The 71,696-nt window shown below is 45.4% G+C and overlaps 3 protein-coding genes across 7 annotated transcripts in view; 1 reads left to right on the plus strand and 2 right to left on the minus strand.

The window, feature by feature from the left end:
• The first annotated feature begins 9,650 nt into the window (after window positions 1-9,650).
• LOC115161420 (indian hedgehog B protein-like) lies at window positions 9,651-29,405 on the plus strand. Its single transcript, XM_029712393.1, has 3 exons — window positions 9,651-10,712; window positions 16,027-16,288; window positions 28,645-29,405. The coding sequence occupies exons 1-3, from the start codon at window positions 10,413-10,415 to the stop codon at window positions 29,340-29,342; spliced, it is 1,260 nt and encodes a 419-aa protein (XP_029568253.1). The 5' UTR covers window positions 9,651-10,412; the 3' UTR covers window positions 29,343-29,405.
• A 6,249-nt stretch (window positions 29,406-35,654) lies between these two features.
• slc23a3 (solute carrier family 23 member 3) lies at window positions 35,655-55,516 on the minus strand. 2 transcript variants are annotated; one of them, XM_029712381.1, is made up of 13 exons: window positions 55,282-55,516; window positions 52,732-52,883; window positions 52,285-52,352; window positions 51,951-52,027; window positions 42,712-42,893; window positions 42,285-42,384; window positions 41,932-42,115; window positions 41,454-41,707; window positions 40,450-40,555; window positions 40,118-40,285; window positions 39,317-39,412; window positions 38,219-38,438; window positions 35,655-35,802 (listed from the first exon to the last, which is right to left on the minus strand). In XM_029712381.1, exons 1-12 carry the CDS (start codon window positions 55,408-55,410, stop codon window positions 38,236-38,238), a joined length of 1,719 nt encoding a protein of 572 aa, XP_029568241.1. In that variant the 5' UTR covers window positions 55,411-55,516; the 3' UTR covers window positions 35,655-35,802; window positions 38,219-38,235. The 2 variants fall into 2 exon arrangements, with proteins under 2 accessions (XP_029568241.1, XP_029568242.1); XM_029712382.1 differs by having other exon boundaries at window positions 35,667-35,714.
• A 6,912-nt stretch (window positions 55,517-62,428) lies between these two features.
• Window positions 62,429-71,696, minus strand: part of LOC115161410 (myc box-dependent-interacting protein 1-like) — a 40,555-nt gene continuing 31,287 nt past the window's right edge. For all 4 annotated transcript variants that reach the window (XM_029712376.1, XM_029712377.1, XM_029712375.1 and 1 more), the window contains 3 exons: window positions 67,363-67,437; window positions 67,143-67,244; window positions 62,429-62,607 (listed from right to left, as the gene is read on the minus strand). In XM_029712376.1, the coding sequence (XP_029568236.1) occupies window positions 62,506-62,607; window positions 67,143-67,244; window positions 67,363-67,437 (279 nt within the window). In that variant the 3' untranslated portion in view covers window positions 62,429-62,505. The remainder of the gene's footprint in view (window positions 62,608-67,142; window positions 67,245-67,362; window positions 67,438-71,696) is intronic.

Below are 71,696 nucleotides of genomic sequence, written 5' to 3' on the forward strand. Positions count from 1 at the left end.
AAGACCCACCCTTACCTGGTTCTATACCGTCACTGCACGTCCTGGGCTAAGACCCACCCTTACCTGGTTCTATACCGTCACTCGCACGTCCTGGGCTAAGACCCACCCTTACCTGGTTCTATACCGTCACTGCACGTCCTGGGCTAAGACCCACCCTTACCTGGTTCTATACCGTCACTGCACGTCCTGGGCTAAGACCCACCCTTACCTGGTTCTATACCGTCACTCTGCACGTCCTGGGCTAAGACCCACCCTTACCTGGTTCTATACCGTCACTGCACGTCCTGGGCTAAGACCCACCCTTACCTGGTTCTATACCGTCACTGCACGTCCTGGGCTAAGACCCACCCTTACCTGGTTCTATACCGTCACTGCACGTCCTGGGCTAAGACCCACCCTTACCTGGTTCTATACTGTCACTGCACGTCCTGGGCTAAGACCCACCCTTACCTGGTTCTATACCGTCACTGCACGTCCTGGGCTAAGACCCACCCTTACCTGGTTCTATACTGTCACTGCACGTCCTGGGCTAAGACCCACCCTTACCTGGTTCTATACCGTCACTGCACGTCCTGGGCTAAGACCCACCCTTACCTGGTTCTATACCGTCACTGCACGTCCTGGGCTAAGACCCACCCTTACCTGGTTCTATACCGTCACTGCACGTCCTGGGCTAAGACCCACCCTTACCTGGTTCTATACCGTCACTGCACGTCCTGGGCTAAGACCCACCCTTACCTGGTTCTATACCGTCACTGCACGTCCTGGGCTAAGACCCACCCTTACCTGGTTCTATACCGTCACTGCACGGTCCTGGGCTAAGACCCACCCTTACCTGGTTCTATACCGTCACTTGCACGTCCTGGGCTAAGACCCACCCTTACCTGGTTCTATACCGTCACTGCACGTCCTGGGCTAAGACCCACCCTTACCTGGTTCTATACCGTCACTGCACATCCTGGCTAAGACCCACCCTTACCTGGTTCTATACCGTCACCTGCACATCCTGGTCTAAGACCCACCCTTACCTGGTTCTATACTGTCACTGCACATCCTGGCTAAGACCCACCCTTACCTGGTTCTATACCGTCACTGCACGTCCTGGGCTAAGACCCACCCTTACCTGTTTCTATACCGTCACTGCACGTCCTGGGCTAAATACCCACCCTTACCTGGTTCTTATACCGTCACTGCACATCCTGGGCTAAGACCCACCCTTACCTGGTTCTATACCGTCACTGCACGTCCTGGGCTAAGACCCACCCTTACCTGGTTCTATACCGTCACTGCACGTCCTGGGCTAAGACCCACCCTTACCTGGTTCTATACCGTCACTGCACGTCCTGGGCTAAGACCCACCCTTACCTGGTTCTATACCGTCACTGCACGTCCTGGGCTAAGACCTAAGACCCACCCTTACCTGGTTCTATACCGTCACTGCACGTCCTGGGCTAAGACCCACCCTTACCTGGTTCTATACCGTCACTGCACGTCCTGGGCTAAGACCCACCCTTACCTGGTTCTATACCGTCACTGCACGTCCTGGGCTAAGACCCACCCTTACCTGGTTCTATACTGTCACTGCACGTCCTGGGCTAAGACCCACCCTTACCTGGTTCTATACTGTCACTGTACATCCTGGGCTAAGACCCACCCTTACCTGGTTCTATACTGTCACTGCACGTCCTGGGCTAAGACCCACCCTTACCTGGTTCTATACTGTCACTGCACATCCTGGGCTAAGACCCACCCTTACCTGGTTCTATACTGTCACTGCACGTCCTGGGCTAAGACCCACCCTTACCTGGTTCTATACTGTCACTGCACATCCTGGGCTAAGACCCACCCTTACCTGGTTCTATACTGTCACTGCACGTCCTGGGCTAAGACCCACCCTTACCTGGTTCTATACTGTCACTGCACGTCCTGGGCTAAGACCTAAGACCCACCCTTACCTGGTTCCAAACCTTGGGTACTATTACTATTACCCCCTGCTATTACCTGCCAAGCCAGAGGGGGCAGTCTACTTGGGAAGACTATAAGATAATAGGCCGAACGATCAGTTGAACACGAGGAGGTACTTTGGTCAGAGCAAAATGTGAGATTAGAGTATAGACTTCTATAATAGAGTATAGACTTCTATAATAGAGAATAGACTTCTATAATAGAGTATAGACTTCTACGGCATTAGACAGGATAATAGAGTATAGACTATAGCATTAGTCAGGAGATTAGAGTATAGACTATGGCATTAGTCAGGAGATTAGAGTATAGACTATAGCATTAGACAGGATAATAGAGTATAGACTATAGCATTAGACAGGATAATAGAGTATAGACTATAGCATTAGTCAGGAGATTAGAATTTACATTCTAATGCCTGGGACCCCTAGTCTGGTAATCGCTGGGTTAGAGTATATCTATACATTCTAAGGCCTGGGACCCCTATATAGTATATATATATATATACATTCTAAGGCCTGGGACCCCTAGTCTGGTAATCGCTGGGTTAGAGTATATCTATACATTCTAAGGCCTGGGACCCCTATATAGTATATATTTATATATACATTCTAAGGCCTGGGACCCCTAGTCTGGTAATCGCTGGGTTAGAGTATATCTATACATTCTAAGGCCTGGGACCCCTATATAGTATATATTTATATATACATTCTAAGGTCTGGGACCCCTATATAGTATATATTTATATATACATTCTAAGGCCTGGGACCCCTAGTCTGGGAACCTCTGGGTTAGAGTATATCTATACATTCTAAGGCCTGGGACCCCTATATAGTATATATTTATATATACATTCTAAGGTCTGGGAGTCTGGACCTAGAGCTCTGTGTCATCAGTCAGGAAGATATCACGTGTTGAATGTTGAAGTGCTCCTACAGCGTTAGAGTCTAGTAAACTAGGATCAACAGTCCTCATTTACTGCGTGTACTGTGCTATTTCAACCATCTGTTATAAGGAAAATGTACAGTATATTGTATATTTGTTATTGTATAGTATACACTTATTAGGTACACCCCCGTTCACGGAAAATGGTTTGCTCCTACTGACAGTAAGTTACATAGCTGTGGTTTACTATATAAAGCAGGCAGGCATCGAGGCATTCAGTTACTGTTTGATTGAACATTAGAATGGGCAGAATGAGTGACCTAAGCATACCGCTCCAGTTCCGGTATCTCAGAAACGTCCGGCCTCCTGGGCTTTTCACACACGACAGTGTCTAGGGTTTACAGAGAACGGTGTGACAAACATCCAGTCAATGGCAGTCTTGTGGGTGAAATCAGCTCGTTGATGAGAGGTCGAAGGAGAACGGCAAAAATAGATTGAACCTTAGAATGGGCGAAAACAAGTGACCTAAGCAACTTTGAGGTCGTAAGAATCGTGCAAGCTAACAGGCGGGCCACAAACAGTCCAATAACGGAGCAGTACCAGCAGCGACAACTCCTCGGTCCTCGTCACGGATTGGCTATTGCAGCAGACGACCACACTGGGTTCCACTCCTATCAGATAAAAACTGGAAGAAGCAAGCAGCTCCAGTGGCCACGCCATCACCAACACTGGACAACTGACGAGTGGAAAAACATTCCCTGGTCCGACGGGTCACGCTTCCTGTTGCGTCACGCTGACGGCAGAGTCGGGATTTGGCGTAAGCAGCATGAGTCCACGGACCCATCCTGCCTGGTCTCAACGGTGGAATGGTGTTGGGAATGTTTTCCTGGCACACGTTGGGTCTCTTGAATCCAATTGAGCAACGTTTCCATGTCCCGAAGAATTTGGGTTCTACAGGAGGCAAAGGGGGGGTCGGTACTAGATGGGTGTACCTAATAAACTGGCCACTGACTGTGTATAGGGATCATATTTGGTTGAGCGTTAAATTTACTTGGTGAAAAGACATACAGCTGTTTTCTCTGTGAATCTCTCTCTCTTCACCTCTCTCTCTCTATCCAACCCCCCACTCTCTCTCCTGTCTTTAACTTCTCTGTTCCAAAAGGGGGACATGAAAAACTGGACTGAGGTTAAAATATTTCCTGGTATTTGCATTCACGAATAATAATAATAAATCAAACTAAAACACCAAACGTGTAAAGGTTCAGTGCAGGTAAAAGTCCCTCCTTTCAAAACCACAGATTTTTTTTGCAGGCAAATATTTGAACAGCTAATTCTGAGGAGTTATTCTCCACGTGTTATAAAAAAGATAGACATTTACGTGAGTGTTACAGATGAATCTTTTCTACAGGCTGTCTCTCCAGTCTCTACAGGCCGTCTCTCCAGTCTCTACAGGCTGTCTGTCCAGTCTCTACAGGCTGTCTGCCCAGTCTCTACAGGACGTCTCTCCAGTCTCTACAGGCTGTCTCTCCAGTCTCTACAGGCCGTCTCTCCAGTCTCTACAGGCCGTCTCTCCAGTCTCTACAGGCCGTCTCTCCCTCTCTCTGTCTGTCTCTCTCTCTCTCTGTCTCTCAGTCTCTCTCTCTGTCTCTCTCTGTCTCTCTCTCTCTCTCTCTGTCTCTCTCTGTCTCTCTGTCTCTCTGTCTCTCTCTCTCTCTCTCTCTCTCTCTCTCTCTCTCTCTCCTCTCTCTCTGTCTCTCTGTCTCTCTCTCTCTGTCTCTCTGTCTGCAGGCAGAGTACAGTCACTCCTCTGTCTCCTTATGTGTATGACTATATTTCACATTCAGACAGGATCTTTCCTATGGAATATCTTCCTAATAATAGGCAGCAGTCCACACTCCTATCTACTCTCACTCTCATTCATTAGAGTGCTGTGTGTGTGTGTGCCTGTGTGTGTATGTGTTTGTGTGTGTGTGCTTGTGTGTGCCCGAGCGTGTGTGTGTGTGTGTGCCCGAGCGCGTGTGTGTGTGTTCGCCTGTGTGTGTGTGTGTTCGCCTGTGTGTGTGTGTTCGCCTGTGTGTGTGTGTGTGTGTGTGTGTGTGTGTGTGTGTGTGTGTGTGTGTGTGTGTGTGTGTGTGTGTGTGTGTGTGTGTGTGTGTGTGTGTGTGTGTGTGCACTAGTTTAACATCACCACTACTGATTCCTTTACTCAGAGACGTCCTACAGAAACCAGAGGATGTACTGATCAAGCCTCTCACAGTAGTGCTGATCTAGAATCAGGTCTCTCTCTCTCTCTCTCTCTCTCTCTCTCTCTCCCTGTCAATGAAATGAATCATTATGATCTAAAAGACACATTAAAATCATTCTGAGACACTTTTATGAATAGGACCCTTGGTTTCTGGTTGGTTGTTCTTTGCTTGCCCCTAATGAAGGACCAAGATTTGTGTGTGTTGGTAGACAGCTCAGTGGTCAGAGAGTTGGACCAGTAACATGCAGGTAGTCTAGTGGTTAGAGTCTAGTGGTCAGAGCGCTGGGCCAGTAACATGCAGGTAGACTAGTGGTTAGAGTCTAGTGGTCAGAGCGCTGGGCAAGTAACATGCAGGTAGTCTAGTGGTTAGAGTCTAGTGGTTAGAGTCTAGTGGTTAGAGTCTAGTGGTTAGAGTCTAGTGGTTAGAGTCTAGTGGTCAGAGCGCTGGGCCAGTAACATGCAGGTAGTCTAGTGGTTAGAGTCTAGTGGTTAGAGTCTAGTGGTTAGAGTCTAGTGGTCAGAGCGCTGGGCAAGTAACATGCAGGTAGTCTAGTGGTTAGAGTCTAGTGGTTAGAGTCTAGTGGTTAGAGTCTAGTGGTTAGAGTCTAGTGGTTAGAGTCTAGTGGTCAGAGCGCTGGGCCAGTAACATGCAGGTAGTCTAGTGGTTAGAGTCTAGTGGTTAGAGTCTAGTGGTTACAGTCTAGTGGTTACAGTCTAGTGGTTACAGTCTAGTGGTTAGAGCGCTGAGCCAGTAACATGCAGGTAGTCTAGTGGTTAGAGTCTAGTGGTCAGAGCGCTGGGCCAGTAACATGCAGGTAGTCTAGTGGTTAGAGTCTAGTGGTCAGAGCGCTGGGCCAGTAACATGCAGGTAGCCTAGTGGTTAGAGAATAGTGGTTAGAGTCTAGTGGTTAGAGTCTAGTGGTTAGAGTCTAGTGGTCAGAGCGCTGGGCCAGTAACATACAGGTAGTCTAGTGGTTAGAGTCTAGTGGTCAGAGCGTTGGGCCAGTAACATGCAGGTAGTCTAGTGGTTAGAGTCTAGTGGTCAGAGCGCTGGGCCAGTAACATGCAGGTAGTCTAGTGGTTAGAGTCTAGTGGTTAGAGTCTAGTGGTCAGAGCGCTGGGCCAGTAACCGAAAGGTCACTGGTTTTGAATCCCCCTGAGCTGACAAGCTGAAACATCTGTTGATGTTGCCCATAAGCACTTTAACCTTAATGGATCCAGACTTTAACAGTTGATAACGAGGCAAGTTGGGATATACACAACAACAACAACAAAATGATCCAATTCACACTCCCGTGTAGAACACACACTTCTACATGTGTGATATTGGACAAATATCTCCCGTGTAGAACACACACTTCTACATGTGTGATATTGGACAAATATCTCCCGTGTAGAACACACACTTCTACATGTGTGATATTGGACAAATATAAACACCTTTGCTATTATTATTCGTGCCGCTGGTTTCATGTTCTGTTTCTCAGCAGCTGTAGAGAGTTCAGCAGAGGGCTCCCGAGGGGTGCAGTGGTCTAAGGCAAGGGGCTCCCGAGGGGTGCAGTGGTCTAAGGCAAGGGGCTCCCGAGGGGTGCTGTGGTCTAAGGCAAGGGGCTCCTGAGGGGTGCAGTGGTCTAAGGCAAGGGGCTCCCGAGGGGTACAGTGGTCTAAGGCAAGGGGCTCCCGACTGGTGCAGTGGTCTAAGGCAAGGGGCTCCCGACTGGTGCATTGGTCTAAGGCAAGGGGCTCCCGACTGGTGCAGTGGTCTAAGGCAAGGGGCTGCCGACTGGTGCATTGGTCTAAGGCAAGGGGCTCCCGAGGGGTGCAGTGGTCTAAGGCAAGGGGCTCCCGACTGGTGCAGTGGTCTAAGGCAAGGGGCTCCCGACTGGTGCATTGGTCTAAGGCAAGGGGCTCCCGAGGGGTGCAGCGGTCTAAGGCAAGGGGCTCCCGAGTGGTGCAGTGGTCTAAGGCAAGGGGCTCCCGACTGGTGCAGTGGTCTAAGGCAAGGGGCTCCCGACTGGTGCAGTGGTCTAAGGCAAGGGGCTCCCGAGTGGTGCAGTGGTCTAAGGCAAGGGGCTCCCGACTGGTGCATTGGTCTAAGGCAAGGAGCTCCCGACTGGTGCAGTGGTCTAAGGCAAGGGGCTCCCGACTGGTGCAGTGGTCTAAGGCAAGGAGCTCCCGACTGGTGCAGTGGTCTAAGGCAAGAGGCTCCCGAGTGGTGCAGTGGTCTAAGGCAAGGGGCTCCCGACTGGTGCAGTGGTCTAAGGCAAGGGGCCCCCGAGTGGTGCAGTGGTCTAAGGCAAGGGGCTCCCGACTGGTGCATTGGTCTAAGGCAAGGGGCTCCCGACTGGTGCATTGGTCTAAGGCAAGGGGCTCCCGAGTGGTGCATTGGTCTAAGGCAAGGGGCTCCCGAGTGGTGCAGTGGTCTAAGGCAAGGAGCTCCCGACTGGTGCAGTGGTCTAAGGCAAGGGGCTCCCGAGTGGTGCATTGGTCTAAGGCAAGGGGCTCCCGACTGGTGCAGTGGTCTAAGGCAAGGGGCTCCCGAGTGGTGTACTGCTAACAGAGTTCTATCCAGTGTTGAAATACACTGAGTGTACAAAACATTAAGAACACCTTCCTGATATTGAGTTGAGTCCCCCCCACACACTTTTGCCCTCAGAACAGCCTCAATTCGTCGGGGCATGTACTCTACAAGGTGATAAAGCATTCCACAGGGATGCTGGCCCATGTTGACTCTAATGCTTCCCACAGTTGTGTCCAGTTGGCTGGATGTCCTTTGGGTGGTGGACCATTCTGGATACACACAGGAAACTGTTGAGTGTGAAAAACCCAGCAGCGTTGCAGTTCTTGACACAAACCGGTGCACCTGGCACCTACTACCATACCCCGTTCAAAGGCACTTAAATCTTTAGTCTTGGCCATTCACCCTCTGAATGGCACATATACACAATCCATGTCCCTATCCCTAAGTCTTAAAAATCCTTCTTTAACCTGTCTCCTTCCCTTCATCTACATCTGATTGAAGGGGATTGAACAAGTAACATCAACAAGGAATCATATCTTTCACCTGGATTCACCTGGTCAGTCTGTCATGGAAAGAACAGGTGTTCTTAATGTTTTGTCCACTCATGTATGTTAACCCAAGTCATGTCAATATATGTTAACCCAAGTCATGTCAATATATGTTAACTCAAGTCATGTCAATGTCTGTTAAGTCATGTCAGTGTCTGTTAACCCAAGTCATGTCAATGTCTGTTAAGTCAAGTCATGTCAACATCTGTTAAGTCATGTCAATGTATGTTAACCCAAGTCATGTCAATGTATGTTAACCCAAGTCATGTGAATGTCTGTTAAGTCATGTCATGTCAATGTCTGTTAACCCAAGTCATGTCAATGTCTATTAACCCAAGTCATGTCAACGTCTGTTAAGTCATGTCAACGTCTGTTAACCCAAGTCATGTCAACGTCTGTTAACCCAAGTCATGTCAACGTCTGTTAAGTCATGTCAATGTATGTTAACCCAAGTCATGTCAACGTCTGTTAAGTCATGTCAATGTATGTTAACCCAAGTCATGTCAATGTCTGTTAACCCAAGTCATGTCAATGTCTGTTAACCCAAGTCATGTCAATGTATGTTAACCCAAGTCATGTCAATGTCTGTTAAGTCATGTCAGTGTCTGTTAACCCAAGTCATGTCAATGTATGTTAACCCAAGTCATGTCAATGTCTGTTAACCCAAGTCATGTCAATGTCTGTTAACCCAAGTCATGTCAATGTATGTTAACCCAAGTCATGTCAACGTCTGTTAAGTCATGTCAATGTATGTTAACCCAAGTCATATCTAGGCTACGTTATAACTAGTATTTTCTGAATTATAACAAATTACTAGGTTACTAGACTACCATGACTAGTTTAATAATCACCCTGGCCATCATTGTCATGTTTACAGTGTAACACCGTATAGCCCAAGGCTGTATGTATTGTAATGCAGTGTCCAATTTGTAAGTCGCTCTGGATAAGAGTGTCTGCTAAAAGACTTAAATGTAAATGTAAATGTCAACATAGACAGGAGCTGATAAAGAGATGTTAGGATACATTCCAGGCTAGAGGCTCTGTCTATCTCTTGCAGGGTGCACTAAATATGACCGGAGCACTTTTGTCAAAAGTAGTGCACTATATAGGTAATAGGGTGCCATAGGGACCCGGTCTAAAGTAGTGCACTATATAGGTAATAGGGTGCCATAGGGCCCCGGTCTAAAGTAGTGCACTATATAGGTAATAGGGTGCCATAGGGCCCCGGTCTAAAGTAGTGCACTATATAGGTAATAGGGTGCCATAGGGCCCCGGTCTAAAGTAGTGCACTATATATAGGTAATAGGGTGCCATAGGGACCTGGTCTAAAGTAGTGCACTATATAGGTAATAGGGTGCTATTTGGAGAGACTGTAAGTATGCACACACTGAAACGGCTAACTCCTCCACATTATGAAATGTCCTCTTTCCACTGCAGCAGAGCAGTCTCAGAGTGATCCGTGTTCGCGCCTAACGGGCTTTCTGAGGTGGCAGGCTAAGGAGGCAGAACCTGTGGTGGTGCCGCGGGTGTAGGGGCAGTGGGGCAGTGGCACTGGCAACCACACTACTAAAGTGACCCGATGGGCGGAGTGACAGCGCAGGATAGAAGGGCAGGACTGGCAGGGTGCGGTCTCAAGTGGCAACTTGGATCGCTTGGATCGCACAAATTCCCAATTTCAAATTGGAAAAGCAAAGCGGAAACATGCGCCACTGAAAAGAAACCTTTTTGGAGTCCGGGACAAACGGACAAGAAGGTGAAATGCCAGAACCAGCAGTGTTCCTCCTCGTTAGACATTGACAGCTCCTCAGTGGCAAACCACAGCACCGAGAAGACAATCTGCGACCACTGTTCACTACAGAAGATCGACTTTGAACCTGTTTGTTTAAATCAACATAGTTTACAACTCCATGCCCATATCTATTGGGTCCCGACTAGAAGAAAGACGTTACAGTTACAGACAGAGACATTGAACTTTTACCCCGCTGCTGGTATCATAAAACGCATTCGGCTAAAACGGCTGTATTTTTTGGGGGGGGCTTTTATGGACAGTTGCTGTGCGCAAGTATGATGTGGATTAGACCGATACAATATTAAAGATTCTGTCCTCTACCCCCCCCCCCTCCCCCCCATCCCTTACCCCGTGGGGGGAACAAGAAGTTTCCAGGGGGAGAGGGTAGTTTGAGACACCACGGCGACCTGTGCCACCTTACCACTCCGCGTCGGAGTGCCCGGTCCGGCCGGTCTGGGTGGGATGCGTCGCTCCGTGCTTGTGGGCCTCTTCATGGGGTGCACCCTGCTGCTCGCACCTGTAACGGAGGGCTGTGGGCCGGGGAGGGGATATGGCAAGAGACGTCCGCCGAAGAAGCTCACACCCCTCTCTTATAAGCAGTTCAGCCCAAACGTTGCGGAGAAAACACTGGGCGCCAGTGGCAGACACGAAGGGAAAATAACGAGAAGTTCAGAACGGTTCAAAGAGCTCACTCCCAACTATAACCCTGATATCATATTTAAAGATGAGGAGAATACGGCTGCCGATCGACTTATGACCCAGGTGAGAAGCAGGAATGAGGGTTTTAAAACTTCATCTGATGTTGTTTTTTATCCCCACATTGACAGTTGTCGCAAGGTGACCTGATAGTCGCATTAAGACACGCTGTTTATCGTTCGTTTTTACATCTGGTTTGCACTTTTGTTAAATGTTTAAAAAAAACATTACTTCAAACTTTATTTTTTTAATTTTTTTTTCTTCAGCGCTTTTATCGATGTTTTGGTTCAATTGATTTCTGTTGACGGTTCAAAATTAGACTAGCCTACACGTCAATTATGCAATAATAGGCTAGGCTATAACTAGTCTACCTCCTCTAAATGTAGGTTATATTGCAACACTGTAACTAACCTTATTTTAGACTTTTAGGCGCGCTAACTTGTCTCCTGTTTGAGAGCTAAATTAGACTACACATGTACGTGGACATCAGCAAAATAAAAAAAAGACGCGAATTGATATGTATTGATAACCGGTTGAATTTTATTGATCATAATATATTCACATCTATTTCAAAAACGTTTTGCGAAATAACCTTTCAAATGCTCTTGTTCTACATTTTGAACGGAGAGTGAAATTACGCACCTGCCATTACGCATGGTTTATGTTTGAATAGCTTGCGGGTTTATTTGCAGACTTGTTCAGCGAAACCTCTGATCTCTTCTAAAAACAAGACCATAAAGTAACACAAGACATATCATGGCAACAGTTATCGCTATTTTATTGGGAGGCAAACATACAGTAGCATAGCACATCATGTGCAAAGCGAAAACATGTTTATAGCCTACATGTCTACGGCTCTTTGACCAACAGCTCCAATCAAATCACATTGTATTGGTCACGTACACATATTTAGCAGATGTTATTGCGGGTGTAGCGAAAAACTCAACAGCCTTTATGTGTTTAGGATATATAGTCCTTGTATTTAGTTGTTTCCCTGAGAGATTTTCATTCATCGTTGTATTACATTTAATGTATATATTTCATTATATATAATTATGTTTTATTTATATAATTTAATTTGTTCTTCCTCTACTATGTAGTGTGTCCTCAAGTCTTTTATATCGTAATTAGTTCATATTTATGCCTACAGGCTTAGTCCTACCAATGCTTACATGTTTTTGTTCTACATGTTTTTGTTCTGTGTAAATGTTCATTTCTATGCTATCATTTTGTATCTGTGTTTCTCTCTGTCATAACCATCGTGTCTGTTTGTTATCATCTTGTTCTTCTGTTGTTCCATGACAAGCATTGTCTCTTACTCTAATATCCTATTATGTTAGTCATCCCTCTCTCTCCTCTCTCTTCTCTCTCTCCTCTCTCTCCCCCAGCGTTGTTAGTCATCCCTCTCTCTCCTCTCTCTCCTCTCTCTCCCCCAGCGTTGTTAGTCATCCCTCTCTCTCCTCTCTCTTCTCTCTCTCCCCAGCGTTTATTAGTCATCCCTCTCTCTCCTCTCTCTCCTCTCTCTTCCCCAGCGTTGTTAGTCATCCCTCTCTCTCCTCTCTCTCCTCTCTCTCCCCCAGCGTTGTTAGTCATCCCTCTCTCTCCTCTCTCTTCTCTCTCTCCCCAGCGTTTATTAGTCATCCCTCTCTCTCCTCTCTCTCCTCTCTCTTCCCCAGCGTTGTTAGTCATACCTCTCTCTCCTCTCTCTTCTCTCTCTCCCCCAGCGTTGTTAGTCATCCCTCTCTCTCCTCTCTCTTCTCTCTCTCCTCCAGCGTTGTTAGTCATCCCTCTCTCTCCTCTCTCTCCTCTCTCTCCCCCAGCGTTGTTAGTCATACCTCTCTCTCCTCTCTCTCCTCTCTCTCCTCCAGCGTTGTTAGTCATCCCTCTCTCTCCTCTCTCTCCTCCAGCGTTGTTAGTCATCCCTCTCTCTCCTCTCTCTCCTCTCTCTTCCCCAGCGTTGTTAGTCATACCTCTCTCTCCTCTCTCTCCTCTCTCTTCCCCAGCGTTGTTAGTCATCCCTCTCTCTCCTCTCTCTCCTCTCTCTCCTCTCTCTTCTCTCTCTCCCCCAGCGTTGTTAGTCATCCCTCTCTCTCCTCTCTCTCCTCTCTCTCCCCCAGCGTTGTTAGTCATACCTCTCTCTCCTCTCTCTCCTCTCTCTCCTCCAGCGTTGTTAGTCATCCCTCTCTCTCCTCTCTCTCCTCCAGCGTTGTTAGTCATCCCTCTCTCCTCTCTCTCCTCTCTCTTCCCCAGCGTTGTTAGTCATACCTCTCTCTCCTCTCTCTCCTCTCTCTTCCCCAGCGTTGTTAGTCATCCCTCTCTCTCCTCTCTCTCTCTCTCTCTCCCCAGCGTTTATTAGTCATCCCTCTCTCTCCTCTCTCTCCTCTCTCTTCCCCAGCGTTGTTAGTCATACCTCTCTCTCCTCTCTCTTCTCTCTCTCCCCCAGCGTTGTTAGTCATCCCTCTCTCTCCTCTCTCTTCTCTCTCTCCTCCAGCGTTGTTAGTCATCCCTCTCTCTCCTCTCTCTCCTCTCTCTCCCCCCAGCGTTGTTAGTCATCCCTCTCTCTCCTCTCTCTCCTCCAGCGTTGTTAGTCATCCCTCTCTCCTCTCTCTCTCTCTCTCCAACGTTGTTAGTCATCCTCTCTCTCCTCTCTCTCCTCTCTCTTCCCCAGCGTTGTTAGTCTATACTCCTCGCCTCTCCTCTCTCCTCCTCTCCTCTTCTTCTCCCCAGCGTTGTTAGTCATTCCCTCTCTCCTCCTCTCTTCTCCTTCTCTCTACTCGTCTCTTCTCTCTCTCCCCCAGCGTTGTTAGTCCATCCCTCTCTTCTCCTCTCCTCCGCTCTCTCCCCCAGCGTTGTTAGTCATACCTCTCTCGTCCTCTCTCTCCTCTCTCTCCTCCAGCGTTGTTAGTCAGCCCTCTCTCAATCCTCTCCTCTCTCTCCTCCACGTTGTTAGTCATCGCCTCTCCTCCTCCCTCCTTCCCTCCTCTCTCTTCCCCAGCGTTGTTAGTCATAACCTCTCGCTCCTCTCCTCTCTCTCCTCTCTCTTCCCCAGCGTTGTAGTCAATCCCGCTCTCTCTCCTCTCATCGCCCCCAGCGTTGTTAGTAATCCGCTCGTCTCTCCTCTCTCTTCTCTCTCTCTCTCTCCCTCTCTTCCCCAGCGTTGTTAGTCATCCCTCTCTCTCCTCTCTCTCCTCTCTCTTCCCCAGCGTTGTTAGTCATCCCTCTCTCTCTCCTCTCTCTCCTCTCTCTCCTCTCTCTCCCCCAGCGTTGTTAGTCATCCCTCTCTCTCTTCTCTCTCCTCTCTCTCCCCCAGCGTTGTTAGTCATCCCTCTCTCTCCTCTCTCTCCTCTCTCTTCCCCAGCGTTGTTAGTCATCCCTCTCTCTCCTCTCTCTCCTCTCTCTTCCCCAGCATTGTTAGTCCTCCTCTCTCTCCTCTCTCTTCCCAAGCGTTGTTAGTCATCCCTCTCTCTCCTCTCTCTTCCCCAGCGTTGTTAGTCATCCCTCTCTCTCCTCTCTCTTCCCCAGCGTTTAGTCATCCCTCTCTCTCCTCTCTCTTCCCCAGCGTTGTTAGTCATCCCTCTCTCTCCTCTCTCTCCTCTCTCTCCCCAGCGTTGTTAGTCATCCCTCTCTCTCCTCTCTCTCCTCTCTCTCCCCCAGCGTTGTTAGTCATCCCTCTCTCTCCTCTCTCTTCCCCAGCGTTGTTAGTCATCCCTCTCTCTCCTCTCTCTTCTCTCTCTCCCCCAGCGTTGTTAGTCATCCCCCTCTCTCCTCTCTCCCTCCCTCTCTCTCTCCTCTCTCCTCCCCCAGCGTTGTTAGTCATCCCTCTCTCTCCTCCTCCTCTCCTCTCTCTCTCCCCCCCCAGCGTTGTTAGTCATCCCTCTCTCTCCTCTCTCTCCTCTCTCTCCCCACGTTGTTAGTTCCCCCTCTCTCCTCTCTCTCCTCTCTCTTCCCCAGCGGTTTAGTCATCCCTCTCTCTCCTCTCCTCTCTCTCTCTCTCCTCCCACCGGGGTTGTTAGTCATCATCTTCTCTCCTCTCTCCACCTCCTTCCCCAGCGTTGTTAGTCCATCCTCTCTCGCTCTCCTCCTCTCTCTCCTCTCTCTCCTCTCTCTCCCTCTCTCCCCCCCAGCTTGTTCATCCCTCATCATCTCGCTCCCTCTCTCTCTCCTCTCTCTTCTCCCATCGTTTGTTAGTCATCCCTCCCCCCTCTCTCCCGCCTCTCCCTCTCTCTCCCCCACGTTGTTAGTCATCCCTCTCTCTCTCCTCTCTCCTCTCTCTCCTCTCTCCTCCCCCCGCGTTGTTAGTCATCCCTCTCTCTCTCCTCTCTCCCTCCTCTCTCCCTCTCTCTTCCCAAGCGTTGTTAGTCATCCTCTCTCTCTCCTCTCCTCTCTCTCCTCCCCCAGCGTTGTAGTCATCCCTCTCTCCCTCCTCCTCTCTCCTCCTCTCTCTTCCCCAGCGTTGTTAGTCTCCCTCTCTCTCTCCTCTCTCTCTCCTCTCCTCTCCTCTCCCCCACGTTGTTTATTCATGCCCTCGCTCTCTCTCTCTCTCTCCTCTCTCTTCCCTCTCTCCCCAGCGTTGTTAGTCATCCTCCTCTCTCTCTCCTCTCTCTCCTCTCTCTTCCCCAGCGTTGTTAGTCCCCTCTCCTCTCTCTCTCCTCTCTCTCCCCCGCGTTGTTAGTCATCCCTCTCTCCTCTCTCTCCTCCCTCTCTCCCCAGCGTTGTTAGTCATCCCTCTCTCCTCCTCTCTCTCTCTTCCCCCAGCGTTGTAGTCATCCCTCTCTCTCCTCTCTCTCCTCTCTCTCCTCTCTCTCCCCAGCGTTGTTAGTCATCCCTCTCTCTCTCCTCCTCTCCCCAGCGTTGTTAGTCATCCCTCTCTCTCCTCTCTCTCCTCTCTCTTCCCCAGCGTTGTTAGTCATCCCTCTCTCTCCTCTCTCTCCTCTCTCTTCCCCAGCGTTGTTAGTCATCCCTCTCTCTCCTCTCTCTCCTCTCTCTCCCCCAGCGTTGTTAGTCATCCCTCTCTCTCCTCTCTCTCCTCTCTCTCCCCCAGCGTTGTTAGTCATCCCTCTCTCTCCTCTCTCCCTCCTCTCTTCCCCCAGCGTTGTTAGTCATCCTTCTCTCTCCTCTCTCTCCTCTCTCTCCCCCCCAGCGTTGTTAGTCATCCCTCTCTCTCCTCTCTCTCCTCTCTCTCCCCCAGCGTTGTTAGTCATCCCTCTCTCTCCTCTCTCTCCTCTCTCTCCTCTCTCTCCCCCAGCGTTGTTAGTCATCCCTCTCTCTCCTCTCTCTCCTCCAGCGTTGTTAGTCATCCCTCTCTCTCCTCTCTCTCCTCTCTCTCCCCCAGCGTTGTTAGTCATCCTTTTCTCTCCTCTCTCTCCTCTCTCTCCCCCAGCGTTGTAAAGACAAGCTGAACTCCTTGGCTATCTCTGTGATGAACATGTGGCCTGGGGTGACACTGAGGGTGACAGAGGGCTGGGACGAGGACGGGCACCACTCAGAGGACTCCCTACATTATGAGGGAAGAGCGGTGGACATCACCACGTCTGACCGGGACAGGAACAAATACGCCATGCTGGCTCGCCTGGCCGTGGAGGCCGGCTTTGACTGGGTCTATTACGAGTCCAAGGCCCACGTGCACTGCAGTGTCAAATCAGGTAGGGTGATGTGATGACACACACACAGAACGCAGCCCTGTATCATATAAGTGAGCCACATGCAGTACATGTGATTGAAGTCTCAGACCGCGCTGGCTCGTTCAGAGATGGTTTCTGTCTGTTGGTGAGAGACTAGAATTCTGCAGGTTAAATGTAGCGGTGATGTTATAACCTTTTTGTTGATTGGGTGACAGTGGTTGAGAGGTTGTAGAGCCCACCACCACCATTATAGCCCATCAGTGTCAGGGGAGGACAGGAGTCTGCAGGGGCAGGGTTAGGGGTTAGGTAGAATCTGGACCTGGGCTTTCGGAGTTAGTAGTCTTTCACAGAACCCTCTTTGAAAAAAGGGTTCCAAAAGAGTTCTTCTGCTGCCTTTTTGGTTCCAGGTAGAAGCCTTTTTGGTTCCAGGTAGAAGCCTTTTTGGTTCCAGGTTGAACCCTTTTGAGTTCAATGTAGAACCCTCTTTAGAAAGCAAGGGCTGGAACTGAAATAATTTCCCAATCGTTTCGTTCTGAACAGAACTATTATTTGTTTCATTCCAACCATCAAAATAAAGTTCTAAACCGGTTTGAACCCCCCCCCCCAAAAAAAAGTAACGGTTTATACTGCTCCTTTCTGTTCCTTTTTAAATCTCTGACCTTTTTTACATTTGTGACCCGTTTCAGGAAACTAGGCGTATGTTGCGGGTCACTACTTCACAGGAGAGCCGTTTGAAAGTAAACTTTTATTTATTTATCAAAATGCCTTTTTTTGTTGTTGGCAGAAATGCCTTCTCGAACATGTAAACTTTCATGTGCCTGAATATCAAACTTGTATGCCATCTGTAAATACAAATACAATTCTTAAATTACGAGCCTAGTTGGTTTAGCTACAGAAAAAGTTAACAACTTTCCCGCTAGCCATGATTGGCTGAGATAATGAGTGGGCTGGACATGCAGAGAGATGAGTTTGGATTGGTCTGCCATATAGCACGCGTCTGTCTATTTGAGCTGGTCAGTATGTCGGGTAATCCTGTCTAACGTGGCATTTACAAAAAAGTATCACATAGTAAAACTGCATAAGTGTTGCTCTCCACTTTCTGGAGGACCGAGTTTTGAAATCAGTGGAATTCGAGTATGATTGCTAAGGAGATGGAGAAAACACCTGTCTCTGGATTACATCTTCAAACTAAGGGAAACGGTGGCATACGGGTAAGATAGTCTAGCTAGTAACATTTTCTGATGTTGGTTAGCTACAGTACTTGCAGATTCATGCAGGGTAGTAACGTCATGAGTTGGGATTATGGTTCATTGTTTAGCTAGGTAGCTAGCTAGCTGCATGTCTAAACAAAAAGACTCCACTATGCAAGTATCCATTTCAACAGAACGTCACTGCGACAACTGTTGATAGACGTTTGTTTGCTACTTGCAGATTAAATGTAGATGTTTTTGTCACTGGCCTTTACACAATACCCCATAATGTCGAATTAAGTTCATTAAAAATGAAAAGCTGAAATGTCTTGAGTCAATAAGTATTCAAGCCCTTTGTTATGGTAAGCCTCAATACGTTCAGGAGTAAAAATGTGCTTATCAAGTCACATAATAAGTTGCATGGACTCACAATGTGCACAATAATAGTGTTTAACATCTCTGAACCCCACACCTACAATTATCTGTAAAGTCCCTCAGTCGAGCACTGAATATCAAACACAGATTCAACCATAAAGACCAGGGAGGTTTTCAAATGCCTCACAAAGAAGGGATCCTATTGCTAGATGGGTAAAAATAAAAAAAAGCAGACAATCAATATCCCTTTGACCATGGTGAAGTTATTAATTACACTTTGGATGGTGTATCAATACGCCCAGTCACTATAAATATACAGACATCCTTCCTAACTCAGTTGCCAGAGAGGAAGGAAACCAGTCAGGGATTTCACCATGAGGCCAATGGTGACTTTAAAACAGTTACGGAGTTTAATGGCTGTTGTAGGAGAAAACTGAGGATGGATCAACAACATTGTAGTTACTCCACAATACGGACCTAATTAACAGAGTGAAAAGAAGGAAGTACAGAATAAATAATATTATAAAACATTCATCCTGTTTGCAACAAGGCACTAAAGTAATATTATCTAAAATTTGGCAAAGCAATTTACTTTTTGTCCTGAATACAAAGCCTTATGTGTGGGGCAAATCCAATACAACACATTACTGAGTACCACTCTTCATATTTTCAAGCATAGTGGTGGCTGCATCATGTTATGGGTATGCTTGTAATCGTTAAGGACTGGGGAGTTTTTCAGGATAAAAAATAAACCTAAAGGAGATAAGCACAGGCTAAATCCTAGATGAAAACCTGGTTCAGTCTGCTTTCCACCAGACACTGGGAGATGAATTCATCTTTCAGCAGGACAATAACCTAAAACACAAGGCCAAATCTATACTGGCGTGGCCGAGTTATAGTTTTGACTTAAATCTACTTTAATATCTATGGCAAGACCTGAAAATGATTGACTAGCAATGATCAATGACCAATTTGACAGAACTTGAAGAATTTCTAAGAAAAATGGGCAAATGTTGCACAATTCAGATGTGGAAAGATCCTAGAGACTTACCCAGGAAGCCTCACAGCTGTAATCACTCTTAGAGACTTACCCAGAAAGCCTCACAGCTGTAATCACTCTTAGAGACTTACCCAGAAAGCCGCAACAACTGTAATCACTCTTAGAGACTTACCCAGAAAAACTCAACAACTGTAATCACTGCCAAAGGGGATTCTAACATGTATTGACTGAAGGGATTGAATACTTATCTAATCAAGATAAATCTACAAAGTATTGACTCAGTGGTGTAAATACTTATGGAAATTAGACTTGTTTTAAATTTCATTTTCAATACATTTTCTAAAATTAATAAACGTGTTTTCTTTCACTTTGTCATTATGGGATATTGTGTGTAGATAGGTGAGAGAAAAAAACTACTATTTAAGCCATGATGAATTCAGACTGTGACACAACAAAATGGGGAATAAGTCAAGGGGTATGAATACTTTCTGAAAGCACTGTATGCCGACAGAGGAGCACCTTCTGTGAAGGAACTTTGAATATCTTTGAACTTCTGTGACCAGAGATAACAACTTCTTAACTGTAGGACCAGAGATAATAACTTCTTAACATTGGACCAGAGATAACAACTTCTTAACTGTAGGACCAGAGATAATAACTTCTTAACATTGGACCAGAGATAACAACTTCTTAACTGTAGGACCAGAGATAGCAACTTCTTAACTGTAGGACCAGAGATAACAACTTCTTAACTGTAGGACCAGAGATAACAACTTCTTAACATTGGACCAGAGATAACAACTTCTTAACTGTAGGACCAGAGATAACAACTTCTTAACATTGGACCAGAGATAACAACTTCTTAACATTGGACCAGAGATAACAACTTCTTAACATTGGACCAGAGATAACAACTTCTTAACTGTAGGACCAGAGAGGCTATATACAGGGGGGTACTGGTACAGAGTCAATGTGCAGGGGGCACCGGTTAGTCGAGGTAATTGAGGTAATATGTGCATGTAGGTAGAGTTATTAAAGTGGCTATGCATAGATAATAACAGAGAAGTAGCAGCAGTGGGGGGGGGGGGGGGGGCAATGCAAATAGTCTGGGTAGCCATTGATTAGATGTTCAGGAGTCTTATGGTTTGGGGGTAGAAGCTGTTTAGGAGCCTCTTGGACCTAGACTTGGCGCTCCGGTACGGCTTGCCATGCAGTAACAGAGAGAACAGTCTATGACTAGGGTGGCTGGAGTCTTTGACAATTTTTAGGGCCTTCCTCTGACACCGCCTGGTATAGAGGTCCTGGATGGCAGGAAGCTTGGCCCCGGTGATGTACTGGGCCGTACGCACTACCCTCTGTAGTGCCTTGCGGTCGGAGGCTGAGCAGTTTCCATACCAGGCAGTGATGCAACCCGTCCGGATGCTCTCGATGGTGCAGCTGTAAAACCTTTTTTGAGGATCTGAGGACCCCCATGCCAAATCTTTTCAGTCTCCTGAGGGGAAATAGGTTTTGTCGTGCCCTCTTCACTGAGAAAGAAGGCGGTGATTAAGGTGTGTAGAAACCCCGGGTATAACAGCTTGTGGATCTAACATATTGATCATAACTGTTGATATTGTAAATGAGATGAGTTTTCAGATATGGAAATGTGAAGAGCACATTTGGACTCACTGTTTTGTGGTTTGCTTGTATGAACATAAAAGCAGTATTTATTATAATCCTCAATGTATTATCTTTCAGAACAAAGTCTCATCTTTAAACACCTTTCAAGATATTTACATTTTTAGTCATTTAGCAGACGCTCTTATCCAGAGCAACTTACAGTAGTGAATGCCTACATTTCATTATAGATTTTTTTTGTACTGGCCCCCCGCGGGAATCAAACCCACAACCCTGACGTTGCACACACCATGCTGGCGTTGCAAACAACGTGCTCGACCAACTGAGCCACAGGGAACCAGGCAAAATATTAAAGCATTCGCCTCACTCAGATAACAACAAATGCTCAAAAGTTGCCCAAATTGGAGGGAGGGATGGGGTTATCTTGTCGCGCACAACGCTCTGTAGAGGATCTGTGATCTGTAGAGGAGATACACGCAAATCAGGATTTTCTCTGAGATGATAATTGTGGTGATAGAGATGTGTACTCTCTAAAAAATGTTTTTGTTTGTCTGTGTGGATTGTCTTGTTTTCACAATGCTCTTAAGATGGAACCGGAGATGTTGTCTGAAGCAGTTTACAGTAGGTCGTAGTTTACAGTAGGTCGTAGTTTACAGTAGGTCGTAGTATGTAGTAGGTAGCATGTAGTAGGTAGTATGTAGTAGGTAGCATGTAGTAGGTAGCATGTAGTAGGTAGCATGTAGTAGGTAGCATGTAGTAGGTAGCATGTAGTAGGTAGTATGTAGTAGGTAGGATGTAGTAGGTAGTATGTAGTAGGTAGCATGTAGTAGGTAGCATGTAGTAGGTAGCATGTAGTAGGTAGCATGTAGTAGGTAGTATGTAGTAGGTAGCATGTAGTAGGTAGCATATAGTAGGTAGCATGTAGTAGGTAGCATGTAGTAGGTAGTATGTAGTAGGTAGTATGTAGTAGGTAGTATGTAGTAGGTAGCATGCAGTAGGTAGTATGTAGTAGGTGGTATGTAGTAGGTAGTATGTAGTAGGTAGCATGTAGTAGGTAGTATGTAGTAGGTAGTAGTAGGTAGCATGTAGTAGGTAGTATGTAGTAGGTAGTAGTAGGTAGTATGTAGTAGGTAGCATGTAGTAGGTAGTATGTAGTAGGTAGCATGTAGTAGGTAGCATGTAGTAGGTAGTATGTAGTAGGTAGTATGTAGTAGATAGGATGTAGTAGGTAGCATGTAGTAGGTAGTAGTAGTAGGTAGCATGTAGTAGGTAGTATGTAGTAGGTAGTATGTAGTAGGTAGTATGTAGTAGGTAGTATGTAGTATGTAGTAGGTAGCATGTAGTAGGTAGCAATGTAGTAGGTAGTATGTAGTATGTAGTAGGTAGTATGTAGTAGGTAGTATGTAGTAGGTAGCATGCAGTAGGTAGTATGTAGTAGGTAGTATGTAGTAGGTAGCATGTAGTAGGTAGCATGTAGTAGGTAGTATGTAGTAGGTAGTAGTAGGTAGCATGTAGTAGGTAGTATGTAGTAGGTAGTAGTAGGTAGTATGTAGTAGGTAGCATGTAGTAGGTAGTATGTAGTAGGTAGCATGTAGTAGGTAGCATGTAGTAGGTAGTATATAGTAGGTAGCATGTAGTAGGTAGCATGTACTAGGTAGTATGTAGTAGGTAGCATGTAGTAGGTAGCATGTAGTAGGTAGTATGTAGTAGGTAGTATGTAGTAGGTAGTATGTAGTATGTAGTAGGTAGCATGTAGTAGGTAGCAATGTAGTAGGTAGTATGTAGTAGGTAGTATGTAGTAGGTAGTATGTAGTAGGTAGTAGTAGGTAGCATGTAGTAGATAGTATGTAGTAGGTAGTAGTAGGTAGTATGTAGTAGGTAGCATGTAGTAGGTAGCATGTAGTAGGTAGCATGTAGTAGGTAGTATGTAATAGGTAGCATGTAGTAGGTAGCATGTAGTAGGTAGTATGTAGTAGGTAGTATGTAGTAGGTAGCATGCAGTAGGTAGTATGTAGTAGGTAGTATGTAGTAGGTAGCATGTAGTAGATAGCATGTAGTAGGTAGTATGTAGTAGGTAGTAGTAGGTAGCATGTAGTAGGTAGTATGTAGTAGGTAGTAGTAGGTAGTATGTAGTAGGTAGCATGTAGTAGGTAGTATGTAGTAGGTAGCATGTAGTAGGTAGCATGTAGTAGGTAGTATGTAGTAGGTAGTATGTAGTAGGTAGCATGTAGTAGGTAGCATTTAGTAGGTAGTATGTAGTAGGTAGTAGGTAGTAGTAGGTAGCATGTAGTAGGTAGCATGTAGTAGGTAGTATGTAGTAGGTAACATGTAGTAGGTAGTATGTAGTAGGTAGTATGTAGTAGGTAGCATGTAGTAGGTCGCATGTAGTAGGTAGTATGTAGGAGGTAGCATGTAGTAGATAGCATGTAGTAGGTAGTATGTAGTAGGTAGTAGTAGGTAGCATGTAGTAGGTAGTATGTAGTAGGTAGTAGTAGGTAGTATGTAGTAGGTAGCATGTAGTAGGTAGTATGTAGTAGGTAGCATGTAGTAGGTAGCATGTAGTAGGTAGTATGTAGTAGGTAGTATGTAGTAGGTAGCATGTAGTAGGTAGCATGTACTAGGTAGTATGTTGTAGGTAGCATGTAGTAGGTAGTATGTAGTAGGTAGTATGTAGTAGGTAGTATGTAGTATGTAGTAGGTAGCATGTAGTAGGTAGCAATGTAGTAGGTAGTATGTAGTAGGTAGTATGTAGTAGGTAGTATGTAGTAGGTAGTAGTAGGTAGCATGTAGTAGGTAGTATGTAGTAGGTAGCATGTAGTAGGTAGCATGTAGTAGGTAGCATGTAGTAGGTAGTATGTAGTAGGTAGCATGTAGTAGGTAGCATGTAGTAGGTAGTATGTAGTAGGTAGCATGTAGTAGGTAGCATGTAGTAGGTAGTATGTAGTAGGTAGTAGTAGGTAGTATGTAGTAGGTAGCATGTAGTAGGTAGTATGTAGTAGGTAGCATGTAGTAGGTAGCATGTAGTAGGTAGTATGTAGTAGGTAGCATGTAGTAGGTAGCATGTACTAGGTAGTATGTAGTAGGTAGTATGTAGTAGGTAGTATGTAGTAGGTAGTATGTAGTATGTAGTAGGTAGCATGTAGTAGGTAGCAATGTAGTAGGTAGTATGTAGTAGGTAGTATGTAGTAGGTAGTATGTAGTAGGTAGTAGTAGGTAGCATGTAGTAGATAGTATGTAGTAGGTAGTAATAGGTAGTATGTAGTAGGTAGCATGTAGTAGGTAGCATGTAGTAGGTAGCATGTAGTAGGTAGTATGTATTAGGTAGCATGTAGTAGGTAGCATGTAGTAGGTAGTATGTAGTAGGTAGTATGTAGTATGTAGTAGGTAGCATGTAGTAGGTAGCATGTAGTAGGTAGTATGTAGTAGGTAGTATGTAGTAGGTAGCATGTAGTAGGTAGCATGTAGTAGGTAGCATGTAGTAGGTAGCATGTAGTAGGTAGTATGTAGTAGGTACTATGTAGTAGGTAGTATGTAGTAGGTAGTAGGTAGCATGTAGTAGGTAGCAATGTAGTAGGTAGTATGTAGTAGGTAGCATGTAGTAGGTAGTATGTAGTAGGTAGTATGTAGTAGGTAGTATGTAGTAGGTAGTATGTAGTAGGTAGTATGTAGTATGTAGTAGGTAGCATGTAGTAGGTAGTATGTAGTAGGTAGTATGTAGTAGGTAGTATGTAGTAGGTAGTATGTAGTATGTGGTAGGTAGTATGTAGTATGTAGTAGGTAGTATGTAGTAGGTAGCATGCAGTAGGTAGTATGTAGTAGGTAGTATGTAGTAGGTAGCATGTAGTAGATAGCATGTAGTAGGTAGTATGTAGTAGGTAGTAGTAGGTAGCATGTAGTAGGTAGTATGTAGTAGGTAGTAGTAGGTAGTATGTAGTAGGTAGCATGTAGTAGGTAGTATGTAGTAGGCAGCATGTAGTAGGTAGCATGTAGTAGGTAGTATGTAGTAGGTAGTATGTAGTAGGTAGCATGTAGTAGGTAGCATGTACTAGGTAGTATGTAGTAGGTAGCATGTAGTAGGTAGTATGTAGTAGGTAGTATGTAGTAGGTAGTATGTAGTATGTAGTAGGTAGCATGTAGTAGGTAGCAATGTAGTAGGTAGTATGTAGTAGGTAGTATGTAGTAGGTAGTATGTAGTAGGTAGTAGTAGGTAGCATGTAGTAGGTAGTATGTAGTAGGTAGCATGTAGTAGGTAGCATGTAGTAGGTAGGTAGTAGGTAGTATGTAGTAGGTAGTATGTAGTAGGTAGCATGTAGTAGGTAGTATGTAGTAGCTAGCATGTAGTAGGTAGCATGTAGTAGGTAGTATGTAGTAGGTAGTATGTAGTAGGTAGCATGTAGTAGGTAGCATGTAGTATGTAGTATGTAGTAGGTAGTATGTAGTAGGTAGTAGGTAGCATGTAGTAGGTAGCAATGAAGTAGGTTGTATGTAGTAGGTAGTATGTAGTAGGTAGTATGTAGTAGGTAGTATGTAGTATGTAGTAGGTAGTATGTAGTAGGTAGCATGTAGTAGGTAGCATGCAGTAGGTGGTATGTAGTAGGTAGTATGTAGTAGGTAGCATGTAGTAGGTAGTATGTAGTAGGTAGCATGTAGTAGGTAGTATGTAGTAGGTAGTAGTAGGTGGTATGTAGTAGGTAGCATGTAGTAGGTAATATATAGTAGGTAGCATGTAGTAGGTAGCATGTAGTAGGTAGTATGTAGTAGGTAGTATGTAGTAGGTAGTATGTAGTAGGTAGTAGTATGTAGTATGTAGTAGGTAGCATGTAGTAGGTAGCAATGTAGTAGGTAGTATGTAGTAGGTAGTATGTAGTAGGTAGTATGTAGTAGGTAGTAGTAGGTAGCATGTAGTAGGTAGTATGTAGTAGGTAGTAGTAGGTAGTATGTAGTAGGTAGCATGTTGTAGGTAGCATGTAGTAGGTAGCATGTAGTAGGTAGTATGTAGTAGGTAGCATGTAGTAGGTAGCATGTAGTAGGTAGTATGTAGTAGGTAGTATGTAGTAGGTAGCATGTAGTAGGTAGTGTGTAGTAGGTAGCATGTAGTAGGTAGCATGTAGTAGGTAGTATGTAGTAGGTAGTATGTAGTAGGTAGTAGTAGGTACCATGTAGTAGGTAGCATGTAGTAGGTAGCATGTAGTAGGTAGTATGTAGTAGGTAGTATGTAGTAGGTAGTAGTAGTAGTAGGTAGTAGTAGGTAGCATGTAGTAGGTAGTATGTAGTAGGTAGCATGTAGTAGGTAGCATGTAGTAGGTAGTATGTAGTAGGTAGTAGGTAGTAGTAGGTAGCATGTAGTAGGTAGTATGTAGTAGGTAGAATGTAGTAGGTAGCATGTAGTAGGTAGTATGTAGTAGGTAGTATGTAGTAGGTAGTAGTAGGTAGTATGTAGTAGGTAGCATGTAGTAGGTAGCATGTAGTAGGTAGTATGTAGTAGGTAGTATGTAGTAGTTAGTAGTAGGTAGTATGTAGTAGGTAGTATGTAGTAGGTAGCATGTAGTAGGTAGCATGTAGTAGGTAGTATGTAGTAGGTAGTATGTAGTACGTAGCATGTAGTAGGTAGCATGTAGTAGGTAGTATGTAGTAGGTAGTATGTAGCAGGTAGCATGTAGTAGGTAGCATGTAGTAGGTAGTATGTAGTAGGTAGTATGTAGTAGGTAGTAGTAGGTAGCATGTAGTAGGTAGTATGTAGTAGGTAGCATGTAGTAGGTAGCATGTAGTAGGTAGTATGTAGTAGGTAGTAGTAGGTACCATGTAGTAGGTAGCATGTAGTAGGTAGCATGTAGTAGGTAGTATGTAGTAGGTAGTATGTAGTAGGTAGTATGTAGTAGGTAGTAGTAGGTAGCATGTAGTAGGTAGTATGTAGTAGGTAGCATGTAGTAGGTAGCATGTAGTAGGTAGTATGTAGTAGGTAGTAGGTAGTAGTAGGTAGCATGTAGTAGGTAGTATGTAGTAGGTAGAATGTAGTAGGTAGCATGTAGTAGGTAGTATGTAGTAGGTAGTATGTAGTAGGTAGTATGTAGTAGGTAGTAGTAGGTAGCATGTAGTAGGTAGCATGTAGTAGGTAGCATGTAGTAGGTAGTATGTAGTAGGTAGTATGTAGTAGTTAGTAGTAGGTAGTATGTAGTAGGTAGCATGTAGTAGGTAGCATGTAGTAGGTAGCATGTAGTAGGTAGCATGTAGTAGGTAGCATGTAGTAGGTAGTATGTAGTAGGTAGCATGTAGTAGGTAGTATGTAGTAGGTAGTATGTAGTAGGTAGCATGTAGTAGGTAGCATGTAGTAGGTAGTATGTAGTAGGTAGTATGTAGCGGGTAGCATGTAGTAGGTAGCATGTAGTAGGTAGTATGTAGTAGGTGGTATGTAGTAGGTAGTAGTAGGTAGCATGTAGTAGGTAGTATGTAGTAGGTTGCATGTAGTAGGTAACATGTAGTAGGTAGCATGTAGTAGGTAGTATGTAGTAGGTAGTAGTAGGTAGCATGTAGTAGGTAGTATGTAGTAGGTAGCATGTAGTAGGTAGCATGTAGTAGGTAGCATGTAGTAGGTAACATGTAGTAGGTAGCATGTAGTAGGTAGTATGTAGTAGGTAGTAGTAGGTAGCATGTAGTAGGTAGTATGTAGTAGGTAGCATGTAGTAGGTAGTATGTAGTAGGTAGTATGTAGTAGGTAGTAGTAGGTAGCATGTAGTAGGTAGTAATTAGCATGCAGTAGGTAGTATGTAGTAGGTAGTATGTAGTAGGTAGCATGAAGTAGGTAGCATGTAGTAGGTAGCATGTAGTAGGTAGTATGTAGTAGGTAGTATGTAGTAGGTAGTATGTAGTAGGTAGCATGTAGTAGGTAGCATGTAGTAGGTAGCATTTAGTAGGTAGTATGTAGTAGGTAGTAGGTAGTAGTAGGTAGCATGTAGTAGGTAGCATGTAGTAGGTAGTATGTAGTAGGTAACATGTAGTAGGTAGTATGTAGTAGGTAGTATGTAGTAGGTAGCATGTAGTAGGTCGCATGTAGTAGGTAGTATGTAGTAGGTAGCATGTAGTAGGTAGCATGTAGTAGGTAGCATGTAGTAGGTAGTATGTAGTAGGTAGTATGTTAGTGGAGGGAGAGGCCCCACTCTAAGAGCCAGTCACAGTTAATAACTTTCTCCGTTTGTTTTTCCCCCCTTGTCGTGTTTTCTCTCAGTTCCCCGTGATCTCTCTGGTCTCCCTGCTCACCTTTCTTACATATCTAATCTAATCAAGTCTTATCACTTGGCCTTGGTACTTAACCATTCCCAAATATTTGTGTTTGGACCCAGTGGAGACTTGAGACTGCCATTCCAGTGTCTTAGGTTGCATGCCAAATTGGTATTCCCTACATAGTGCACTACTTTTGTCCCTGATCTGTGTAGGGAATAGGGTGCCACTTGGAATGCCGCCTTTACCTGTTCTCAGACTGTGCTTTCTGACCCATTTCAGGGCAAGTTGGGATTTAATCATTGGGTTACTCATTAGCTGGTAATGCATTTGCCTTGAATGTTGAGCAAAGTTAAAGTTGAAAAGGAGAGATAGGTTGTCAATGTTTCAGTGGAAGGTTGTTTTTTTCAAGGAGTATGTGATTAAATGAAGTGTGTGTGTGTGTGTGTGTGTGTGTGTGAGTACACATGCATGTGTTCTTGCTTGTGTGCAACTGTGTATGCCTGCCTGCGTGGGTGTGTATTGACAGAGACCCTTAAAGTCTTCAAAAGCTATAATGTTGACCTCAATCGAAAGGTCTTGGCGTTTCCTTAAATGTTAAACACGAAACTATCATGGAATGTACGTGTTGGGCCTTTCAAATGTGGGATTTGAACTAAGGTCTCGTAGACCAGACCACTGATAGACCCTCTTTAGGTCAGTTTACCTTCTGTTCTTGTGTCAAAGTTTACAGTTCTTAACAGAGTCCTCAATACGTCTGTCTGTCTGTCTGTCTGTCTGTCTGTCTGTCTGTCTGTCTGTCTGTCTGTCTGTCTGTCTCTCTCTCTCTCTCTCTCTCTCTCTCTGTCTCTCTCTCTCTCTGTCTCTCTCTCTCTCTGTCTCTGTCTCTCTCTGTCTTTCTCTCTCTCTGTCTCTCTCTGTCTCTGTCTCTCTCTCTCTCTCTGTCTCTCTCTCTCTGTCTCTCTCTCTCTCTCTCTCAGAGCACTCAGTAGCAGCTAAGACCGGGGGTTGTTTCCCGGGTCGTTCTCTGGTGACGCTAGAAGACGGGAGCAGCAGGGCGGTTCAGGACCTCCAGCCAGGTGACCGTGTCCTGGCCTCCTCAGGGGCTGGTGGGAGTGGAGGAGAGCTTGTCTACAGTGAGTTCCTCACCTTCCTGGACCACGAGCCTGCAGCAAGGAAACAGTTCTACGTGTTGGGAACAGAGACGGGAGCAAACCTGACCCTCACAGCGGCTCATCTTGTGTTCGTGACCGAGAGGAACTGTTCAGTGGGGGAACCGTCCAAAGGGGCTGTCATGCGGACTATGTACGCCAGCGACGTACGGCCAGGACAGTGTGTGCTGACTGCAGGGGGAGACAAGGGACCACAAGCCCACCTCTCCCCAGTCACCTGGATCCACATCCAGATGGACACTGGGGCCTTCGCCCCTCTGACACGCCACGGGTCACTGGTGGTGGACGGCGTTTTAGCCTCGTGCTACGCTGCTATGGACCAGCACCACCTAGCTCACTGGACCTTTGGTCCCCTCCGCCTGCTGTACAGCTGGACTGGGCTGGGGACAATGCAAGGAGAAGGACTACACTGGTACTCACGGGTCCTGCATTGGATAGGAAAGTTCCTACTGGATCCTGGACACTTCCACCCCTGGGGGGTGGTCACGCATGATGTAGAGAGATAGAGAGTGAGAACACAGAGACAGGGCAGAGAACAGAGAGACGATAGAGAACAGAGAGACAGGGTAGAGAACAGAGAGAACAGAGAGACAGGGTAGAGAACAGAGAGATCAGAGAGACAGGGCAGAGAACAGAGAGATCAGAGAGACAGGGTAGAGAACAGAGAGACGGTAGAGAACAGAGAGACGGTAGAGAACAGAGAGAACAGAGAGACAGTAGAGAACAGGGAGAACAGAGAGACGGTAGAGAACAGAGAGAACAGAGAGACGGTAGAGAACAGAGAGACAGGGTAGAGAACAGGGAGAACAGAGAGACAGGGTAGAGAGCAGAGAGACAGGGTAGAGAACAAAGAGACAAGGGAGAGAACAGAGAGACAGGGTAGAGAACAGAGAGAACAGAGAGACAGGGTAGAGAGCAGAGAGACAGGGTAGAGAACAGAGAGACAGGGTAGAGAACAAAGAGACAAGGGAGAGAACAGAGAGACAGGGTAGAGAACAGAGAGAACAGAGAGACAGGGTAGAGAGCAGAGAGACAGGGTAGAGAACAGAGAGACGGTAGAGAACAGAGAGAACAGAGAGACAGGGTAGAGAACAGAGAGAACAGAGAGACAGGGTAGAGAACAGGGAGAACAGAGAGACAGGGTAGAGAACAGAGAGACAGGGTAGAGAACAGAGAGACGGTAGAGAACAGAGAGAACAGAGAGACAGGGTAGAGAACAGAGAGACGGTAGAGAACAGAGAGAACAGAGAGACAGGGTAGAGAACAGGGAGAACAGAGAGACAGGGTAGAGAACAGAGAGACGGGGTAGAGAACAGAGAGACAGGGTAGAGAACAGAGAGACAGGGTAGAGAACAGAGATGGTAGAGAACAGAGAGAACAGGGAGAACGGAGAGACGGTAGAGAACAGAGAGACAGGGTAGGGAACAGAGAGACAGGGTAGGGAACAGAGAGACAGGGTAGGGAACAGAGAGACAGGGTAGAGAACAGAGAGAACAGAGAGACGGTAGAGAACAGAGAGACAGGGTAGAGAACAGAGAGACGGCAGAGAACAGAGAGACAGGGTAGGGAACAGAGAGACAGGGTAGGGAACAGAGAGACAGGGTAGAGAACAGAGAGACAGGGTAGGGAACAGAGAGAACAGAGAGACAGGGTAGAGAACAGAGAGACAGGGTAGAGAACAGAGAGAACAGGGTAGGGACCAGAGAGACGGGGTAGGGAACAGAGAGACAGGGTAGGGAACAGAGAGAAAGGGTAGAGAACAGAGAGAACAGGGTAGAGAACAGAGAGAACAGGGTAGGGAACAGAGAGACGGGGTAGGGAACAGAGAGACAGGGTAGGGAACAGAGAGACAGGGTAGAGAACAGAGAGACGGTAGGGAACAGAGAGACAGGGTAGAGAACAGAGAGACAGGGTAGGGAACAGAGAGAACAGAGAGACAGGGTAGAGAACAGAGAGACAGGGTAGAGAACAGAGAGAACAGGGTAGGGAACAGAGAGACGGGGTAGGGAACAGAGAGACAGGGTAGGGAACAGAGAGACAGGGTAGAGAACAGAGAGAACAGGGTAGAGAACAGAGAGAACAGGGTAGGGAACAGAGAGACGGGGTAGGGAACAGAGAGACAGGGTAGGGAACAGAGAGACAGGGTAGAGAACAGAGAGAACAGGGTAGAGAACAGAGAGACGGGGTAGGGAACAGAGAGACAGGGTAGAGAACAGAGAGACGGTAGTGAACAGAGAGACGGTAGGGAACAGAGAGACGGTAGGGAACAGAGAGAACAGAGAGACAGGGTAGAGAACAGAGAGATCAGAGAGACAGGGTAGAGAACAGGGAGACGGGGTAGAGAACAGAGAGATGGTAGAGAACAGAGAGACGGGGTAGGGAACAGAGAGACAGGGTAGAGAACAGAGAGACTGGGTAGAGAACAGAGAGAACAGAGAGACGATAAAGAACAGAGATGGTAGGGAACAGAGAGAACAGAGAGACAGGGTAGAGAACAGAGAGACAGGGTAGAGAACAGAGAGACAGGGTAGAGAACAGAGAGAACAGAGAGACAGGGTAGAGAACAGAGAGAACAGGGTAGGGAACAGAGATGGTAGGGAACAGAGATGGTAGAGAACAGAGAGACGGTAGGGAACAGAGAGAACAGGGTAGGGAACAGAGAGAACAGGGTAGGGAACAGAGAGAACAGGGTAGGGAACAGAGAGAACAGGGTAGAGAACAGAGAGACAGGGTAGGGAACAGAGAGAACAGGGTAGAGAACAGAGATGGTAGAGAACAGAGAGAACAGAGAGACAGGGTAGAGAACAGAGAGACGGTAGAGAACAGAGATGGTAGAGAACAGGGTAGGGAACAGAGAGACAGGGTAGGGAACAGAGAGACAGGGTAGGGAACAGAGAGACAGGGTAGGGAACAGAGAGACAGGGTAGAGAACAGAGAGAACAGAGAGACAGGGTAGAGAACAGAGAGAACAGGGTAGAGAACAGAGAGAACAGAGAGAACAGGGTAGGGAACAGAGAGAGTGAATACAAGTCTGTGTATAAAACGGTGTAATAACAAGTTGTGGAAGCCCATAACAGATTACTGTAGCAGCTTCCTGACAGATTAATGCATTACAGTCCAGGGAGAAACATTACACTCAATAATCCTTATTGAATTGAAGCCTTTCCGACCATATGCCTTCCTTTTCTCAGGACCACACTAGTCCTAGACACACAACACTGAAATATGAACACATACACACACTGCATACACACACTGCATACACACAATACATACAGACACTGCATGCACACACTGCGTACAGACACAATTAAACATACATGCACACACTGCATACACACACTACATACACACACTGCATACACACACTACATACACACACTGCATACACACACTGCATACAGACACTACATACACACACTGCATACAGACACTGCATACAGACACTGCATACACACACTGCATACAGACACTACATACACACACTGCAAACACACACTACATACACACACTGCATACACACACTGCATACACACACTGCATACACACAATACATACAGACACTGCATACACACACTACATACACACACTGCATACACACACTGCGTACAGACACAATTAAACATACATGCACACACTGCATACACACACTACATACACACACTGCATACACACACTACATACACACACTGCATACACACACTGCATACAGACACTACATACACACACTGCATACAGACACTGCATACAGACACTGCATACACACACTGCATACAGACACTACATACACACACTGCAAACACACACTACATACACACACTGCATACACACACTGCATACACACACTGCATACACACAATACATACAGACACTGCATACACACACTACATACACACACTGCATACACACACTGCATACAGACACTACATACACACACTGCATACACACACTGCATACACACACTGCATACACACACTGCATACACACACTGCATACACACACTGTATACACACACTGCATACACACAATACATACAGACACTGCATACACACACTGCGTACAGACACAATTAAACATACATGCACACACTGCATACAGACACTGCATACACACACTGCATACACACACTGCATACAGACACTACATACACACACTGCATACACACACTGCATACAGACACTACATACACCTGTGGCGGCAGGTACCTTACTGGTTAGAGCGTTGGACTAGTAACCGAAAGGTTACAAGATCGAATCCCCGAGCTGACAAGGTAAAAATCTGTCGTTCTGCCCCCTGAACAAGGCAGTTAACCCACTGTTCCCCGGTAGGCCGTCATTGTAAATAAGAATTTGTTCTTAACTGACTTGCCTACTTATATTAAGGATAAAAAAACAGACACTGCATATATATTCACATACTGGATACACACACATATACACATGAGGCAAACAGGAATACACATGAGGCAAACAGGAATACACATGAGGCAAACAGGAATACACATGAGGCAAACAGGAATACACACGAGGCAAACAGGAATACACATGAGGCAAACAGGAATACACACGAGGCAAACAGGAATACACATGAGGCAAACAGGAATACACATGAGGCAAACAGGAATACACACGAGGCAAACAGGAATACACATGAGGCAAACAGGAATACACATGAGGCAAACAGGAATACACATGAGGCAAACAGGAATACACACGAGGCAAACAGGAATACACATGAGGCAAACAGGAATACACACGAGGCAAACAGGAATACACATGAGGCAAACAGGAATACACATGAGGCAAACAGGAATACACACGAGGCAAACAGGAATACACAGTGCCTTATTTGAAAGCAGTCACACTCAGATAAGAGCATGAAGAGAGACAGAGGGGAGGGTATTCAGGTGCGTTCAAGGAGTTCTGTGTTCTAATCCCAAATTCATTAAAGGATTCATTCATTCATTTTCAGAGGAATATATGTTTACCTAGCTAGCACAGAACACATTGGTGTTTACCTAGCTAGCATTGGTGTTTACCTAGCTAGCACAGAACACATTGGTGTTTACCTAGCTAGCACAGAACACATTGGTGTTTACCTAGCTAGCATTGGTGTTTACCTAGCTAGCACAGAACACATTGGTGTTTACCTAGCTAGCACATAACACATTGGTGTTTACCTAGCTAGCACAGAACACATTGGTGTTTACCTAGCTAGCATTGGTGTTTACCTAGCTAGCACAGAACACATTGGTGTTTACCTAGCTAGCACAGTGCACACTGGTGTTTACCGAGCTAGCACAGTGCACATTGGTGTTTACCGAGCTAGCACAGTGCACATTGGTGTTTACCTAGCTAGCACAGAACACATTGGTGTTTACCTAGCTAGCACGGTGCACATTGGTGTTTACCTAGCTAGCACAGTGCACATTGGTGTTTACCTAGCTAGCACAGAACACATTGGTGTTTACCTAGCTAGCACAGAACACATTGGTGTTTACCTAGCTAGCACAGAACACATTGTTGTTTACAGGTGTTCAAGCTCATGTATATGATATGTCTGTCAGTGTGTCTGCATTATTCGGTCTACGTCTAGCGATCTGTCCAGGTTTTTTTGTAGTCATGTCTTCATGTGTTCGTTTGGCCTAACTTTGTGTTTCACAGTCAAATTGTCGATTTTAATATTATCTTCATGAAATCCGAGGAATTATTTTCTTTGTGCTGAAAATATGTCAGATGTATTTTGTTATATTATGTTGTGAGAAACTATTTAAATAACTATTTTTTAAATGACTGAAATGCATTTTCGCAATTCTTTAGAAATGTGTATTTTCCTCATGAGCGTGGACTCTAGCTTTTTGTTAACCAAATGGATTATTAGAGCACTTTAATAATCTTATTTCAGTAGACAAACGACATGAGCCAGTCACTACAAACTGCCATCTGACCAAATCCCCTTCGCTGTGTCCAGAATTATTTATTTGTCATTATTTATTATTCAAATACTAATTTTCATAGTAAGGGGTGCTGGAGGTGCTACGGTACCCCCTGATCAAATTCATTCCAAAATTATATAAAGAAAATATTTTCCTAAAATTCTATTACTCTTGTCTGAACAGACATGAATAAAACGATTCAGAATACTACACCAGAGAGCATCATTTAGTCACAGAGGATCAACAGCTTCTAAAAAAAAAAAAACAGGCCACCCAAATTTAAAACGGCTTGTTGCGTTGTGGCCATAGACATATAATCCATAGAAGGGTCTTGTAACCTCTGACCTCATGAGGTATACGCTAGCCAGTCCTGACTTGAATCATAACTGTGCCATCTATGGATTACATTTCTACAGTTGGTTACGGCTGTCAGTTTGCCATTTCGCAAAATCCTTACTGCTGAAAAGAGAAGACTAGTCTGTCTGTAGAAGCAAAAAAATTATAATTCTCAACAACTTTTGAGCAATTCTGAGTGAACAGCGCTGTTTTTCGAAGTAGCTTATCTTGAGATAGGCTATTGGCAGGAGTGCATCGGCCATCACCTTGATTTATAGCCTACTGTATGTCTTCATCATTGGGGGATTCTGAAATGTGCCACGGAAAAGTTTATTTAGTAGCCTACTGTAGCCTATAATATATACATACAGTACCAGTCAAAGGTTTGGACACGCTGACTCATTAAGGGTTTTTCTTTATTTTTACTATTTTCTACATTGTAAAATAATAGTGAAGACATCAAAACTATAAAATAACTCATATGGAATCACGTAGTAACCAAAAAATATATTTTATATTTGAGATTCTTCAAAGTAGCCACCTTTTGCCTTGATGACAGCTTTGCACACTCTTGGCATTCTCTCAACCAGCTTCATGAGGTAGTCACCTGGAAGGATCGACGCAGGAGATGAGAAGCAGGTACAGGGAGTGAAGGTTTAATAACTGACGGACATGAAACGGAACAGGAACAGCGTCTGGACAGGAACACATAACAACAATTAATGCCGACACAGGGAACACCACCGAGGAACAGACAGATATATAGGGGGTAATCAACAACGTGAAGAAGTCCAGGTGAGTCCGATTAGTGCTGATGCGCATAATGATGGTGCCAGGTGTGTGTAATGATGGTGACAGGTGTGTGTAATGATGGTGCCAGGTGTGTGTAATGATGGTGACAGGTGTGTGTAATGATGGTGACAGGTGTGTGTAATGGGGACCAGGTGTGTGTAATGGGGAACAGGTGTGTGTAATGATGGTGACAGGTGTGTGTAATGATGGTGACAGGTGTGTGTAATGGGGACCAGGTGTGTGTAATGGGGACCAGGTGTGTGTAATGATGGTGACAGGTGTGTGTAATGATGGTGACAGGTGTGTGTAATGGGGACCAGGTGTGTGTAATGATGGTGACAGGTGTGTGTAATGGGGACCAGGTGTGTGTAATGATGGTGACAGGTGTGCGTAATGATGGTGACAGGTGTGTGTAATGATGGTGACAGGTGTGTGTAATGATGGTGACAGGTGTGTGTAATGGGGACAGGTGTGTGTAATGATGGTGACAGGTGTGTGTAATGATGGTGACAGGTGTGTGTAATGGGGACCAGGTGTGTGTAATGATGGTGACAGGTGTGTGTAATGGGGACCAGGTGTGTGTAATGGGGACCAGGTGTGCGTAATGATGGTGACAGGTGTGTGTAATGGGGACCAGGTGTGTGTAATGGTGACAGGTGTGTGTAATGGGGACCAGGTGTGTGTAATGATGGTGACAGGTGTGTGTAATGATGGTAACAGGTGTGTGTAATGGGGACCAGGTGTGTGTAATGGGGACCAGGTGTGTGTAATGATGGTGACAGGTGTGTGTAATGATGGTGACAGGTGTGTGTAATGGGGACCAGGTGTGTGTAATGATGGTGACAGGTGTGTGTAATGGGGACCAGGTGTGTGTAATGATGGTGACAAGTGTGCGTAATGATGGTGACAGGTGTGTGTAATGATGGTGACAGGTGTGTGTAATGATGGTGACAGGTGTGTGTAATGGGGACAGGTGTGTGTAATGATGGTGACAGGTGTGTGTAATGAAATGATGGTAACAGGTGTGTGTAATGATGGTGACAGGTGTGTGTAATGATGGTGACAGGTGTGTGTAATGGGGACCAGGTGTGTGTAAAGATGGTAACAGGTGTGTGTAATGATGGTAACAGGTGTGTGTAATGGGGACCAGGTGTGTGTAATGATAGTGACAGGTGTGTGTAATGATAGTGACAGGTGTGTGTAATGATGGTAACAGGTGTGTGTAATGATGGTGACAGGTGTGTGTAATGGGGACCAGGTGTGTGTAATGGGGACCAGGTGTGTGTAAAGATGGTAACAGGTGTGTGTAATGATGGTGACAGGTGTGTGTAATGGGGACCAGGTGTGTGTAAAGAAGGGTAGCCTGGTGCCCTCGAGCACCACGGAGGAGGAACGGGAGCAGGCGTGACACAATTAACAGGTGTGCCTTGTTAAAAGTTAATTTGTGTAATTTCTTTCCTCCTTAATGCGTTTGAGCCAATCCGTTGTGTTTTGACAAGGTAGGTTTGGTATACAGAAGATAGTCCTATTTGGTAAAAGACATTGTCCATATTATTGCAAGAACAGCTCAAATAAGCAAAGAGAAACGACAGTCCAACATTACTTTCAAGACATGAAGGTCAGTCAATCCGGAAGATTTCAAGAAAGTTTCTTCATGTGCAGTCGCAAAAAAACCATTGAGCGTTATGATGAAACAGGCTCTATAATCTGTGTGTCCGTTCAGTGGCCTGGGCTACTGTTTGCCTTCTAGTCCAGTTTGTTTTTATTGATCTCAGTTGTCAGTCAGAGTAGCCACTCATGTCAGTCATGTGTGTGGTTTAAAAAAAATATATAATAATATCTTATGTTATTTAATTTACGTAGAATTGTATGAAATGCGTTTATAAAAAGCTAAAAACAAATATTCATACTATACCCTGTATTTCCATGTGTGGAAACCCTAAAAACATGTCTGCTCATCTGTATGCCGCTACGCAAATATGATTTATAGATTCATGCAAGGATTTATTATAAAGCACACCCCCAACTCAAAACATCTTCCTGAAGCTATGCCATTAATCCACCAATACAAACCCACTATCACACAAATTCCTGCAGCTATGCCATTAATCCACCAATACAAACCCACCATCACACAAGCAAACTCTGTTCAGGTCACTAACTATGTAGACAAACAGTACATTTCATATACAGTACGGCATATACATTATTATATGTTTGTATATACATCATTGGCTAATACCATATTATACCTATTGTCCACAGTCCTTGTCTTTACATATCAACACCACACAACTTTAACTTTAAAACGAGACCTACATTCCTCCGACGGGACTCTACAGTATGTCTCCATCATCTGTGATCCTACAGGCAGAGAAGGGGGTCGTCCTGAACCAAGGTAGGTGCCACAGTCTTCTCAGGAGGTAAGGGGACTCATAAATTAACACCACTTCCCGGTGATACCCTGGCTCACTGTCGACTGATGTCCACCCTGTCTTCTCCATCTCTGCCGAGTCAAGTCCTCTCTCCGATGAAGACCCTGAGAGAACAACATAGACACATGAGGACATGCACCTGTCGTTACACTAAGGCCTGGTGTTTGGACATCGTTTTTTAAAAGCTGAGTGTCTTTATTTTCACCCGAAAAGATCATTAATGAATCATGATCAGGTGCTGTATGAGTTAATGAATCATGTTCAGGTGCTGTATGAGTTAATGAATCTTGTTCAGGTGCTGAATGAGTTAATGAATCATATTCAGGTGCTATATGAGTTAATGAATCAGGATCAGGTGCTGAATGAGTTAATGAATCAGAAGCAGGTGCTGAATGAGTTAATGAATCATATTCAGGTGCAATATGAGTTAATGAATCATGTTCAGGTGCTGTATGAGTTAATGAATCATATTCAGGTGCAATATGAGTTAATGAATCATGTTCAGGTGCTGAATGAGTTAATGAATCATGTTCAGGTGCTGAATGAGTTAATGAATCATGTTCAGGTGCTGAATGAGTTAATGAATCATGTTCAGGTGCTGAATGAGTTAATGAATCATGCATCTGATATGTTAGTGCATTTCAAAAAAATAACTTATACATAATGACTAGAATGGATAAAGCCCCTCAGTCCACATTGATTCGAATGGGACTGTATATTCTAGTTACTATATTTCTATGCTTACATCATGAACAACTTTTATTAAAAAAATATATATTTTTAGCTTTATATAACTATTCCTATTTTCAATGTCGGTTTAGGGACAGTGGGTTAACTGCCTTGTTCAGGGGCAGAACGACAGATTTTTACATTGTCATCCCAGGGATTTGAACTTGCAACCTTTCGGTTACTAGTCCAACGCTCTAACCACTAGGCTACCTGCCACCCCAATGTTGAAATAGATAGTAACGAGTTACTTTACCCGATACTGTATTGTCCAATAGGAAAGCCAGGATGCCCACCAGGAGCACAGGTGAGGTCAGAAGAGAATGGAGAAGGACATCAACACTGACCATACCTGCACAGGTATACACACGATGGTATACACACGATCAGGATATGGGCAAGACACGCAATTTAGCCACATTGCTCTATTGTCCCTGGCTGTGTAATGTCAGAGTAGCCTGGTCCCAGATCTGTTTGCGCCGTATAGTCCATTGATGTCACTGTCAAGCCAAGCAAGTCATTTTTAACGTGACAGTTCCACAATGAGTTGGAAAGAGAGCACAAAACAGATCTGGGACCTGTCTGATGTCAGACTAGGCCTGGTCTAAAAAGTCTGCTTGGAGTTGACTATACGTCACAAAACAGATCTGGGACCTGTCTGATGTCAGACTAGGCCTGGTCTAAAAAGTCTGCTTGGAGTTGACTATACGTCACAAAACAGATCTGGGACCTGTCTGATGTCAGACTAGGCCTGGTCTAAAAAGTCTGCTTGGAGTTGACTATACGTCACAAAACAGATCTGGGACCTGTCTGATGTCAGACTAGGCCTGGTCTAAAAAGTCTGCTTGGAGTTGACTATACGTCACAAAACAGATCTGGGACCTGTCTGATGTCAGACTAGGCCTGGTCTAAAAAGTCTGCTTGGAGTTGACTATACGTCACAAAACAGATCTGGGACCTGTCTGATGTCAGACTAGGCCTGGTCTAAAAAGTCTGCTTGGAGTTGACTATACGTCACAAAACAGATCTGGGACCTGTCTAATATTAGAGAAATTACCAGTATCAATAAAGACGGTCTGCATGCGGAACCAGTGAGGCAGTACTAGAGACATGAAGACAGCCAAGCCGATGTTGAAGATGTTACGTCCAGAGTCGATGTGTGTGAACTGGAAGTACCTCACGCCTGTAGCCACGGCGATAGTGTATGTTACACTGAGAACAGCACCTGAACAGGGATGGAGAGAGGAGAGAGAGAAGGAGAAATTCATCATCTTTTATCAGTTAATTGTTCCTCTAGTCGTCAGAGTCACTCAACAGAAACATAACATGTAGACTTGTAGGCAGACACGCAGGACGAAGACAGACAAGAGGACAGATCATTAAACTAACCGTAGATGGCCAAAGGGACAGAGGTGATGACCTGTGTCAGTCGAGGCGACACTCCTAGGGCCAGTCCCAAGATGGCTGTCAGTTGCACTGTCCACCTGGACCCAGACTAGGAAGAGAGAGAGGAGCAGGAGAAAGATTCAAAACATACTGTCCAAATGGACCCAGACTAGGAGGAGAGAGAGGAGCAGGAGAAAGATTCAAAACATACTGTCCACCTGGACCCAGACTAGGAGGAGAGAGAGGAGCAGGAGAAAGATTCAAAACATACTGTCCACCTGGACCCAGACTAGGAGGAGAGAGAGGAGCAGGAGAAAGATTCAAAACATACTGTCCAAATGGACCCAGACTAGGAGGAGAGAGAGGAGCAGGAGAAAGATTCAAAACATACTGTCCACCTGGACCCAGACTAGGAGGAGAGAGAGGAGCAGGAGAAAGATTCAAAACATACTGTCCACCTGGACCCAGACTAGATCAGGGGAAAGAGTGAAAACATAGACACTTTCGCCTGGACCGAGACTGGAGGAGAGAGAGGAGATGGGTCAAACATAGACACTGTATGCAGAGCGGGAAATCAGCGCTCACAACGTGTCTCAGAGTACGAGCGCTGGTCTAGGAAGCAGTTTTGCCTTTTAAACTATATTGAATAAGAGGGTGGACCCTCTGATCCTAGACCAGCACTCCTATTCTGAGACGCTTTGTGAATACGGGCCCTGGTCTCAGATACAAGTTTTCCCGGACCCAAATTAAGCAGCTAGTCAAGGACTAGGACTTGAGCCGCGTCTGGGAAACTGACCGTCAGAGATAAACACAGTTCTAAATGATGCTCACATGACATCATCATCAGTACCTGGGTTCCCCTGTAGCTCAGTTGGTAGAGCATGGTGCTTGCAACGCCAGGGTTGTGGGTTTGAGTCCCACGGGGGGGGACCAGTATTTAAAAACGTAATAAAATGTATGCACTCTACAATAAGTCACTCTGGATAAGAGTGTCTGCTAAAATGTACCTGGCTGAGTCCCAGAGTACAGGTGTTGGGGACACTGCTGCTGAGCCCCAGTGGTGCCCCCATCAAGCCAGCCACCACACTGCCCAGACCCTGGGCCCCAAGGCCCCTGTTACAGGCTGCAGCGGGGGGAGGGGGGACTCCCAGGAGCCGGGCTGTTAGCAGGTACATCCCCACTGAACTGACAGAGGAAGAGAGGGCTGCAACGACACTGGCCGCCATGCCTCGAACTGACAGCAGGGGTAGACCTGCCTCTGCTTCACTCGCGCGCACACACACACAGTATATATGGAGAGATCATATTTTTATATTCACAACATGAAATTAACCTTAAAAATATTTCTATATTTGATTGATGACATAGACGGAGACTAAAACATGTACTAGACAGTCTCTATGTTCCACCACAGGTTATTATCTTATAAACATGTCACCAGAGACTATAAAACGGTTATCGTTAGTGTTCATTAACTCCGCTGACCTGCCAGAGGGAGGCTGAGCCACGGCACAGCGAAGGAAGTGAAGTCCGACGTTAAAGGCACGGGAAGGGAAGTGTTACTTGTCTTCAGTGCCGGAAGCAGCTCGGAGACAGAACGGAGACGTAAAACCCCAAAACTTTCTAATACTTCACACAGAGCCCACACACTCATTAGGGGCAGCAGCACCTGCAACAAAAAAATAATAATATATATATACAGTTCCCTTTCACATCTACAGTAACGTGGTTTGATTTTGTTGCTAAAAGGGGGAAATAAAAAGAAAGGGATTCCCTTAAAATGTTGAAAGGGCATGTCAGAAAGGGTATAATCAATCAACCAATCAGGAGAGACTCACAGAGAGCATCCTGCAGACAGGTAGCTGAGGCATGTTGAGGCATGCTGGGAGCATGTAGGAGCGTAGATGCTGGGACAGGAACACTAGGAGAATGACTGTCCTACACAGGGAAACATGACAGTGTTAGACCTTATAGCCTATCAATCCTATAATATAATATACAATTCAGATATTCATAAAAGTTCACAAAAACATGACTGAATGCATGAGAGTTTGACAAAGTAAGGCAAAAATTTGAAAACAGAGGACGGACAGACTGATGGACAAACGGACAGACATATAGACACACAGATGGACATAGACGGACGGACAGGCAGAAAGACAGACGGACGGACAGACAAACGGATTCACAGAAGGACGGATGGATGGACGGACGGACAGACAGACGGATTCACAGAAGGACGGACGGATACACAGAGAAACGTACAGTGCGGCGATGGCCCAGTGGTCTGAGCAGAGCAGAGCAGCCTCTCTGTAGATGGAGAAGCCCAGTACACACAACAGGGGGGCTATGACCAGCGGACCGCAGTGTCTCAGAACCACACCACTCAGACCTGTCACACCCAGAACCAGCTGGATCATGCCCACCATCACAGTCATACCCTGGAGCTACATAGGAACACACAGAGAGAGATTAGATATGGTCCAGCATTAGAAATGAACAGAGGGAGAGATTAGATATGGCCCAGCATTAGACTAGAACAGAGGGAGAGATTAGATATGGCCCAGCATTAGACTAGAACAGAAGGAGAGATTAGATATGGTCCAGCATTAGAATAGAACAGAGAGGGAGAGATTAGATATGGCCCAGCATTAGACTAGAACAGAGAGAGAGATTAGATATGGCCCAGCATTAGACTAGAACAGAAGGAGAGATTAGATATGGCCCCAGAAGGAGAGATTAGATATGGCCCAGCATTAGAATGGAACAGAGAGGGAGAGATTAGATATGGCCCAGCATTAGACTAGAACAGAGGGAGAGATTAGATATGGCCCAGCATTAGACTAGAACAGAAGGAGAGATTAGATATGGTCCAGCATTAGACTAGAACAGAGGGAGAGATTAGATATGGCCCAGCATTAGACTAGAACAGAAGGAGAGATTAGATATGGTCCAGCATTAGACTAGAACAGAGGGAGAGATTAGATATGGCCCAGCATTAGACTAGAACAGAGAGGGAGAGATTAGATATGGCCCAGCATTAGACTAGAACAGAGGGGGAGATTAGATATGGCCCAGCATTAGACTGGACCAGAGGAAGAGATTAGATATGGCCCAGCATTAGACTAGAACAGAGGGAGAGATTAGATATGGCCCAGCATTAGAATGGAACAGAGAGGGAGAGATTAGATATGGCCCAGCATTAGAATGGAACAGAGAGGGAGAGATTAGATATGGCCCAGCATTAGACTAGAACAGAAGGAGAGATTAGATATGGCCCAGCATTAGACTAGAACAGAGGGAGAGATTAGATATGGCCCAGCATTAGACTAGAACAGAAGGAGAGATTAGATATGGTCCAGCATTAGACTAGAACAGAGGGAGAGATTAGATATGGCCCAGCATTAGACTAGAACAGAAGGAGAGATTAGATATGGTCCAGCATTAGACTAGAACAGAGGGAGCGATTAGATATGGCCCAGCATTAGAACAGAACAGAAGGAGAGATTAGATATGGCCCAGCATTAGACTAGAACAGAGGGAGGGATTAGATATGGCCCAGCATTAGAATAGAACAGAGAGGGAGAGATTAGATATGGCCCAGCATTAGAATGGACCAGAGGGAGAGATATGGCCCAGCATTAGACTAGAACAGAGAGGGAGAGATTAGATATGGCCCAGCATTAGAATAGAACAGAGAGGGAGAGATTAGATATGGCCCAGCATTAGACTAGAACAGAGGGAGAGATTAGATATGGCCCAGCATTAGACTAGAACAGAGAGGGAGAGATTAGATATGGCCCAGCATTAGAATAGAACAGAGAGGGAGAGATTAGATATGGCCCAGCATTAGAACAGAACAGAAGGAGAGAGATTAGATATGGCCCAGCATTAGACTAGAACAGAGGGAGAGAGATTAGATATGGCCCAGCATTAGACTAGAACAGAAGGAGAGATTAGATATGGCCCAGCATTAGACTAGAACAGAGGGAGAGATTAGATATGGCCCAGCATTAGAACAGAACAGAAGGAGAGATTAGATATGGCCCAGCATTAGACTAGAACAGAGGGAGAGATTAGATATGGCCCAGCATTAGAATAGAACAGAGAGGGAGAGATTAGATATGGCCCAGCATTAGAATGGACCAGAGGGAGAGATATGGCCCAGCATTAGACTAGAACAGAGAGGGAGAGATTAGATATGGCCCAGCATTAGAATAGAACAGAGAGGGAGAGATTAGATATGGCCCAGCATTAGACTAGAACAGAGGGAGAGATTAGATATGGCCCAGCATTAGACTAGAACAGAGAGGGAGAGATTAGATATGGCCCAGCATTAGAATAGAACAGAGAGGGAGAGATTAGATATGGCCCAGCATTAGAACAGAACAGAAGGAGAGATTAGATATGGCCCAGCATTAGACTAGAACAGAGGGAGAGATTAGATATGGCCCAGCATTAGAATAGAACAGAGAGGGAGAGATTAGATATGGCCCAGCATTAGAATAGAACAGAGGGAGAGATTAGATATGGCCCAGCATTAGAATAGAACAGAGGGAGAGAGATTAGATATGGCCCAGCATTAGAATAGAACAGAGAGGGAGAGAGATTAGATATGGCCCAGCATTAGACTAGAACAGAAGGAGAGATTAGATATGGCCCAGCATTAGAATAGAACAGAGGGAGAGATATGGCCCAGCATTAGAATGGAACAGAGGGAGAGATTAAATATGGCCCAGCATTAGAACAGAACAGAGGGAGAGGTTGGTGAAATATTCACTGTACAGTACAGATAGAAACAAAATGGCTGAATTGAAGAAAAATATCAAGAGATGGGGACAGAAAGGGAGATGACATGCTATATGTCACACCATTTACATTTTAGTCATTTAGCAGACGCTCTTATCCAGAGCGACTTACATTGGTGAATGCATACATTTCATTTCATAAAAATTTTTTAATTTATTTTTGTACTGGCCCCCCGTGGGAATCGAACCCACAACCTGACGTTGCAAACACCATGCTCTACAAACTGATCCACAGGGAAGGGCCAGTATGGTTTAATTGCAGTGACAATATGGCTTTATTGCAGTAAATATCGATAAATGGTCTATAAAATCAATACAAATAACCTATGACTGCAGATAAAAGTTTTCTGAACAAGAGTTTATTTCCATAAAACTAAATCCACCAATTTTTCACATTTGGATACCTACATGTACATTTGTGTGTAAAGTATTGCTGCTGGAAGACTTTTAATTAATTGATTTTAGATTTATATGAAAAACGCAAAAAAAAGGGAAAAAAGTATTTGATCCCCTGCTGATTTTGTACGTTTGCCCACTGACAAAGAAATGATCAGTCTATAATTTTAATGGTAGGTTTATTTGAACAGTGAGAGACAGATTAACAACAAAAAAATCCAGAAAAAACGCATGTCAAAAATGTTATAAATTGATTTGCATTTTAATGAGATCCTGGGGCCCACCCTGGGTGCACATATAGTTTTTGCCTGATCAGAACCAAGTAGCAGAAAGACACTGTGCCCTGGCAGAAACAAGTAGCAGGAAACGCTGTGCCCTGGCAGAACCAAGTAGGAGGAAACACTGTGCCCTGGCAGAACCAAGTAGGGTTTAACACTGTGCCCTGGCAGAACCAAGTAGGAGGAAACACTGTGCCCTAGCAGAACCAAGTAGGAAGAAACACTGTGCCCTAGCAGAACCAAGTAGGAAGAAACACTGTGCCCTGGCAGAACCAAGTAGTAGGAAACACTGTTCCCTGGCAGAACCAAGTAGGAGGAAACACTGTGCCCTGGCAGAACCAAGTAGGAGTAAAACGCTGTGCCCTGGCAGAACCAAGTAGGGTTAAACACTGTGCCCTGGCAGAAGCAAGTAGGAGGAAACACTGTGCCCTGGCAGAACCAAGTAGAGTTAAACACTGTGCCCTAGCAGAACCAAGTAGGGTAAACACTGTGCCCTGGCAGAACCAAGTAGGAAGAACACTGTGCCCTGGCAGAACCAAGTAGGAAGAACACTGTGCCCTGGCAGAACCAAGTAGGGTTAAACACTGTGCCCTGGCAGAACCAAGTAGGGTTAAACACTGTGCCCTGGCAGAACCAAGTTGGAGGAAACACTGTGCCCGAACAGAACCAAGTAGGAGAAAACACTGTGCCCTGGCAGAACCAAGTAGGAGGAAACACTGTGCCCTGGCAGAACCAAGTAGAAGGAAACACTGTGTCCTGGCAGAACCAAGTAGGAGGAAACACTGTGCCCTGGCAGGACCAAGTAGGAGGAAACACTGTGCCCGAGCAGAACCAAGTAGGAGGAAAAAAAACTGTGCCCTGGCAGAACCAAGTAGGAGTAAAACACTGGGCCCTGGCAGAACCAAGTAGGACGAAACACTGTGTCCTGGCAGAACCAAGTAGGGTAAAAATACTAAATTACTAAAATGTCAAATGCATGTGCTTTACATACAGATATCAAATTATTGTATTGAATAAACAATTATTACAAAAAAAAGAGAAATATCCATGTCTGAAATATATCATTTGTAAATTTCTTTATAAAAAATGTAGTTATTTGTTCCGTTTGACGGTGTAAAACCTAGTAGGACTACTGATTTCTCTGTGGAGGATATAGAGTATTTTGTCTCTGAAATTAAACCATCAAGTGATAGATTTGAAACAAATACATGCTTGTCGTTTGAACAAACCCATGTCATGATTAGATAGTGAGAGAAAAACACACCAATCTCTCAGAATATCTTTAAACAATAAAAGCTAATTTACCTACATTACTGAAAATGGATATATAGCGTTTTGGAATTAACCTCATCATATGTTAATGTCTATATCAGCCTCACACACACACACACACACACACACACACACACACACACACACACACACACACACCAATACACTTGTAAGACACTCCTCTCCACCATACTGAGCACCATCTAACCCCAACCTTTACCCTAAACCGGGTTCGTATCCTAACCCCAAACCTTTACCCTAAACCGGGTTCGTATCCTAACCCCAAACCTTTACCCTAAACCGGGTTCGTATCCTAACCCAAACCTGCCTCCGACCATAAGGCATTACAGAGGGTAATGCCTACGGCCCAGTACATTACTGAGGCCAAGCTTCCTGCCATCCAGGACCTCTATACCAGGCGGTGTCAGAGGAAGGCCCTACAAATTGTCAAAGACTCCAGCCACCCAAGTCATAGACTGTTCTCTCTGCTAACGCACCGCAAGCGGTACTGGGGCGCCAAGTCTAGGTCCAAGAGGCTTCTAAACAGCTTCTACCCCCACCCACCAAGCCATAAGACTCCTGAACATCTAATCTCTGTTACAGATTTTTACAATCACTTTGGCACTAATTTCAGAACCTTGATGTCATTTTCCTAAACTCTAGACATAAAACTCACAACCGACGAACTAAAATTCGAAACTCGGGACACTTTTTTTCTCAATTTCTTGGAAACAAAACACATAAAGGTCAGATCATTTGTTCATTGAACTAAAATCAGATTCATATTGACATGAATTACCGTGGAACATGAACCAATTGGACTACATTTTCTATGGATGTAGTTTTTCATCATCATTCTTTATATCAGACACCGTTTCTATTGTATCTTGTGTGTTGGCTGATCTAAATTAATGTTCCTATGGTATTTCATGATAAATTGGTTATTTGAACCAATGATTCTGCAAGAGCAACGTTTCTTTAAAGATATGAATGCTCAGTGCAATGTTTTGAACATTGGACGGCCTGTGTTACAAGTGATGGCCGTTTTGAGTTTTGTGTCTAGAGTTTTGAAATTAGTGTCGACGTGATTGTAAAAAACTGTATTTTTCTATGCATAGTCACTTTAATAAATCTACCTACATGTACATATTACCTCAATTACCTTGACTAACCGGTGCCCCCGCACATTGACTCTGTACCGGTACCCCCTGTATATAGCCTCCACATTGACTCTGTACCGGTACCCCCTGTATATAGTCTCCACATTGACTCTGTACCGTAACACCCTGTATATAGTCTCCACATTGACTCTGTACCGTAACACCCTGTACATAGTCTCCACATTGACTCTGTACCAGTACCCCCTGTATATAGCCTCCACATTGACTCTGTACCGGTACCCCCTGTATATAGCCTCCACATTGACTCTGTACCGTAACACCCTGTATATAGCCTCCACATTGACTCTGTACCAGTACCCCCTGTATATAACCTCCACATTGACTCTGTACCGGTACCCCCTGTATATAGCCTCCACATTGACTCTGTACCGGTACCCCCTGTATATAGCCTCCACATTGACTCTGTACCGGTACCCCTTGTATATAGTCTCCACATTGACTCTGTACCAGTACCCCCTGTAAATAGCCTCCACATTGACTCTGTACCGGTACCCCCTGTATATAGCCTCCACATTGACTCTGTACCGGTACCCCCTGTATATAGCCTCCACATTGACTCTGTACCGGTACCCCCTGTATATAGCCTCCACATTGACTCTGTACCGGTACCCCCTGTATATAGCCTCCACATTGACTCTGTACCGTAACACCCTGTAAATAGCCTCCACATTGACTCTGTACCGTAATACCCTGTATATAGCCTCCACATTGACTCTGTACTGGTACCCCCTGTATATAGCCTCCACATTGACTCTGTACCGGTACCCCCTGTATATAGTCTCCACATTGACTCTGTACCGGTACCCCCCTGTATATAGCCTCCACATTGACTCTGTACCGTAATACCCTGTATATAGCCTCCACATTGACTCTGTACCGGTACCCCCTGTATATAGCCTCCACATTGACTCTGTACCGGTACCCCCTGTATATAGCCTCCACATTGACTCTGTACCGGTACCCCCTGTAAATAGCCTCCACATTGACTCTGTACCGGTACCCCCCTGTATATAGCCTCCACATTGACTCTGTACCGGTAACACCCTGTATATAGCCTCCACATTGACTCTGTACCGGTACCCCCCTGTATGTAGCCTCCACATTGACTCTGTACCGGTACCCCCTGTATATAGCCTCCACATTGACTCTGTACCGGTACCCCCTGTATATAGCCTCCACATTGACTCTGTACCGGTACCCCCTGTATATAGCCTCCACATTGACTCTGTACCAGTACCCCCTGTATATAGCCTCCACATTGACTCTGTACCGTAACCCCCTGTATATAGCCTCCACATTGACTCTGTACCAGTACCCCCTGTATATAGCCTCCACATTGTCTCTGTACTGGTACCCCCTGTATATAGCCTCCACATTGTCTCTGTACTGGTACCCCCTGTATATAGCCTCCACATTGACTCTGTACCGGTACCCCCTGTATATAGCCCCCACATTGACTCTGTACTGGTACCCCCTGTATATAGCCTCCACATTGACTCTGTACTGTAACACCCTGTATATAGCCTCCACATTGACTCTGTACCGTAACCCCCTGTATATAGCCTCCACATTGACTCTGTACCAGTACCCCCTGTATATAGCCTCCACATTGTCTCTGTACTGGTACCCCCTGTATATAGCCTCCACATTGTCTCTGTACTGGTACCCCCTGTATATAGCCTCCACATTGACTCTGTACCGGTACCCCCTGTATATAGCCCCCACATTGACTCTGTACTGGTACCCCCTGTATATAGCCTCCACATTGACTCTGTACTGTAACACCCTGTATATAGCCTCCACATTGACTCTGTACCGTAATACCCTGTAAATAGCCTCCACATTGACTCTGTACCGGTACCCCCCTGTATATAACCTCCACATTGACTCTGTACCGGTACCCCCTGTATATAGCCTCCACATTGACTCTGTACTGGTACCCCCTGTATATAACCTCCACATTGACTCTGTACCGTAATACCCTGTATATAGCCTCCACATTGACTCTGTACCGTAATACCCTGTATATAGCCTCCACATTGACTCTGTACCGGTATCCCCTGTATATAGCCTCCACATTGACTCTGTACCGTAATACCCTGTATATAGCCTCCACATTGACTCTGTACCGTAATACCCTGTATATAGCCTCACTACTGTTATTTTACTGTTGCTCTTTAATTATTCGTTACTGTTATTTTCTATTTTTTACTTAACACTTTTTTTTCTTAACTTCTTAAAGCTTGTTGGTTAAGGGGCTTGTAAGTAAAGCATTTCACTGTAAGGTCTACTACACCTGTTGTATTCAGCATTTCACTGTGAGGTCTACTACACCTGTTGTATTCAGCATTTCACTGTGAGGTCTACTACACCTGTTGTATTCAGCATTTCACTGTGAGGTCTACTACACCTGTTGTATTCAGCATTTCACTGTGAGGTCTACTACACCTGTTGTATTCAGCATTTCACTGTGAGGTCTACACCTGTTGTATTCAGCATTTCACTGTGAGGTCTACTACACCTGTTGTATTCAGCATTTCACTGTGAGGTCTACTACACCTGTTGTATTCAGCATTTCACTGTAAGGTCTACTGCACCTGTTGTATTCAGTATTTCACTGTGAGGTCTACTACACCTGTTGTATTCAGCATTTCACTGTAAGGTCTACTACACCTGTTGTATTCAGCATTTCACTGTAAGGTCTACTACACCTGTTGTATTCAGCATTTCACTGTAAGGTCTACTACACCTGTTGTATTCAGCATTTCACTGTGAGGTCTACTACACCTGTTGTATTCAGCATTTCACTGTGAGGTCTACTACACCTGTTGTATTCAGCATTTCACTGTAAGGTCTACTACACCTGTTGTATTCAGCATTTCACTGTAAGGTCTACTACACCTGTTGTATTCAGCATTTCACTGTAAGGTCTACTACACCTGTTGTATTCAGCATTTCACTGTAAGGTCTACTACACCTGTTGTATTCAGCATTTCACTGTGAGGTCTACTACACCTGTTGTATTCAGCATTTCACTGTGAGGTCTACTACACCTGTTGTATTCAGCATTTCACTGTGAGGTCTACTACACCTGTTGTATTCAGCATTTCACTGTAAGGTCTACTACACCTGTTGTATTCAGCATTTCACTGTGAGGTCTACTACACCTGTTGTATTCAGCATTTCACTGTAAGGTCTACTACACCTGTTGTATTCAGCATTTCACTGTAAGGTCTACTACACCTGTTGTATTCAGCATTTCACTGTCAGGTCTACTACACCTGTTGTATTCAGCATTTCACTGTGAGGTCTACTACACCTGTTGTATTCAGCATTTCACTGTGAGGTCTACTACACCTGTTGTATTCGACGCATGTGACAAATACAATTTGATTTGATTTACTATTTTAGTAGTAAAGTCTCTTGATAAAGGTAATGAAAAATGATTTTAATCTAAACATAACTCCTGAATGTTGCCGTAACAAAGGAAGTGGTAATGAGATAGAGGAAGTGGTCTGGTCTGTGGGTTCAGCACCACGGACAGCAACACTACAGCCGGAGTACAGTACCTCTCTGACTGGGTTGGCTCTGGGTAGGATATCCTCCTCGCTCTCCTCACAGTGCCCTCTGCAGGCTGGTTCAGTAACTGCAGGAGAGCAATAGCAGTAAGTACCATTTAACCACAACAAGATACAAACAACGAGATACAAAGGCCATGTTCACACTCGTGTTGTACAACTGATACACAACGCATTTCACACAACGGTTGTGATATTTTTTCGATGAGTTTGTCAGCCAAAACACAATGTTGTGTCAAAAGGAGTTTTACATCAGTTGTACAACCTGAGTGTGAACTTGGTTTGAGGTAAATGGTAGGTTGTCAGATTGATGTAGTTAACTCACCAATCTGAGCAGTGAGGACTATAGCGGGGATAAGGATTTCCAGAGATGGAGTCTGGACCAGAGGCAGGCTGAGGATGAGACGGTTCTGATTTGTATTCATGTCTGTCAAATGTGTTTAATGCTTGGTTTGATCATCATAGACAGGCCTTCCCTGTGGCTCAGTTGGTAGAGCATGGTGTGTGCAACGCCAGGGTTGTGGGTTTGATTCCCATGGGGGGCCAGTACAAAAAAAATTAATTTATGAAATGTATGCATTCAATACTGTAAGTCACTCTGGATAAGAGCGTCTGCTAAATTACTAAAAATGTTTTTTTTAAATGTAAAGGTGTGAGTGAGTGAGTGAGTGAGTGAGTGAGTGAGTGAGTGAGTGAGAGAGTCGAGACATAATGTATAAACATTTTAAAGAAGGGCAAACTAACTAATTGATTGATTGTGATTATTCCTCACCATGTCCCCAGACAGCTCTGTATCAGAGTGGAGAGACCAGAGTAGAACAACATGGAGGACAGTAACCTCTCTCTCTCTCCATCCTGTAACAGTAGATGTTGCTGCAACACACCCAGGACCAGAATCAGCAGAGAGCACTGCACAAACACCTGCTGTAGAGAGAGAGAGAGATTCACCAGAACTGCAGTATGAAACTGGTACCAACAGCAAGCCAGTGGTAGGTAGGTACCAACAGCAAGCCAGTGGTAGGTAGGTACCAACAACAAGCCAGTGGTAGGTAGGTACCAACAGCAAGCCAGTGGTAGGTAGGTACCAACAGCAAGCCAGTGGTAGGTAGGTACCAACATCAAGCCAGTGGTAGGTAGGTACCAACAGCAAGCCAGTGGTAGGTAGGTACCAACAGCAAGCCAGTGGTAGGTAGGTACCAACAGCAAGCCAGTGGTAGGTAGGTACCAACAGCAAGCCAGTGGTAGGTAGGTACCAACAACAAGCCAGCGGTAGGTAGGTACCAACAGCAAGCCAGCGGTAGGTAGGTACCAACAGCAAGCCAGTGGTAGGTACCAACAGCAAGCCAGTGGTGGGTAGGTACCAACAGCAAGCCAGTGGTAGGTAGGTACCAACAGCAAGCCAGTGGTAGGTAGGTACCAACAACAAGCCAGTGGTAGGTAGGTACCAACAACAAGCCAGTGGTAGGTAGGTACCAACAACAAGCCAGTGGCAGGTAGGCTACAACTGACATTTAAACAACAACCTGCATGTTTCTCCATACCACTTTATGTTGAACTGTTTCAAGAGTAAGTACACATCTAATATACAGTGAGGGAAAAAAGTATTTGATCCCCTGCTGATTTTGTACGTTTGCCCACTGACAAAGAAATGATCAGTCTATAATTTTAATGGTAGTTTTATTTGAACAGTGAGAGACAGAATAAAAACAAAAAAATCCAGAAAAACGCATGTCAAAAATGTTATAAATTGATTTGCATTTTAATGAGGGAAATAAGTATTTGACCCCCTCTCAATCAGAAAGATTTCTGGCTCCCAGGTGTCTTTTATACAGGTAACGAGCTGAGATTAGGAGCACACTCTTAAAGGGAGTGCTCCTAATCTCAGCTTGTTACCTGTATAAAAGACACCTGTGCACAGAAGCAATCAATCAATCAGATTCCAAACTCTCCACCATGCCCAAAACCAAAGAGCTCTCCAAGGATGTCAGGGACAAGATTGTAGACCTACACAAGGCTGGAATGGGCTACAAGACCATGGCCAAGCAGCTTGTTGAGAAGGTGACAACAGTTGGTGCGATTATTCGCAAATGGAAGAAACACAAAAGAACTGTCAATCTCCCTCGGCCTCGGGCTCCATGTAAGATCTCACCTCGTGGAGTTGCAATGATCATGAGAACGGTGAGGAATCAGCCCAGAACAACACGGGAGGATCTTGCCAATGACCTCAAGGCAACTGGGACCATAGTCACCAAGAAAACAATTGGTAACACACTACGCCGTGAAGGACTGAAATCCTGCAGCGCCCGCAAGGTCCCCCTGGTCAAGAAAACACATATACATGCCCGTCTGAAGTTTGCCAATGAACATCTGAATGATTCAGAGGACAACTGGGTGAAAGTGCTGTGGTCAGATGAGACCAAAATGGAGCTCTTTGGCATCAACTCAACTCACTGTGTTTGGAGGAGGAGGAATGCTGCCTATGACCCCAAGAACACCATCCCCACCGTCAAACATGGAGGTGGAAACATTATGCTTTGGGGGTGTTTTTCTGCTAAGGGGACAGGATAACTTCACCGCATCAAAGGGACGATGGACGGGGCCATGTACCGTCAAATCTTGGGTGAGAACCTCCTTCTCTCAGCCAGGGCATTGAAAATGGGTCGTGGATGGGTATTCCAGCATGACAATGACCCAAAACACACGGCCAAGGCGACAAAAGAGTGGCTCAAGAAGAAGCAAATTAAGGTCCTGGAGTGGCCTAGCCAGTCTCCAGACCTTAATACCATAGAAAATCTGTGGAGGGAGCTGAAGGTTCGAGTTGCCAAACGTCAGCCTCGAAACCTTAATGACTTGGAGAAGATCTGCAAAGAGGAGTGGGACAAAATCCCTCCTGAGATGTGTGCAAACCTGGTGGCCAACTACAAGAAACATCTGACCTCTGTGATTGCCAACAAGGGTTTTGCCACCAAGTACCAAGTCATGTTTTGCAGAGGGGTCAAATACTTATTTCCCTCATTAAAATGCAAATCAATTTATAACATTTTTGACATGCGTTTATCTGGATTTTTTGGTTGTTATTCTGTCTCTCACTGTTCAAATTAACCTACCATTCAAATTATAGACTGATCATTTCTTTGTCAGTGGGCAAACGTACAAAATCAGCAGGGGATCAAATACTTTTTTCCCTCACTGTATATATATACTATAATATATGCCATAATGCAGACATTTTTATCCAAAGCAACTTACAGTCATGCGTAAATATATTCAATTTAACTACAACAATGACTTTGTCACTTAGCTGAGTGACCAAGGGGCTTACCTGTACCGCCAACAGCAGGTTTAGAAAGCAGGGTGGATGTTGGTTCACACTTGAGATATCTGTCCTGCTGGTGCTTCTGGTTTCGTCAGGAAGCTCCGGGTCAAAACGTTGACCTGCATCCATTATCATACACTGCTGTTTTCTTCTCGTCTAAACTCCTTACATGAATACAGATTTCCTTCTCTCTCTCTCTCTCTCTCACTCGCTTTTCTTCTCACTCCTCTCTCTCTCCTCTCCCTCTCTCTCACTCGCTTTTCTTCTCACTCCTCTCTCTCTCTCTCCTCTCTCTCTCTCTCCTTCTCTCTTGCTCTCGGTCTTCAACTCATCCGCTGCAAACCCCTATACAACAACAACAGCGGATCAGCTGATTGTGTCGCCATTCTGTCCCCTCTCTTCTGTCCTAGGTGAACTTTGACCCAGGACAGTTCAAGTCAGTAGTTTGTCATTACTTGTATCTCTTTCTTTTAATCATTATCTTCACACACACACACACACACACACACACACACACACACACACACACACACACACACACACACACACACACACACACACACACACACACACACACACACACACACACACACACACACACACCAAAACAATGAGTGGGTGAGCTAAAATGCCTACTGGATTGATTTTAAAGTCCTGACTATCATCACTATGAGATTATATAATCTCGGCAACCCAGAACTAAATCTTGAGCCAAATTGTCACACTGACAAAGTTAAGTCTGTCGCAAAAAAGACTACAGGTTATAAAAACATACATACTGTAAAGTTGTGTTGAGAGAAAACACATACTGTAAAGTTGTGTTGAGAGAAAACTTTACTTTGACGATGATAATAGGGGACACAAGGACAGGAAGAAGTATGAACCACAGAGTAAAGTAAAATAGAGACCCAAATTGAGCGTCTAAATTCCATTTTATTAGCATTGGTCAATTAGGAACAAGAAAAAACTGTATTATTCCCCCATAGCTTGAGGAGGAACAAGGTCTTTATCACCCTAATGAGTTCAACATAGAGGATTTCTACTATAATACTCGCATGGATTTATTTTGCCATGCTCCTTAACAAATTTACACACGTAACACAGATATGAATATTTTTATATAACAATAAATGTCTCTTTGTTGTCACAGTTCGGTAAATTAGACATATATACTATACAAGACAAATGCACAATAATAATAAATATGACTGCTTAGGAGAGGTCTCTCCCGAGTCCCTAACCAATCAGAATGGCTCCTGTAAAACTGTCTTATCCAATCACCACACAGGAGAATGTGACAGCTATAACAATAGGCCATTAATAAAGTGGGAGGGACTTCTGAAGAGGGACACAAAAACACTCTGTATGAAGAGGACACACACACACACTGGTGGATGCAAGCAAGCACTCACACACACACACACTCACTCACTCACTCACACACACACTCACACACACTCACACACACACACTCACACACACTCACACACACACACTCACACACACACACACACACTCTCACACACACACACACTCACACACACTCACACACACACTCTCACACACACTCATACACACACTCACACACACTCACACACACACACACACACACATACACACACACACACACACACACACACACACACACACACACACACACACACACACACACACACACACACACACACACTCACACACACACACACACACAAAGTTACAGCATCATTTCAACAGGTCAGATGAAAATCTCTCTGGTATATCAGGTCAATGGAAAACCAGAAGTCAGAAGTCTCACTGCACTGGGGCATGACATGGGGATACAACAATAGCTATATTTCCATTTCAATATCTTCCAAGATCATTGCTTTAACGCCATACAAAAAATACAAAATTAAGAATAAAGTTGTGTTCTGAACCAGAAGCCAAAAGTCACACTTTCAAAACACTTCCTGTAAATAAACAGCATATCTCTCAGTATACAGACGCTTGGATTTATATGATCACGCCTTCAGGAACCATATCTAGTGTCCTTACACAGATCGTCTGCTCTTCCTTAAATATCTTAAGGTAGGATGCAGGAAATGTAGAGTTAAGTTAGTAACGTTCGGTTCAAGAGGACTATTACATATATAGTATAGAACAGGGATGAGGGTTAGTTAGTCTATTCAAGCCGGATCATCACAACACCTGGCAACCCGGGAATCATCATACGAAACCTGGCAACCTTGACACAAACACACTTTAGTGGGTGAGGGGGGTTTGGGAGAAACCCAATGAGTCACATCAAAAAGGTCTAGAAGCGCTTAGGGCTGGAAGCATGGTAGCATGGTCTAGTGGTTCTTAGGGCTGGTATCATGGTAACATGGTCTAGGAGCTCTTAGGGCTGGTATCATGGTCTAGGAGCTCTTAGGGCTGGTATCATGGTAGCATGGTAGCATGGTCTAGGGGCTCTTAGGGCTGGTATCATGGTAACATGGTCTAGGGGCTCTTAGGGCTGGTATCATGGTAGCATGGTCTAGGGGCTCTTAGGGCTGGTATCATGGTAGCATGGTCTAGGAGCTCTTAGGGCTGGTATCATGGTAGCATGGTCTAGGGGCTCTAAGGGCTGGTATCATGGTAGCATGGTCTAGGGGCTCTTAGGGCTGGTAACATGGTAGCATGGTCTAGGGGCTCTTAGGGCTGGTATCATGGTAGCATGGTCTAGGGGCTCTAAGGCCTGGTAACATGATAGCATGGTCTAGGGGCTCTTAGGGCTGGTAACATGGTAGCATGGTCTAGGGGCTCTTAGGGCTGGTATCATGGTAGCATGGTCTAGGGGCTCTAAGGCCTGGTAACATGATAGCATGGTCTAGGGGCTCTTAGGGCTGGTATCATGGTAGCATGGTAGCATGGTCTAGGGGCTCTTAGGGCTGGTATCATGGTAGCATGGTCTAGGGGCTCTTAGGGCTGGTATCATGGTATCATGGTAGCATGGTCTAGGGGCTCTAAGGGCTGGTAACATGGTAGTATGGTCTAGGGGCTCTTAGGGCTGGTATCATGGTAGCATGGTAGCATGGTCTAGGGGCTCTTAGGGCTGGGATCATGGTAGCATGGTAACATGGTATCATGGTATCATGGTCTGGGGGCTCTTAGGGCTGGTATCATGGTATCATGGTAGCATGGTCTAGGGGCTCTTAGGGCTGGTATCATGGTAGCATGGTCTAGGGGCTCTTAGGGCTGGTAACATGGTAGCATGGTCTAGGGGCTCTTAGGGCTGGTATCATGGTAGCATGGTCTAGGGGCTCTTAGGGCTGGTATCATGGTAGCATGGTCTAGGGGCTCTTAGGACTGGTATCATGGTAGCATGGTCTAGGGGCTCTTAGGGCTGGTAACATGGTAGCATGGTCTAGGAGCTCTTAGGGCTGGTATCATGGTAGCATGGTCTAGGAGCTCTTAGGGCTGGTAGCATGGTAGCATGATCTAGGGGTTCTTAGGGCTGGTATCATGGTAGCATGGTCTAGGGGCTCTTAGGGCTGGTATCATGGTAGCATGGACTAGGAGCTCTTAGGGCTGGTATCATGGTAGCATGGTCTAGGGGCTCTTAGGGCTGGTAACATGGTAGCATGGTCTAGGAGCTCTTAGGGCTGGTATCATGGTAGCATGGTCTAGGGGCTCTTAGGGCTGGTAGCATGGTATCATGGTAGCATGGTCTAGGAGCTCTTAGGGCTGGTAACATGGTAGCATGGTCTTGGAGCTCTTAGGGCTGGTATCATGGTAGCAAGGTAACATGGTCTAGGGGCTCTTAGGGCTGGTATCATGGTAGCATGGTCTAGGGGCTCTTAGGGCTGGTATCATGGTAACATGGTAGCATGGTCTAGGGGCTCTTAGGGCTGGTAACATGGTAGCATGGTCTAGGGGCTCTTAAGGCTGGTATCATGGTAACATGGTAGCATGGTCTAGGGGCTCTTAGGGCTGGTATCATGGTAGCATGGTAACATGGTCTAGGGGCTCTTAGGGCTGGTATCATGGTAACATGGTAGCATGGTCTAGGAGCTCTTAGGGCTGGTAACATGGTAGCATGGTAGCATGGTCTAGGGGCTCTTAGGGCTGGTATCATGGTAGCATTGTCTAGGGGCTCTTAGGGCTGGTAACATGGTAGCATGGTCTAGGGGCTCTTAGGGCTGGTAACATGGTAGCATGGTCTAGGGGCTCTTAGGGCTGGTATCATGGTAGTATGGTAACATGGTCTAGGGGCTCTTAGGGCTGGTATCATGGTAGCATGGTCTAGGGGCTCTTAGGGCTGGTATCATGGTAGCATGGTCTAGGGGCTCTTAGGGCTGGTAACATGGTAGCATGGTCTAGGGGCTCTTAGGGCTGGTAACATGGTAGCATGGTATAGGAGCTCTTAGGGCTGGTAACATGGTAGCATGGTCTAGGGGCTCTTAGGGCTGGTAACATGGTAGAATGGTCTAGGAGCTCTTAGGGCTGGTAACATGGTAGCATGGTCTAGGGGCTCTTAGGGCTGGTATCATGGTATCATGGTCTAGGGGCTCTTAGGGCTGGTAACATGGTAGCATGGTCTAGGGGCTCTTAGGGCTGGTAACATGGTAGCATGGTCTAGGGGCTCTTAGGGCTGGTATCATGGTATCATGGTAGCATGGTCTAGGGGCTCTTAGGGCTGGTATCATGGTAGCATGGTCTAGGGGCTCTTAGGGCTGGTATCATGGTAACATGGTAGCATGGTCTAGGAGCTCTTAGGGCTGGTATCATAGTAGCATGGTAGCATGGTCTAGGGGCTCTTAGGGCTGGTATCATGGTAGCATGGTCTAGGGGCTCTTAGGGCTGGTATCATGGTAACATGGTAGCATGGTCTAGGAGCTCTTAGGGCTGGTATCATGGTAGCATGGTAGCATGGTAGCATGGTCTAGGGGCTCTTAGGGCTGGTATCATGGTAGCATGGTCTAGGAGCTCTTAGGGCCGGTATCATGGTAACATGGTCTAGGGGCTCTTAGGGCTGGGATCATGGTAGCATGGTAACATGGTCTGGGGCCTCTTAGGGCTGGTATCATGGTAGCATGGTAACATGGTCTGGGGGCTCTTAGGGCTGGTATCATGGTATCATGGTAGCATGGTCTAGGGGCTCTTAGGGCTGGTATCATGGTAGCATGGTCTAGGGGCTCTTAGGGCTGGTAACATGGTAGCATGGTCTAGGGGCTCTTAGGGCTGGTATCATGGTAGCATGGTCTAGGGGCTCTTAGGGCTGGTATCATGGTAGCATGGTCTAGGGGCTCTTAGGGCTGGTATCATGGTAGCATGGTCTAGGGGCTCTTAGGGCTGGTAACATGGTAGCATGGTCTAGGAGCTCTTAGGGCCGGTATCATGGTAACATGGTCTAGGGGCTCTTAGGGCTGGTATCATGGTAACATGGTAGCATGGTCTAGGAGCTCTTAGGGCCGGTATCATGGTAACATGGTAGCATGGTCTAGGGGCTCTTAGGGCTGGTATCATGGTAGCATGGTCTAGGGGCTCTTAGGGCTGGTAACATGGTAGCATGGTAGCATGGTCTAGGGGCTCTTAGGGCTGGTAACATGGTAGCATGGTAACATGGTCTAGGGGCTCTTAGGGCTGGTAACATGGTAGCATGGTAGCATGGTCTAGGGGCCCTTAGGGCTGGTATCATGGTAGCATGGTAACATGGTCTAAGGGCTCTTAGGGCTGGTAACATGGTAGCATGGTCTAGGAGCTCTTTAAACATAGAATTTAAGGAAAATACATTTGTAGATCAGTTTAAAGGTTTATATGAAATGAAGGCAAGTTGTTTGGCATCAGACCGCAAGATGCTTCAGAGGGTAATACGTACGGGCCAGTACAGCACCGGGACCACGTTTCCTGCCATCCAGGACCTCTATACCAGGCGGTGTAAGAGGAAGGCCCTAAAACTTGTCAAAGACTCAAGCCCCCTAAGTCATAGACTGTTCTTTCTGCTACCGTACGGCAAGCGGTACCGATGCACCAAGTCTGGAACCAACAAGACCCTGAACAGCTTCTAGCCTCCAAGACATAAGACTGCTGAATAGTTAGTTCAATAGTTAACCAAATAGCTACCTGGACTTTCTGCATTGACACTTTCTGCACTCTGTTGACTCATCAGATACAGACTACTGTTACAGTTTATTATTTATCCTGTTGCCTAGTTACTTTATCCCTACCTATATGTACATATCTACCTCAATTACCTCATAGCCCTGCACATTTCCTCTGTACTGGAACTCCGTATATATACAGCCAATTTATTTTAACTCATTGTGCATATATTTATTCCTCATGTTATAATTTCTCTACTATTTCTCTATTTTCCTTCTCTCTGCAAGGGGCCTGTAAATAAACATTTCACTGTTAGTCTACACCGTTTCTTTAAGAAGCACTTGACAAATATAATATTATAATAATTATCGTATGTAGTAATAGTAGTCTGACCCTATAGTATGATATGATGTAATCTGACCCTACAGTGTGATCCATGCTAGAAACGGTTACAGAACAGACAGCTGATTATGCAGTGCTGTTTCTCATGCCAATGCCTACAGTATCACTCCTGTACAATCCCAGAGGTTAGGAAAGGAGGAGGGAGGATGGCACGGGCAGAGAGACAGAGGGAAGAGAGGGGGAAGAGAGAGACAGAGGGAAGGGAGAGAGGGAAGAGAGAGAGAGAGAAAGAGAGAGGGCAGAGAGACAGAGGGAAGAGAGAGAGGGAAGAGAGAGAGATGGAAAAGGCAGGGAAAGGAGAGGGAAGAGAGAGGGAAAGGGAGAGAGGGCAGAGAGAGGGAAGTGAGAGAGGGAAGAGAGAGAGAGGGAGAGAGAGGGAAGAGAGAGAGGGAAGAGAGAGAGAGGGAAAGAGAGAGAGGAGAGAGAGAGAGAGAGAGAGAGAGAGAGAGAGAGAGAGAGAGAGAGGGAGAGAGAGAGAGGGAAGAGAGAGAGGAGAGGAAGAGAGAGAGAGGGAAGAGAGAGAGAGAGGGAAGAGAGAGAGACAGGAGAGAGAGAGAGGGAAGAGAGAGGGAAGAGAGAGAGGGAAGAGAGAGAGAGGGAAGAGAGAGAGAGGGAAGAGAGAGAGAGAGAGAGAGAGAGAGAGAGAGAGAGAGAGGGAAGAGAGAGAGAGGGAAGAGAGAGAGAGAGGGAAGAGAGAGAGGTCAGAGAAGAGAGGATCTTGTGGAAGAGAGAGTGGTCAAAGTGAGAGAGGAAGTGTCTCCTCTCTCACAGCCTGGAGGTAAAGTTCTCAGGGAAGACCCCTTTGAGAGCACTCTGTTTATTCTGGATCCAGTCTCCCTCCTTCATTCCCATCAGCCAGCCCTCATCCTGCAACACACACACACACAACAGTGTGGATATACAGGTAACTGCTAAAGTAAAGGAAACACCAACATAAAGCATCTTATGAGGGCATTGGGCCACCACAAGCCATCAGAACAGCTTCAATGTTGTACCTTTATTAAACTAGGCAAGTCAGTTAAGAACAAATTATTATTTTCAATGACAGCCTAGGAACAGTGGGTTAACTGCCTTGTTCAGGGGCAGAACAACAGATTATTACCTTGTCAGCTCATGGATTCAATCTGGCAACCTTTCAGTTACTAGTCCAACGCTCTAACCACTAGGCTACCTGCCACCCCATTATAGATTCTTTAAGTGTCTGGAACTCTATTGGAGGGATGTGACTTCATTCTTCCACGAGAAATTCCATAATTTGGTGTTTTGTTGATGGTGGTGGAAAAAGGCTGTCTCAGGCACAGCTCTACAATCTCCAATAAGTGTTCAATTGAGTTGAGATCTGGTGACTGAGACTGAGACTACCATGGTATAATGTTTACATGCACTGAGTGTACAAAACATTAGGAACACCTTCCTAACATTGAGTAGCACCTAGGGCTGTAGTTGTTCTACAAAAGCCTCGAATTTCACGGTGGCATCCCCTTTGTGGCCATAATTCCCCCTAAAAAATACATGCCTTTTGCGGGCCCTGAGTGCTGCGTTGTGCCCTTCTCCCCGAGTGTGCTGCAGCAATCCAAAGCGTTTCTCACTCTCACGTGATCGGGTCTTTCTCACAGGCTACAAGTGAAGACAGACACATCGGTGGACGCAACTGCGAGCGTCCTTATCCAATTCCAAGGCTGCATATTGAAGATATTGGAAGAACTTTCCACATTTACTTTTTGTCAACCAATAAGATGAGTAGTCCTAACGAACAGCAAAATCACTAGCCTATGTCAACCTACTATCCCCCGTAGTATAAAAGTTAACCAATTCTATTCTGTGCGAGAAATAAATATTCCAAACACAGTCTGGGACAGTTGTAGGATGCGATAGATCCCAAATTAATACAACCACTAGCATAAAAAATAAAAAAAATTCTACAGAATGTAGCTGACGCAACAGATCAGAACATTTAGCTTAAAATGTTGATAAACTATTAGGCTATTTCTTCACATTATAAGCGCAGCAATGCGCACATGGTGGTAGGATATAAGCGTAACTGTTCCATTAGCGGGAAAACACCCAAAAGTCAAAAGTGACCGAAAATGTAATTATGCATCTAATGATTTTATTATAAAGGTGCATTTTTATGGTGAACATTATTTTCCCCGAACTTGAAACTCACACGCTGCTTATATATGTAGTTAGGCTCTACACCCCTTGTAAAGTGGATTAATGTGCTTAATTTTAAGAAGTGATTTGGCCACTTTAGTTGTGATAACAAACCTTATCAAAACATATAGGCCTATAGGCTAGGCTCAATGAGGTGCGCGACTATGATTCGAATAAGTCGCAAAAAATAAAAGGCATTGTTTCTAATGCTGGGCATCATTCACAAGTGATTATATATAATTCACAAGTGATAGTCTAATATTTTCACACATCACACTATTCTTGATTTAATCTTGTCTTAATAACATATACTAAATAATATATGTGTGACATTTGTTTTGATTTAAAATGGACCATTATCATGCACCTGTCTCGAAACAGGGGCAGTGGAAAAAAAATAATGTCATCTATGCACAACTTGTTTGGGATAGGGGGCAGTATTTTCACGTTCGGATGAAAAGCGTGCCCAGAGTAAACTGCCTGCTACTCGGGCCCAGAGTCAAATATTTGCATATTATTAGATTTGGATAGAAAACACTCTGAAGTTTCTAAAACTGTTTGAATGATGTCTGTGAGTATAACAGAACTCATATGGCAGGCAAAAACCTGAGAAAAATCCAACCAGGAAGTGGGAAATCTGAGGTTTGTAGTTTTTCAAGTGATTGCCTATCCAAACTACAGTGTCTGTGGGGTCATTTTGCACTTCCTAAGGCTTCCACTAGATGTCAACAGTCTTTAGAACCTTGTTTCATGCTTCTACTCTTACTGGGGAGAGAATAAGAGCTGACTCAACAAGTGGACTGCCTGAGACCACTGAGTTGTTTACTGCGCGGTCACGCATGCGCACCCACGCAGGCGCGCCGTTCCTTATTTTTCCTCTGTAATGCATATGCTAATGTCCGGTTGGAATATTATCGAATATTTATGATAAAAAGACCCTAAGAATTGATTGTAAACATTGTTTGACATGTTTCTACGAACGGTAATGGAACTTTTGACTTTTCGTCTCGGGTTTTGCGCTCACGCATTTTGACTTTGGATAGTGACCTGAACGCACAAACAAAAGGAGGAATTTGGACAAGTTTATCGAACAAAACGAACATTTCTTGTGGAAGTGGGAGTCCTGGGAGTGCATTCCGACGAAGATGAGCAAAGGTAAGTGAAGATTTATAATACTATTTCTCAGTTTTGTTGACTCCAGAACTTGGCGGGTAACTGTATAGCTTGCTTTGATGGCTGAGCTCTGTACTCAGAATATTGAACAATGTGCTTTCTCCGTAAAGTTATTTTGAAATCTGACACAGCGGTTGCATTAAGGAGAAGTGTATCTATAATTCTTTCACTAACTGTTGTAAATTTTATCAACGTTTATGATGAGTATTTTTGTAAATTGATGTGCTCATTCACCGCCAGTTTTGGAGGCAATACATTTTCTGAACATCACGCACCAATGTAAAATGGGGTTTTTGAATATAAATATGAACTTTATCGAACAAAACATACATGTATTGTGTAACATTGAGTCCTGGGAGTGTCATCTGATGAAGATCGTCAAAGGTTAGTGATTCATTTTAGCTGTATTTCTGGTTTTGTGATGCCTCTCCTTGCTTGGAAAATGGCTGTGTGGTTTTTCTTGTCAAGGTGATGTCCTAACATAATCTAATGTTATGCTTTCGCCGTAAAGCCTTTTTGAAATCGGACAATGTGGTTGGATTAACGAGAAATGTATGGTTCTAACGCCTCGATGCAGTGGTTCTAACACCACGATGCTGGGGTTCTGACGCCTCGATGCAGTGGTTCTAACACCTCGATGCTGGGGTTCTAACGCCTCAACGCTGGGGTTCTAACACCTCAACGCTGGGGTTCTAACACCTCGACGCTGGGGTTCTAACACCTCGACGCTGGGGTTCTAACACCTCAACGCTGGGGTTCTAACACCTCAACGCTGGGGTTCTAACGCCTCGACGCTGGGGTTCTAACGCCTCGACGCTGGGGTTCTAACACCTCAACGCTGGGGTTCTAACACCTCAACGCTGGGGTTCTAACACCTCGACGCTGGGGTTCTAACGCCTCGACGCTGGGGTTCTAACACCTCGACGCTGGGGTTCTAACGCCTCGACGCTGGGGTTCTAACACCTCGACGCTGGGGTTCTAACACCTCGACGCTGGGGTTCTAACACCTCGACGCTGGGGTTCTAACACCTCAACGCTGGGGTTCTAACACCTTGATTGCTGGGGTTCTAACACCTTGATTGCTGGGGTTCTAACACCTCGACGCTGGGGGTCTAACACCTCGACGCTGGGGTTCTAACACCTCGACGCTGGGGTTCTAACACCTCAACGCTGGGGTTCTAACACCTCGACGCTGGGGTTCTAACGCCTCGATGAAGTGGTTCTAACACCTCGATGCTGGGGTTCTAACGCCTCGATGCAGTGGTTCTAACACCTCGATGCTGGGGTTCTAACGCCTCGATGCTGGGGTTCTAACACCTCAACGCTGGGGTTCTAACACCTCAACGCTGGGGTTCTAACACCTCAACGCTGGGGTTCTAACACCTCAACGCTGGGGTTCTAACACCTCGACGCTGGGGTTCTAACACCTCGACGCTGGGGTTCTAACGCCTCGATGCAGTGGTTCTAACACCTCGATGCTGGGGTTCTAATGCCTCGACGCTGGGGTTCTAACACCTCAACGCTGGGGTTCTAACACCTCGACGCTGGGGTTCTAACACCTCGACGCTGGGGTTCTAACACCTCGACGCTGTGGTTCTAACACCTCGACGCTGGGGTTCTAACACCTCGACGCTGGGGTTCTAACACCTCGACGCTGTGGTTCCCAGCGTCAAGGTGTTAGAACCACTGCATCGAGGTGTTAGAACCCCAGCATCAACATGTTGTAGTCTTCCCTGTGGCTCAGTTGGTAGAGCATGGTGTGTGCAACGCCAGGGTTGTGGGTTCGATTCCCACAGGGGCCAAAAAAAATTAAAAATGCATGAAATGAAATGTATGCATTCACTACTGTAAGTTGCTCTGGGTAAGAGTGTCTGCTAAAATGACTAAAATGTAAAAATGATTCTAACCACCTCGACGCTGGGGTTCTAACACCTCGATGCTGGCTGATCTGAAGGGGTCTCGATCGGCATAGGCATTGGTGGAGCTTTCCTCATATTGTTAACACTTTACAGATCTGTTGGGTTTTTATGACCAAGGAAGTGGGTGAAGATGAGATGACGTGGGCTTGTACTGACCTGTTCTTCTGGGTTGTCGAAGGCCACAACCAGCACTATGTCTCCAGCCTTCATCTCCAACTCATCTGAGTCATTAGCTGCATAGTCATGCATGGTGGTCACCTGAACACGATGAAGAAAATAGTACTATTCAGTTTCATATCATATCCCTACTTGGAAATAATAGATAGATAAAAGACTACGTAGAATTTATTCACACATCATCATCATCCCCACTCACTTTAAAGAGGAATCCCGAAGGCATCTCTACCGCCTCTGAAGTCCCATTGGTCGCTACTGTTGCGATAGCAGGAATCTTGAAGAAGAAATATATCAAACATGTAAATATGCAGTACCACACATCGACTCAGTAGCTACTGCATGTAGGACATGAGAGCGCTACTACCCAACCCGTGCCCGACATTATTCATCGGGTTAGAGCCAGGCAGGGCCTGCTGTCTCATCAATAACTAGGGATGGGCAGGGCCTGCTGTCTCATCAATAACTAGGATACGGGCAGGGCCTGTTGTCTCATCAATAACTAGGATACAGGCAGGGCCTGCTGTCTCATCAATAACTAGGATACAGGCAGGGCCTGCTGTCTCATCAATAACTAGGATACAGGTAGGGCCTGCTGTCTCATCAATAACTAGGATACGGACAGGGCCTGCTGTCTCATCAATAACTAGGATACGGACAGGGCCTGCTGTCTCATCAATAACTAGGATACCATGAGATTCTCATCACAAAATTGTCCAAGTTCAACTTTTCCCCCGATGCCTTGAGATGGATGAAATCATACCTTGAAGGCAGAACTCAGTGTGTCAGAGTGAGCAATGAGCTGTCGCCCACTCTTAGCTATGATGTGGGCGTGCCCCAAGGGTCAATACTGGGGCCCCTCCTGTTCAGCCTGTACATTAATGATCTGCCTTCTGTCTGCACTGGGTCTGAAGTTCAAATGTATGCAGATGATACAGTGATATATGTGCATGCAAAGAGCAAACAACAAGCTGCACAAGAACTCACTACTGTAATGGTCCAGGTTACAAAGTGGCTCAGTGACTCGTGTTTGCGTCTCAATGTGAAAAAAACTGTTTGCATGTTCTTCACAAAGAGGGCAACAGATGCTACTGAGCCAGATGTCTATATGTCAGGGGAGAAGCTCCAGGTGGTATCTGATTTTAAGTACCTTGGCATCATACTTGATTCCAACCTCTCTTTTAAAAAGCATGTGAAAAAGGTAATTCAAATAACCAAATTCAACCTAGCTAATTTCCGATTTATACGAAATTGTTTGACCACAGAGGTAGCAAGACTGTACTTCAAATCGATGATACTCCCCCACTTAACATACTGCTTGACTAGTTGGGCCCAAGCTTGCTATACAACACTAAAACCTATTCAGTCTGTCTACAAACAGGCTCTCAAAGTGCTTGATAGGAAGCCCAATAGCCATCATCAATGTTACATCCTCAGAAAGCATGAGCTCCTGAGTTGGGAAAATCTTGTGCAATACACCGACGCATGTCTTGTATTCAAGATCCTAAATAGCCTGGCTCCCCCTCCACTCAGTACTTTTGTTAAACAGAAAACCCAAACATATGGCAGCAGATCCACAAGGTCTGCCATGAGAGGTGACTGTATAGTTCCCTTAAGGAAAAGCACCTTTAGTAAATCTGCTTTCTCTGTGAGAGCGTCCCATGTCTGGAATACACTGCCATCAGACACACATAACTGCACCACATATCACACTTTCCAAAATGCATGAAGACATGGCTAAAGGTCAATCAGATTTGTGAACATAATCCCTAGCTGTGTATTGCCGCTTTCCATGTTGTCTGTAGCTTGTGAGGTGTGGAAACACTTTGTTGTTTTTATGGATTTTGTCTTGTTGCTTTTTGTTCTATGTTGCTCTGTCTGTATGCTATGTCTTGCTTGTCCTATGTTACTCTGCGTGTGCTCACTGTTCAATGATTGTCTGTATTGTAATTGTTTTTAATAACCTGCCCAGGGACTGCGGTTGAAAATTAGCCGGCTGGCTAAAACCAGCACTTTTACTGAAACGTTGATTAATGTGCACTGTCCCTGTAAAAATAAAAATAAACTCAAAGGGTAGGGCCTGTTGTCTCATCAATAACTAGGATACAGACAGGGCCTGTTGTCTCATCAATAACTAGGATACAGACAGGGCCTGCTGTCTCATCAATAACTAGGATACAGGCAGGGCCTGTTGTCTCATCAATAACTAGGATACAGACAGGGCCTGTTGTCTCATCAATAACTAGGATACAGGCAGGGCCTGTTGTCTCATCAATAACTAGGATACAGGTAGGGCCTGCTGTCTCATCAATAACTAGGATACAGGTAGGGCCTGCTGTCTCATCAATAACTAGGATACAGGCAGGGCCTGCTGTCTCATCAATAACTAGGATACAGGCAGGGCCTGCTGTCTCATCAATAACTAGGATACAGGCAGGGCCTGCTGTCTCATCAATAACTAGGATACAGGCAGGGCCTGCTGTCTCATCAATAACTAGGATACAGGCAGGGCCTGCTGTCTCATCAATAACTAGGATACAGGCAGGGCCTGCTGTCTCATCAATAACTAGGATACAGGCAGGGCCTGCTGTCTCATCAATAACTAGGGATGGGCAGGGCCTGCTGTCTCATCAATAACTAGGATACGGACAGGGCCTGCTGTCTCATCAATAACTAGGATACAGGCAGGGCCTGTTGTCTCATCAATAACTAGGATACAGGCAGGGCCTGCTGTCTCATCAATAACTAGGATACAGGTAGGGCCTGCTGTCTCATCAATAACTAGGGATGGGCAGGGCCTGTTGTCTCATCAATAACTAGGATACGGGCAGGGCCTGCTGTCTCATCAATAACTAGGGATGGGCAGGGCCTGCTGTCTCATCAATAACTAGGGATGGGCAGGGCCTGTTGTCTCATCAATAACTAGGATACGGGCAGGGCCTGCTGTCTCATCAATAACTAGGGATGGGCAGGGCCTGCTGTCTCATCAATAACTAGGATACAGGCAGGGCCTGCTGTCTCATCAATAACTAGGATACGGGCAGGGCCTGTTGTCTCATCAATAACTAGGGATGGGCAGGGCCTGCAGTCTCATCAATAACTAGGATACAGGCAGGGCCTGTTGTCTCATCAATAACTAGGATACGGGCAGGGCCTGCTGTCTCATCAATAACTAGGGATGGGCAGGGCCTGCTGTCTCATCAATAACTAGGATACAGGTAGGGCCTGCTGTCTCATCAATAACTAGGATACAGGTAGGGCCTGCTGTCTCATCAATAACTAGGATACGGGCAGGGCCTGCTGTCTCATCAATAACTAGGATACAGGCAGGGCCTGTTGTCTCATCAATAACTAGGGATGGGCAGGGCCTGTTGTCTCATCAATAACTAGGGATGGGCAGGGCCTGTTGTCTCATCAATAACTAGGATACAGGCAGGGCCTGCTGTCTCATCAATAACTAGGATACGGACAGGGCCTGTTGTCTCATCAATAACTAGGATACAGGCAGGGCCTGTTGTCTCATCAATAACTAGGATACAGGCAGGGCCTGCTGTCTCATCAATAACTAGGATACGGGCAGGGCCTGCTGTCTCATCAATAACTAGGATACGGGCAGGGCCTGCTGTCTCATCAATAACTAGGATACAGGTAGGGCCTGCTGTCTCATCAATAACTAGGATACGGGCAGGGCCTGCTGTCTCATCAATAACTAGGGATGGGCAGGGCCTGCTGTCTCATCAATAACTAGGATACAGGCAGGGCCTGCTGTCTCATCAATAACTAGGGATGGGCAGGGCCTGCTGTCTCATCAATAACTAGGATACAGGCAGGGCCTGCTGTCTCATCAATAACTAGGGATGGGCCTGCTGTCTCATCAATAACTAGGATACGGGCAGGGCCTGCTGTCTCATCAATAACTAGGATACGGGCAGGGCCTGCTGTCTCATCAATAACTAGGGATGGGCAGGGCCTGCTGTCTCATCAATAACTAGGATACAGGCTGGGCCTGCTGTCTCATCAATAACTAGGATACAGGCAGGGCCTGCTGTCTCATCAATAACTAGGGATGGGCAGGGCCTGTTGTCTCATCAATAACTAGGATACGGACAGGGCCTGTTGTCTCATCAATAACTAGGGATGGGCAGGGCCTGCTGTCTCATCAATAACTAGGATACAGGCAGGGCCTGCTGTCTCATCAATAACTAGGATACAGGTAGGGCCTGCTGTCTCATCAATAACTAGGATACAGACAGGGCCTGTTGTCTCATCAATAACTAGGATACGGACAGGGCCTGTTGTCTCATCAATAACTAGGATACAGACAGGGCCTGCTGTCTCATCAATAACTAGGATACAGGCAGGGCCTGCTGTCTCATCAATAACTAGGATACGGGCAGGGCCTGTTGTCTCATCAATAACTAGGATACAGGCAGGGCCTGCTGTCTCATCAATAACTAGGATACGGACAGGGCCTGTTGTCTCAACAATAACTAGGATACAGGCAGGGCCTGCTGTCTCATCAATAACTAGGATACA

The sequence above is a fragment of the Salmo trutta genome, chromosome 24 (genome assembly GCF_901001165.1).
Source record: "Salmo trutta chromosome 24, fSalTru1.1, whole genome shotgun sequence".
Classification (NCBI taxonomy): Eukaryota; Metazoa; Chordata; class Actinopteri; order Salmoniformes; family Salmonidae; genus Salmo; species Salmo trutta.

Excerpts from the sequence above, each read along its gene's own strand:
- LOC115161420 (XM_029712393.1), top strand. The coding sequence starts at position 10,413 with ATGCGTCGCTCCGTGCTTGTGGGCCTCTTCATGGGGTGCACCCTGCTG. Across the intron at positions 10,713-16,026 it reads CCGATCGACTTATGACCCAG|CGTTGTAAAGACAAGCTGAA; the intron begins GTGAGAAGCAGG and ends TCTCTCCCCCAG. Across the intron at positions 16,289-28,644 it reads GCACTGCAGTGTCAAATCAG|AGCACTCAGTAGCAGCTAAG; the intron begins GTAGGGTGATGT and ends TCTCTCTCTCAG.
- slc23a3 (XM_029712381.1), bottom strand. The coding sequence starts at position 55,410 with ATGATAATGGATGCAGGTCAACGTTTTGACCCGGAGCTTCCTGACGAA. Across the intron at positions 42,116-42,284 it reads CTGTCTGCAGGATGCTCTCT|GTGCTGCTGCCCCTAATGAG; the intron begins GTGAGTCTCTCC and ends TTTTTGTTGCAG. Across the intron at positions 38,439-39,316 it reads ATTGGACAATACAGTATCGG|GGTCTTCATCGGAGAGAGGA; the intron begins GTAAAGTAACTC and ends TTGTTCTCTCAG.